General features: G+C 42.6%; 4 protein-coding genes across 12 annotated transcripts; 2 read left to right on the top strand and 2 right to left on the bottom strand.

Annotated features, from left to right (window-relative positions):
• Positions 1 to 8,381: 8,381 nt before the first annotated feature.
• On the bottom strand, positions 8,382 to 14,887 carry vsig10l (V-set and immunoglobulin domain containing 10 like). Of its 2 annotated transcripts, XM_014200533.2 has the most exons (12): positions 13,758 to 14,862; positions 13,161 to 13,490; positions 12,591 to 12,863; positions 11,957 to 12,223; positions 11,489 to 11,734; positions 11,088 to 11,366; positions 10,597 to 10,689; positions 9,781 to 10,005; positions 9,357 to 9,473; positions 9,216 to 9,256; positions 9,029 to 9,124; positions 8,382 to 8,741 (listed from the first exon to the last, which is right to left on the bottom strand). In XM_014200533.2, exons 1-12 carry the CDS (start codon positions 13,828 to 13,830, stop codon positions 8,667 to 8,669), a joined length of 2,115 nt encoding a protein of 704 aa, XP_014056008.2. In that variant the 5' UTR covers positions 13,831 to 14,862; the 3' UTR covers positions 8,382 to 8,666. The 2 variants fall into 2 exon arrangements, 1 of the variants encoding a protein (XP_014056008.2); XR_006769909.1 differs by lacking the exons at positions 8,382 to 8,741; positions 9,029 to 9,124 and having other exon boundaries at positions 9,603 to 10,005; positions 13,758 to 14,887.
• A 548-nt stretch (positions 14,888 to 15,435) lies between these two features.
• LOC106605159 (electron transfer flavoprotein subunit beta) lies at positions 15,436 to 25,235 on the bottom strand. 3 transcript variants are annotated; one of them, XM_014200530.2, is made up of 7 exons: positions 24,947 to 25,235; positions 18,170 to 18,328; positions 17,587 to 17,745; positions 17,413 to 17,475; positions 16,784 to 16,942; positions 16,439 to 16,651; positions 15,436 to 16,173 (listed from the first exon to the last, which is right to left on the bottom strand). In XM_014200530.2, the coding sequence occupies exons 1-6, from the start codon at positions 25,025 to 25,027 to the stop codon at positions 16,481 to 16,483; spliced, it is 792 nt and encodes a 263-aa protein (XP_014056005.1). In that variant the 5' UTR covers positions 25,028 to 25,235; the 3' UTR covers positions 15,436 to 16,173; positions 16,439 to 16,480. The 3 variants fall into 3 exon arrangements, with proteins under 3 accessions (XP_014056005.1, XP_014056006.1, XP_014056007.1); XM_014200531.2 differs by lacking the exon at positions 24,947 to 25,235 and adding an exon at positions 19,491 to 19,669; XM_014200532.2 differs by lacking the exon at positions 24,947 to 25,235 and adding an exon at positions 19,394 to 19,643.
• Positions 25,163 to 42,798, top strand: LOC106605158 (upstream stimulatory factor 2). 6 transcript variants are annotated; one of them, XM_014200529.2, is made up of 11 exons: positions 25,163 to 25,457; positions 30,278 to 30,315; positions 30,627 to 30,730; positions 31,772 to 31,891; positions 32,095 to 32,242; positions 32,554 to 32,641; positions 34,342 to 34,380; positions 35,445 to 35,503; positions 38,847 to 38,941; positions 39,365 to 39,493; positions 40,140 to 42,798. In XM_014200529.2, exons 1-11 carry the CDS (start codon positions 25,417 to 25,419, stop codon positions 40,227 to 40,229), a joined length of 951 nt encoding a protein of 316 aa, XP_014056004.1. In that variant the 5' UTR covers positions 25,163 to 25,416; the 3' UTR covers positions 40,230 to 42,798. The 6 variants fall into 6 exon arrangements, with proteins under 6 accessions (XP_014056004.1, XP_014055999.1, XP_014056000.1 ...); XM_014200524.2 differs by having other exon boundaries at positions 38,847 to 38,953; XM_014200525.2 differs by having other exon boundaries at positions 30,624 to 30,730.
• An 8,218-nt stretch (positions 42,799 to 51,016) lies between these two features.
• Positions 51,017 to 52,484, top strand: hamp (hepcidin antimicrobial peptide). The gene is given in 3 exon segments (NM_001140849.1): positions 51,017 to 51,297; positions 51,385 to 51,465; positions 51,710 to 52,484. Coding segments are annotated over 3 exon segments (267 nt in total). The 5' UTR covers positions 51,017 to 51,210; the 3' UTR covers positions 51,809 to 52,484.
• The last annotated feature ends 8,054 nt before the right edge of the window (positions 52,485 to 60,538 follow it).

The following is a 60,538-nucleotide window of genomic DNA, read 5'->3' as shown; positions in this document are numbered from 1 at the left end:
CCTGCCCATCATTCCCAGAACAAAAGGAGATGGGAAGTATATAGCCGGTGCATCTCAAAGAGAGGAAGATAAATGGAAAGAGAGAAAATGACAAAACGACTACGACAAACGTCCATATAATAAAATGGTTACAAAAATGTTAATGGCATAATGATACATTCACACAACGTTCACAGCCATGGTGTCTGAACTGCACTCTCCCAGAACAGCGGAACCGCCCCACGTCTCTGGTCACAGAGAGACTCAAACTCCCAGAATTCTCTCTAAGCAGGACTGACTGCTCCCCGAACACACGGTACCACCTGTAGGAGCTGACTGGGAGGTGACCGTGACCCAGACAGGACAGAGTGACCTTTTCTCCCACCAGAGGCCAGGCTGGGAGCAGGCTGATGGACACATTAGTGGGGGGTGCTGGTGAAGACAAAAAATGTAGGAAAATACAGGTATGTTAAAAATGTATCCAATAGCTCTCACAGTGACATAATCTTCAAGTACATTTGTGTTGAGTAGAAAAAGCGTTGTGGAAAGCATAAATGTCACAAATGAGTGTACAATCTCTAATTTATTTAATTGAACATAATTCATACTACATATTCAATTAATACTGACCATTAGAAAAGGAGACCCTCATCTACCACTGAGGACATTTTCATAATACCTTTCACAAATACACTCAGGAGAATCTTATCATGGCCATGTGTGTTGTTGACCAGACAGGTGACAGACACATTTTCATACGTGCCCTCTGCAGCCCAGATATCCATCACCATGTGGTTCTGGGGGGAGGTGGTTGAGTCAGAGCCAGGAAACAGGGGTCATCCATCCACCATCCACAGCACTGTAGCCCGTGGTCAAGCCCGGGCCTGACACCTGCAGATGACTTGGCCAGTGTGGTAGGAGCAGCTGGAGTTTGCCAATACAGATGGCTTGACTGGAGAATGAAAATATGTTTACTGTTAATTCCATTAACTATGAATAAAAGTTCACATTTAGGCCTACTTCATATTAAACAAAATCTCACAGTCCATATTTTGGCAGTAGTAGTCAATGTGCTCTCCTCCATTGTCTGCAATTTGTAGTGGTGGAATAATTCTGGAAAATCACATTCTCTTTTTAATCAATTTTTTTCCATTGGAATAGATTTGATTTCAAGACACTAAATCCACATATCTATTCAGTAAACCTCAGATCAACCTAAAACTCACATTCTGCAGTGACCACAAAACTAGAGGAGGGCTTGGACCTCCCCAGAGGGTTGATAGCTGTGCAATGGAACCTATTCTTGTCTGGGTGCAGGTCTGTGACTGCAGCGGTCTCTGTGCTGTGGTTCATTGGCATGACCAGGCCATCTCTCAGCAAGTACCACAGGTAGGAGCTGGCAGGGGGGTTGGCATCACTCACACAGGACAGGGAAAGGTTAGTGCCAACCTGGACCACAGTGCTTCCCCCTGAGACACTCACAGACCTGGGGGCATCTGAGAGAGAAGAGGGACAAAGGAGAGATGCTGGAAATATCACAGTGAGCCTTTAAATGGAGTTGATCATTCGTTATTGTTGGGGGAATTGCTGATGTTCCTATGTCCCAAGTTGTATCACAGAACGTTCCTAGCCTAGAAAGCAAACCTCCTACTGCGATACTGCAACATCTGCTGTGCAGAACCTCACTGAAAGACATCTGTTAGTTGATGTAATGCTACAATTTGAATGATAAGATACACAGTGAATAGAAACTAACAGTAAGAGTAGAGAGACTCTAGCCTCTCTGGGCTAGGTGATCTACTCAACAGCCAGTGTAATCCCGTGGCGCAATATTCAAATACCTCAAAAATGTCAATTTTTCAAACATATGACTATTTTACACAATTTTAAAGACAAGACTCTCGTTAATCTAACCACACTGTCCGATTTCAAAAAGGCTTTACAACGAAAGCAAAACATTAGATTATGTCAGCAGAGTACCCAGCCAGAAATAATCAGACACCCATTTTTCAAGCTAGCATATAATGTCACAAAAAACAAAACCACAGCTAAATGCAGCACTAACCTTTGATGATCTTCATCAGATGGCAACCCTAGGACATTATGTTATACAATACATGCATGCTTTGTTCAATCAAGTTCATATTTATATCAAAAACCAGCTTTTTACATTAGCATGTGACTAGCATGTGACTAGCATTCCCACCGAACACTGCCGGTGAATTTACTAAATTACTCACGATAAACGTTCACAAAAAGCATAACAATTATTTTAAGAATTATAGATACAGAACTCCTCTATGCACTCGCTATGTCCGATTTTAAAATACCTTTTCGGTGAAAGCACATTTTGCAATATTCTCAGTAGATAGCCCGGCATCACAGGGCTAGCTATTTAGACACCCAGCAAGTTTAGCACTCACCAAAGTCAGATTTACTATAAGAAAAATGTTATTACCTTTGCTGTTCTTCGTCAGAATGCACTCCCAGGACTTCTACTTCAATAACAAATGTTGGTTTGGTCCCAAATAATCCATTGTTATATCCAAATAGCGGCGTTTTGTTCGTGCGTTCAAGACACTATCCGAAAGGGTAAATAAGGGTGACGAGCATGGCGCATTTCGTGACAAAAAAATGTGTAAATATTCCATTACCGTACTTCGAAGCATGTCAACCGCTGTTTAAAATCAATTTTTATGCAATTTTTCTCGTAAAAAAGCGATAATATTCCGACCCGGAAAGCGTGTATACGTACAAAGAGAGAGAAAATAAAAACATCTCGTGCACGAGCCTGAGTCTCAGAGTACTCTGACCGGCCACTATCCAAACGCGATAATGTGTTTCAGCCTGGGGCTGCCTCGATATCATTCAGCTTTTTCCCGGGCTCTGAGAGCCTATGGGAGCCGTAGGAAGTGTCACGTTACAGCAAAGATCCTCAGTCTTCAATAAACAGAGACAAGAAGAACAAGATCTTGTCAGAGATGGCACTTCCTGTAAGGAATCTTCTCAGGTTTTTGCCTGCCATATGAGTTCTGTTATACTCACAGACACCATTCAAACAGTTTTAGAAACTTTAGGGTGTTTTCTATCCAAAGCCAATAATTATATGCATATTCTAGTTACTGGGCAGGAGTAGTAACCAGATTAAATCGGGTACGTTTTTTATCCGGCCGTGTCAATACTGCCCCCTAGCCCTAACAGGCTAGCTGAGACTCACAGCTCACGTTGAGCACCACCTCCCCTGCAGCTGTCTGGCCTCCTGGATGTGTCACGTTACACGCCACCACTTTCTCATGATCCTCTGCTCGGGCCACAAACGAGATGATGGAGAGGACGCGCCGTCGACCCTGTATCTCCTCGGTGTGGTACCCCTGGACCACCTCCCTCTGGTCCCCGAAAGAGAGCGAGGGAGGGGAGGAGGGGCAGGTGTGGAGGACAGTACAGGAAACAGTGATGTTGCCCCCCCCCCTCCCTCTGCTCTTCACTGAGTGACAGCTGTGGCCTTGGTGCTGTATCTGGAAATAACAAGAGACACTAAGTCTAAGACACCAACAATGGGTTCACTCATTGTGTTATCGGTCATTCCTCGCAGCAGTCTGCTAACATCTACATAACGTAACCAAAAAAACTACACTAAGGCACATTTTCTTTTGGATTCATGTTTTTATAATGTTTGGTTAATAAAAAAAAATCTCAATTTCAAGAGCCCTTTGTCAGCTTTTGCATAATTCATTACCTAGGAATCTCCAGTGTCACCCTCCACTGAAAGAAGGCAAAGACAGACTTATTGACCTCATCAACCCAGGGGTAAATGTCCTCTACGTTATGTTCTAATATCATTCCATTGATCATCAGGCTGCAGTCTCCATAGAGGCCCTTCCCACCAGTTCAGTTTTACCACTGTAGTGCTCTATGATATCCACTGGTTTGGTGTGGCTGACGATGACTGGGTATTTACCAGGCAGCTTGGAATACTGGTACCAGGTGACATTAGTGGGGATATAAGAGTTGGGGTGTGTGAAAGAACAGGGGATGAGGATACAAGACTCCGTCAGGCCAGATATCTGATTAGGAATGGTCACGGTCCACTCCTCGGGCCACTACCAACACACACCACACCACTGGACAGAAAAAGAGACGGTGAAAAGAAATGAGAGAAAGACAGACATTCAATGAGTATTGTTTGATAGCTGAATGCTGTCATATATGGCAAAATAATAGAACAACTTCCAGAATAATTTTAATTTGTGGGCTCAAATGTATCAGCAATTTGTGATGATATTGAGAATATAAAGACCCAATGTACATTTATCTTGGAAACAGAAGACAACACAATGTCTTATCTGCCAGATTGTACACCCATTCAAGGCTAAGGACATCATGATCATTTTTGTAAACTTTTACCTCTCAACTCGAGGCAAGATAAATGCCCATTATGAGCAGGCACAAACAGTCATCATCAATGAGGTATAAAGTAGACCTACCTTGTAGTGTATAGCAGAGGAACACGTTTTCATGACTGATGCACCTGCATAAATGGATGACATCATTAGAATTAGACTCTGGAAATCCAATTGAATCTAGAGGACAAAATGTCACTCAAGTGCAGATAAACTGTGATCAAAATGTAACTGGTACGACTACTCATTCAGTTACTCCAGATTTCTCCAGTACGAAAAATCTGAGGCAGAAAGAGAAAACAAAATACAGCATGCCTTTGTCTAGATGCAATCATTCATTAGTAACAGTCCAATACAGTCATTGACATTTCTGAGAAATGTAAATGCAGTGCAACTGCTCACGAAATGTTTCTAACAAAATATATTAGGCTGCATTTGGTAACATACCTCAGTAGTCCTGTCTGTGTCTCCCACTGATGACCATTGCTCTTGGAAATGACACTAACGTGACCTTGATGCCTAACCTTCTTCTGCTTCTCATGCCCAAGAGTGGTCACAATGTTGCCACCTTCCACACCTCAACCATCTGAAACCACATAGACATACAACACCTCTATAACAGCAGTACTCCCTGAAGTACTACACGCACAAGCTTTACAAGTATTTGGAAATAGTTTCTAGCAGAAGTCAGTGGAGAAAAAACATTCCAAGAGCATCGTGGCTAACTTTAAGAGCAGCTCGGGAGGACATGTCCCTTAAGGTCATAACTCTATTACAAGGTATAATTTGACTTTTTACTAAGTTACAACAGCTTGACAGGCGTCCAAACATTTCACCATGTTCATGGAGGATAGAAATGGATTTGAAAGTGGTTGTCAGAGATGACCATGTTTATATGTACCAGGTGCACAACCATAAGTAACCCTTAAAGACACTAAAATAGGCCCGTCTTTAAAACCAGAACAGAGTGGTGATATGAACTGTAATAATCCCCCAAGTTATGAAACTTGTAAATTGGTGGAAAAAGGAATTTCTTAAAATATGAATTGTCATGGGTTGCTTAAAAAGTGTTAAAAAAAACGGGATATTGTGTAACTGACTGAACGGCATTGCAATCACATCGGACTGAATGTAAAAAAACATTAAAAACACCTTCCTAATATTGAGTTGCACCCCTTTTCCCCAATTTGTCGGGGCATGGACTCTCCGAGGTGTGGAATGCGTTCCACAGGGATGAAACTGGAATGCGTTCCACAGGGATGAAACTGGAATGCGTTCCACAGGGATGAAACTGGAATGCGTTCCACAGGGATGAAACTGGAATGCGTTCCACAGGGATGAAACTGGAATGCGTTCCACAGGGATGAAACTGGAATGCGTTCCACAGGGATGAAACTGGAATGCGTTCCACAGGGATGAAACTGGAATGCGTTCCACAGGGATGAAACTGGAATGCGTTCCACAGGGATGAAACTGGAATGCGTTCCACAGGGTGGAACTGGAATGCGTTCCACAGGGATGAAACTAGAATGCGTAACAAAGGGATGAAACTGGAACGCGTTCCACAGGGATGAAACTGGAATGCGTTCCACAGGGATGAAACTGGAATGCGTTCCACAGGGATGAAACTGGAATGCGTTCCACAGGGATGAAACTGGAATGCGTTCCACGCGTTCCAAAGGGATGAAACTGGAACGCGTTCCAAAGGGATGAAACTGGAATGCGTTCCAAAGGGATGAAACTGGAAATAGGGATGAATTGAAAGTAGTACAGAAGGAAAGTAAAGGTCTGATCAGGAAAGGCAAACATGAATGCAAACTGAAGCTAGAACGCAAGCTGCAAGCGAATAACATTAAGGATGTCTGGGATTGTATGAAAAAGATAACAGACTACAGCACCAGGGGACAACTACAGAGTGATGAGGGAAGGGACAGAGACAGTTTTTTACCAGATTTGATGAGTATGATTTTTCAGCAGAGCAACAGCAGATGGGGGGGGGTGCTGGATTCTGATCTGGGAAGCACTGAGCCCATGAGCATCTCGGAAGAACAAGTGGTGAAGCAGTTAAAGAGGATCAATCCCAGGAAGTCAGCAGGGTCTGATGGGGTTAATATCCTTATTAAGAGTTGAGGCGGCAGCCTATCTGGAACCTTTGCAATGTGACCACCGCCCAAAAACTGGTGAATGAAGATGCTCTGCTTGGTCTCCTCCACAGAGTATATGAGCACCGGGAGAAGCCCAGCTGTGTGGTGAGAGCAATGTTCTTCCACTTCTCCAGTGCTTTCAACACCATACAACCCCACCTGCTGGCCCAAAAGCTAAAGGACATTCACGTAAATCCACATACAATCAAATGGATTGTGAACTACCTGACCAATTGACGACAGTTTGTATGACCGAACCAGGCAGTATCAGATTGGACATGTATATGTACGGGAGCAGTCACCTTTTCTGCTTACTCTTTACACAACTGAACTGAGTCACTTACAGAAATTCTCTGATGACTCTGCTACAGTAAACTGTGTCATGTGGGGGAGATGATGCTCATCATAGGGATATAACTGAGTCCTTTGTGAAATGGTGTGACGCCAATTACTTGGACCTGAATGTACTGAAGACCAAGGAGCCAGTGGTAGATTTTAGGAAAAAGAAAGATGTTTTTAATCCCATTTCTATTAATTGTGAAGAGATTGGCCCTGTTGACTCTTATAAGTACTTGGGTGTAATAGTGGTCAACAAACTGAACTGGAAGGAGAATCCTCAGTGTCTACTAAAAAGCCCTAAGGAAGCTTATATCTTTTAATGTATGTGACAAAATGCTTCATATGTTCTATAGCAGTGTTGTGGTGAGTGTAGTGACCGATCCCATTGTTTGCTGAAAAGTGAATTTAGCTAAGGAAGACTTAAACAAGCTTGACAAAATAATTAACAAAGCCAGTGATACAATTGGCTGCAGCCTGGAATCAATTATTTTATACCTTTATTTAACTAGGCAAGTCTTACATCCCCACTAATGTTAAGAACAAATTCTTATTTTCAATGACGGCCTAGGAACAATGGGTTAACTGCCTTGTTCAGGGGCAGAACGACCTTGTCAGCTCGGGGATTCAATCTTGCAACCTTTCGGTTACAAGTCCAACGCTCTAACCACCAGGCTACCTGCCGGCCCAATGAATGCAGAACATGTTCATAAAAAGGCTGCAAGTAAAAACACATGAGCATGGACAATGACACACACCCACTCCCCAGCACTCTATTGCAACACAGGAGCAGCTTTAGTAGCAGGTTCATCCTGCCCAGATGTTCCACAGAGGTTTAGACGGTCATGAGGCTTTTTAATGAGTGTAATGGATCAACTTTTTTTATGCAGTCTTTCTATTGGAAAATGTCGTTGCCTGTTTTCCCAGAGGAAGATAGAAAACAGAATATGGTTGGTTCATGTGCCTTTGTCTTAATGTGTTTCTATTTTTGATCATGTGTTGGTCATTGTTGCAGGTTCTGTTATTGATGATGCATGCTGTGATTTAACAATTTCCCAAATTGGGATTAATGAAGTAACTCTACTCAACTCATGCTGGCTCATGTTGACTCCAATGCTTCCCACAGTTGTGTCAAGTTGGCTGGATGTCCTTTAGGTGGTGGACCACTCTTGAAACACACAGGAAACTGTTGAGTTTGAAAAACCCTAGCAGCGTTGCGGTTCTTGACACAAACCAGTGTGCCAGTCTCCTACTACCATACACCGTTTCAAAGGCACTTAAAGCTTTTGTTTTGCCATTCACCCTTCGAATGGCACACATACACAATCCTTGTCTCAAGGCTTAAAAATCCTTCTTTAACCTGTCTCCTCTCCTTAGTCTACACTGATTGAAGTGGATTTAACAAGTATTATCAATAAAGGATCATAGCTTTCACCTGGATTGACCTGGTCAGTCTATGTCATGGAAAGAGCAGGTGTTCATTATGTTATGTACACTCGGTGTATCTATACAATAGACACTGTCATTTTTATAAGATTTATTTAAAATAAATATCAGTACAAAGTTTGCTGATCACAGAGATTGGCGTTCGGATATACATGTATATTCAATTTGGTTGAAGCAGAAACACAATCTTGATTAAGAAACACCAGTCAGTTCTGCAGTTACAGAGAGCAACATATCCCCATATTAAATCAACCTCACATACATAAGAGCTTTTCACATTAGTGATAAAATAATATTAAGAATAGAAAACATTTGACATAAAATATTGCACATCACGGTGAAAATAACAGTTTTATACCGTTTACACAATTGTGGCAGTTCTCACAGGGGGAGGAGCGACAAACGTGGGGAGAGGGATTGACTGCTCAGCCGGAGCCTGGAAAAGATATCAGATACAAAGCATGGCTGGTAAATCATTTCTGAATAGACATCTTGTATGTCACTCTCCTACATTTCTATATAACAGTTCTAACCCAGTAGCAATTCCACAGGGCCCATATTCCCAAAGTGTCTCAGAGTAGAAGTCTTATTCATTATGGTTTAAAAGGCAAAACTGATCGTAGATCAGCACTCCTACTCATCTATGCTTGGTGAATACGGGCCCTGATGTGTACTTCAGATATTTTGTAAGTGTATACGTCATGACAAGGCGGGGTGAATTACCGCCTGTGATGTTATTCTGTTGTAATCAGGCAGTGGTTTGAGTCCTCCAGTCAGAAGGTGGTTGGGAGTGTTTACGTCTGGTTGGGTTGACACCACCTGCATGGGGTGGGGTGGGGAAAGAGTTCTACAGTACTGGTAGGAACATGACATTTGCACAATAACAAATTTCCCCAGTTACTGACATTACCTTCTCTACAGCTCTGGGCACGGGATATCTGTTCTGTTCACCTATGAAACAGAAACACCATTTTAGAGTGAAAACCACTTGATTCCGGATGTGATAATAAAAATGGAAGGAAGATCAGGGGATTGAGAGTAGTGCTCCTACGTTTCTTCTTGCAGCAGTAGACACAGAGGTATATGAGGCCGATGAGGAGGAGGAGGAAGAGGAGGCTACAGGGGATCCCGGCAGCGAGGCCTATAATCTGTGGTCTGCTCAGACCACCTGTCATGCCAGCACAGACACAGTACAATCTGTTAGAGCAGTACTCACAGAGCCTTTCACTGATGCGTGAAAGGTGACATGAAAACATAATGTTGACTATAACTTTACCAGTATCATGTAGAAGTTTACCTTTATGTTAACATCCAGCTCATTCCCCAGTCTCTTTCAACAATACAACAGACTATCTTATGAAGAAATTAATTAATTGCGTCACATGGAACAACGCCAAGCCTACTAGTAAGTGGCAACCAGATTAGCAGCCTCCAAACGATCTGAGTAGGAATGTTATCCAAGTCAGTTCAAATACCGGGTCCAATTCTCTGCACCGCTGATGGTTCCCCCTGAGTTCTGCCAGCAACGGGGATGACCCGGAAGTAGTATGTGGATTTGGGATCCAGAACAGAGATATCAGTTTTCCGGTAGGAACCGGACCTCTGCTGAATGCTCCGGAATCCCTCTGTGGATCTTTTCCTTCGGCTGCCATTTTTAGTGACAGTTAGGAGGTCTGGTCCGCTCATCTGGATGTCAAAGCCTTCAAAGCAACGGAGGGACAGAAACCAGTGTTGAGCAGTACTTAAAGGGATGTTCCATATAATTTGACATTAACTACAGTCAAGAGTCATAGAAAACCATTTAAAAAATGTCAAATTGTATCCCGAAGCTGTCACTACTGAGTAGTATTATACAAGGTTCTCCGCCAACTGCTTGAAGACAGACTTATAGACCCAAAACGACATAAAAGGAAAATAGCATCAAAAAAGCAGGCTCATTTAAAAAAAAATTGGTTAAGACCTATTAGGCTACAATATCAGTTTCTCACACCAAAGCATTGTGCACTCTAGAACAAAGCCGGATAGTCCAGATGGTCTCAGACATTAAGCAATATTTACAGTACACCCCCATCTACTGTGTTTGGATTTGTATCTTTTCCCAGCAGCAGTATATGTGAGGTCTAGTAGTTCAGCAGTGAAATCTAAATAATTTTAACCAAAAGGTTGAAAATTGGGGAGGTTCCCATGTTGTCAAATAACAATGCCTAAATTGTGGAAAATACTATTCTTAGATTCTGACAATATTGTTTTTACAGGAACATTTGTGAGAATTGGTACGTCGGCAGCTTTACCTGTAATCACAGAGGTGGGAGGGACCTCCCAGGTCATTGTGACGATGGTTCCATCTTGATTAGGGAAAAGACTGGAATCTGAGATGGTGGGGCCTGGAGAGAGGGGTGAGGGGAAAACTATGGAGCTTTATGTAAAAACTTTTTTTTTTAAAAGCATGTTTTTCTTTACACAGTCTAAGACCCCATTGTGCTGCATTGTGCTGCTCTAGAACTTTCAGGTAACATCTGATTCTCCAGTCATTTCAAATCAGTACAACCCCTTCCCAGTGCTCAGCACAGAGATCACATTATGTATGTTTAACCACATGCTGTAACTACTGTATAGCGTAAAACACTACTATAACAGTGGATCACAATTTCTTACATAAAGCCTTTCAAATTTCACGGTGACCCACCAAGTAAACACCACCATGTATTGCGCTCTAACTCTATCCATGACCCAAGAGAAACAGGCCGCTAACCACCACCCGAGAAACTGGTCGATGACATACCCAGTAACTGAGTCTTTTTTCTATTGTTGCCCAGTGGGTTGCTGCAGTTACAGGTGTAAGTGTAGAGCTGAGCGGTGCTGGAGTTAAAATCATGGATGCTGAGCTGCGCAGTGTCCACGCTGATCTGGTACTGCAACCCATTGGCTAAGAGCTCGGTACCTTTGGACCATGTGACCATAGCCTTGGGCGTGGCCTCGCTGTTGCAGTGGATGGTGACCACTATTTTACCCTCTCGGTCCACTGTGGTCAAGACCATCGGTAAAAAATTTGCAGGACCAGCTAAGGAGGAATGAGACCACTAGTTACACTGTGTGATCCTCAAACATTCTGTTTGTTGTGCAGACCTGTAAAATGCCTGGACCTTACATAGTCTAGTATGGAATAGGGAATAAGTAACTCACTGGCAGTAATATTGCACTGTGTCTGATGGAGGGGATGATTGGCCCTACAGAAGACCATTTTCCCATTGAGGTCCTGAGAGGCAGGCATGGTCAGGCTGAAGTCTCCAGCACCGCTGGTGGTGTTGGTCAAGGCAGGAAAGGACAGCAGGGCTTCTGGGGTGCCTCCTGGCCACCTGCAGTGGAACTGCAGGTCGACATTTCCGTTCACTGCATTGACTGAGCACAGTGGGCTGGCTGTCGGGCTCTCTGTGATGGTAGGAAGACAAGGGGGGGGGGCAGGGTAATTAGAACACGTGCACCCTAAATAAATGCAAAAAGCTTATTGGTTTGGCGCACACACACAGGTTGTGTGTCGCACAGGCACAATGGTCCGTCCAGATGTTTCAAGACCCCTTACGCTAAGATCAATGATATCAAACACAAAACAAGTGTACCGTATTACCCCCTCAACAGACGCTAATACTCTACCATAAACGTTGACCGTCAAGTTCCTCTTGCGCTGCGCTCCAGTGTTCACATTGACCAGCACACAGGTGTATATGCCCCCCTGGCTAGTTTGGACATTGGTCAGATTGAGACTTCCTCCTTGGGAAACGGGCAGGGTCTGACCCCCAAACATCCAGGAGGCGGAGGGTTGGGGAACCCCCTCGGCATGACAGGAGAGAGAGAGGGAATCTCCGGAAACAAAGAAGGCCTGGGACGGACTGGCTCCAAGCATGGGCTCGTCTGGTCCATCTACGGGAGACGACAGGTAGTCATCAAATGGCTGGTTAAAGTGGATGTCATTTGTGGTAGCATTTTTTGTTCAGTGTAGGGTAGAAGAGTAAGAAAGGGAGGAGGACTATTGCCATTTCCACATGCGTGTTGCATATAGAGGAGTTGAAGTAAATAAAGACGTGCAGTGGTAAAGTGGATTTGTGAGACAGGGAAACATGTTGTTGCTTTCAGTAAAGGATTAAGTTAAAGGATTCAACTACAAAACTAGAGACATGCAAGTAATTACAGGTGCACGAGACAGAAAATAACTAATAAAGTAGAATACAAGTAATGTTCAGACTAATGCTTTGGACAAATAAGGCGAGATTCAACTACTCCTTCTTACAGAGAACAGTTATATTCCTATGAAATGTGACGGCGCTGAAAGGGTTGGTCAAGACCAAGGTGTAAGGTCCTGTGTCGTTCCGGTTGGGCTGATTGATGACCAGGCTCTTCTGGCCCACTGTGTAGTGAGAGTTGTTCTGTACCTCCACACCCTTAAAGTACCACCTGCACTGGTCGGCCTCACCCTGCAGTGTGCTATACTGCAAAGAGAACTTTTCGGCTCCCTCTATGGCATTGGCAGGCTCTGTGTTCACAGACACGTTCTGGATGTAGTCTAAAAGCAGAAAGGAGAGCAACAGTTGGGGTAAAGGACACAGATGGATGGACAAACCATATTGCTTCTCCATGGTGAGGAGGTCAATGTAGCTACATAATTCCTTGAACGGGTAAAAGAAACTTACATGTGATCCTAACATGACCAAACTCTACATGAAGTCTAAAATTCAACTAAAATGTGTAATATTCAAATAAAAGGTGTGCTCAAAGGAGAATATCTATTGAAACTGCTTTTTAGTAAAGGAATATGATTTTTCTGGGTCTGGGAAACTGGCACCAAATGCCCAATACTCACCATAGACCTTCAGCACAAATGTGGCTGAGACAGTTTTTAATCCAGACTTGACTATCTCCACAGTGTAGGTGTTACTGTAGAGAAATGACACATTTCGGAAGGTGAGGGACCCATCGGTCTCAATCTTCAGCACATTACGGTGAATGATGGCTATGTCTGGTGCAACACTGGAGCCAAGGGTCCAGGTAACCACAGGTAAACTCCCCATATTCCATGTGACCACAGGGTCAGGTGCACCACTGATGGTCACTACCAGAGTCACATTGCTGCCAACAGTGGTGTTGAGCAGTGAGGGTCCCAGGGGAGAGATGGTCAAATCACAGTTTACACCTGTAGTTGATCATGATGAAGCAAATAATGAATGGAAATGTTAACATTACTACAAAGTTGATTAAGGGTCACAAATTGTAACTAAATCCTACACAAAAATAGGATCTCAATCATCTCGTGATACATTCTATATGGTCACAATTTATTGCGAAGTTAATTAGGTGAATCAATAATAATTTGTTTGGTGTAGACCTATATAAAGCAGGGTAGTTTTGTTTATTGGCACGTGACATACAAAATTAAACAGCATGATAAATTGAAACTTACCTCCAATCACAAATATCAATAGAGTCAACTTAAAAATGTGCCATTTGTGGACACCAAACTGGTGCGAGGACATATTTTTTTTTTACTTCAAAGAGGAATCCAAGAAATCCGAAACCATAAATTTCCCACAGCTTTCACATAAAAATATTCCACATTTTAGCTTTCTATTAAGATACCACAAAAAAAAATCTGGTTAGAGTCCTTGTGAAAGTTCGATGGACAACTGATGTAATACAATCGCTCCTGCGTTGTGTCCTCTGTTGCGCTCAACCTTGCTTCACTGTCGAGCTGTCCGGGTTATCTGTTATCAAGATTCGAGAGCAATTCACCTGTGTCGATGTCAAAGCCTTGATTGGTAAAATATTGGTAAACGTGGGCTTTACTTTTACAGGCAAACTTTCAATAAACAATGCAAAAGTGACTGCTTGTTGAGCTTTGAGGTGGGACAGTCCTTTACTATAGCAATATCTACAGGTAAACTAGTCTAGGATGGCATATTCAACCAAACAGGAATATGATTTATTGGGCAGTCACCTTGACGTTGACACAAAATAAAAAGGTGTAGGCTGGTGATTTACCAGTGTTTCAGGTCTATTGTAACAGAATGACCCGATTAATGAAAGGTAACCGGTTGGACTGCATTATTTCCATCACCTATTGCACTTGTCCTCCGGGAGAAACCAACGATCTCCCCGCCTTAACAACCGGAGTTGTTGTTCACAAAGCAACACGGCTGGGCTGCTTAGCTCTCGCCTATCCTTTCTTTGGATTGGTGAATACATCTCAATCATGTGATCTCTTTTGAATATTCGAGGAGGGTTGTTGACGTCAACCGCCCTGTATTCAATGGGAACGCTATGCTACTAGCTTCATGCCATGAATAGCCAGCCATTGAGACAACTCCGATTTAAAGTGTTTTTTTTTTCTTCTCAAAGTTTCCGGGGTGTCGCGTTTCCTACTTATCGGTACACTCGTAATAATTTAAGATTTGTAACTTCTATTTGATCAAATACACCTCACGTAGCAAATAAACCATAATTTGTTGTTGACCAAATTCGATACTCATTAACCTCAATACAAAAACGCCACCTGCTGGAGGGAGAAAGATATCCCGCCGAGTTTGGCCTCTTCCTCTCTGGACACAACCTTGGTATCTGGTCCCAAGGAATGAGGAGTGGGCCAATCACACACAGCTATTCCAGTTATTGGTTACCACTGAAATAGTATAGTTCCATTGAGGGAGTTATATTAACCTGAGCTGCAGTGCACCCGTCAATGGCCCGTGACGTGAACGGGCAAAAGCAGAGGGAGGAGCACCCTTCTCAAATCGAACAGTAATCTATGCCGCATGGTCAGGTTGTCATCAAAGCAGCACAGTGCACCATCTAGAAACATACATCTCTTTTCCATAAAATAATGTTATTTGGAATTATCAAACAAGCTTTTTTCATTGGGAAGGCAATTTTATCAAAAGCAATCACTTTTGCATATAAAAACAGAATCCCACTAATTACTCCAATGTACCACTAGCCTAGGCTGCACAACTTTTGTTTTGAGCAGACTTCGTCGTGGCTTTGAACAGCCCCCTGGTTCACGCTACTCAAGAGACTATCTTAAAACCAAAATAATGATGTGGAAAGACAAAATACAACATAGAATGACAGTGGAAAACAGCAGATGTAGATATGAAAGATACCTTTATTGTTATGGTAGGATGCTGTACAATCTAAACAGAAGAGGCGCTTATGGTAAAGAGTCAACTTTGCGTGTGTTCTTTTTAATCATTTTCCCACATCTACTGAGAGACACTGTCCAACCAGAGCTGCCACCCAACCCAGAAATAATGATATTTATATAAACTTTATACAAACCAAGTCAGTAGACATATCACGAACCCTGAATGCACATTCAGCTCGGCAACTTTGGGTTCTTATTTACACATAGCATCCAACTCAAACTGCATAGCCCAGATGTGTCAATGTAGGGTTTTCATAGGTCCATGTTACAGATGAAAATGTTATTGTGACACTCTTAAATGTATAGTGCAACACATACAGAAACATGGGTGAAAGAAAGTTACTGACTTATATTACTGGCTTGGAAGTTGTGCATTTTTTGAGTCTAGGTCCTCCATACCTAGTTACCTCTACTCACAGAGAAGATACATTAATTACAATACAGATGTACCATGTGAATTAAATTGCACAATAACAACAGACCCTCTTCTTCTTCACCCTCTGGGCTGTGTGGGTTCCTATAGGACAGTGTTTCTCAGTATCTCTTTATTCCAGGTCAGTAGGCTACTATCATGGAAGTCAGAGTTAAACACAGAGGGCCGGGTGGCGATGGGTTCTGCCTTATGCAACCAGTCCTCCATGTTTGCTAAATTACTTTGTTACATCTCTCAAACAGAGACCTGCAAAATGAAAGGGGGAAATTACATATTACAGCCAAATAGAAACAGAAACACTGAGCTTGGTCAAGTACAGCACACTATGGCAAAGGTCTGCATTTACAGTTGAGGCAATTTGGTGGAAGAAGCAGATTCCCCAAAAATGAAAATTTCTCTCACCATTCACAGTTGTTACATGAACATGAAATTCATCAGTGCTCTGACATTTTCTAATGGGTTACAAATACTATCTCAAACAGTCATACTATTTTTAGGTATTGAGACTCACCCCTGTGTCCCCTGCACTCTCCCTTTGGCTCCCACAGGGCCTCTAGATTGTTCCGTTAGCCTTGAGTTTGGCGACCAGGTCATCCACCGTCTCCACCTTCACTCCGGCCAGTCTCGTTGGGGGTTCGTCCACGCTCAACACCTCCATTCGCGACACCATGTCCACCCCCAGGTCTGCTGGTTTCATGTTGGCTATCTTCTTCTTCTTGGCTTTCTGGGAGGTGGAGGGAGAAGGAGATGAGAAATTAAAGTGCTATGTGTGTGTGTGTGTGTGTGTGTGTGTGTGTGTGTGTGTGTGTGTGTGTGTGTGTACACTTTGTGAGGAAATGTACATTGTGTGTATTACCATGATGTTTGGCAGGGTGGCGTATCTGGGGGTGTTGAGTCGAAGGTCTGCTGTGAGGACGGCTGGCATGCTGATTTTGATGGTCTCTAGACCACCATCGATTTCCCTCACCACCTTCACCTTTTCCCCATCGATGGTCACCTCAGAGGCAAATGTGCCCTGCAAGAATGGGAGGTCCTACATTTAGTAGATGTCATAATCCACATTGAGATTGAATATTATCTGAAATTATCAAATTAATTTACAACTAAAACAAAGCCTTCTTTCCTATGTTACCTGACAATTGCAAACCCGTTGTAGGCCACGAGGCAATCCAAGTGTGACATCTGGTGGTTTAACCATGTAAATACACCCTAATTTTGCCCTTCATTTGGCCTTTGGTCTACTTTTCAGTGCAGACTGTGTTGACTGTAGTGACATAATCTAAGGCCTGCTAGTTCAGCTGGTCTCTTCACCTGACATTACGTCGATATGCTAATGCTTATAAAGACCATGAGAAAAGGTCCTGGTCCGGACTACAATGGTATCCAAGTCAGCAGTTAACAGTAAACAAGGCCTCTATGCTCTGAGATCAGTTTAGTGATTCCTGCTGAGAAAAAGGGTTACAACAAGAAGAAACCACTACTGACCTGAGGCCAGTCTAACAAGGCTGCCGTCATCTGACCTGTCTGGTTACAGTCATCATCAATGGCCTGTCAAAAAATACCAACACAATCAGTGAGCATTACATGAGATCATGAGGTTCGATTTCAAAGTCAACTGGCATTGGTGTGGCAGTGGCGCAATCTATTGCATCGGATGACCTGTTTGCCCAGAATGACGAGTGAGGCCTCCTCCTTCTTGGCTAGGGCAGCAAAGATCTTGGAGATCTGCAGGGGTCCCATGGCCTCGTAGTCTTTTCCTGAGACCTCCACGTGGATGCCGCGGTCACACCCCATGGCCAGTGCAGTACGGATGGTCTCCTACACACACACACACACAAAATACAAACACTTGAGCGGTAGGGTTCTCAAAATTATATAAGAACACCATCTGAGAACAATGACAGAATAATACAATCATTAACACAATCAAGTTGGAGGTGACCATCTGCAGAATCCTTCTTACAATAGAATGAAAACATACTCATGACCGCTATCCTAATGAAGAAACAAGATCCAAAGCTTCCCTCCAAATGTTAGCTATTGAAGGCCTGTTAAGGAGGATGTAGCCTAATGATACAGAGTGTTCGGATAGAAATGAAGCCTAAAACTACAGGACGTTAAGATATAAATGAATTGAGTAGAACAGATATGTATAATGTCATGTAGAATAAGGAAAATATTTTGCATCGTTGAATACACCCGACTTCAAAATGGTGTCGTCAGAGCATTCCGTCACTCTTACCGTTACTTGCGCGGGCCCACAGCTGACGGCCACCACCTCTTTGATGAACTTCTTCTCCTTGAGTTTGACGGCCTCCTCCACAGCGATCTCACAGAACGGGTTCATGGAGTGCTTGACGCCATCTGTCACCACCCCGCTGTGGTCGGGCTTCACGCGGATCTAGGGGAGAGAGCAGGGTTGTCTTCATTAGGCACCAAACAGGGAAAAAAACAGACTGAAAAAGGGTGGGACTACCTGAACTCCAATAAGAAATGCTAATTCAGTTTCAAAGAGCTTTGCCCTAATGAACATAAGTGACTACTGGATAGTCACTCAGAAGGGTCAGAGAGAGACAGACAAAGACAGAGGCTGGAGACATGAAGTGCATGCAGTCAATGTGCCAGAGTTGAGTGTGGGGACGCTGTGCACTCGGAAATAGTTGCTGTGGGCCCAATGTAGGTGTGCTCTCAGAACTTTCCAATTGAATTTGTGAGGCAGTCAAACCAATTCTGGAACACTTTTGAAAGCCTGCCACTAACCCAATAGTATTGAACAGCCATTGTAAATAAACCATTTAAAACGCCAAAATTCTGTCTTAAGTCCAGCCCATATATATTAGTCACCTCATAAATACATGACTGGCCCAGACAGTGTCTCAGACACACACCACCCTTCATCTGATAAAAGTTGGGGCAGCATATGGGACAGGGGAGGGTACAAACATAGCTTAACGAGTGCATCGAGAGACAGCTACAGGGATCTAGTTATGTGCAGCTGAAGCAGGAGTGCTCAGACTGTAGTATGAAATAACTGGTAATAGATATGGTGCTAGGCTTCCTTTACAAAAAAGTATTACCTTGGAACTATCTGATAGGGGTGGCTTGGATAGTGCTAGCCTACTATCTAACTGTCCTGATGCTGTGACACCTAGTTGATTTTATGTTTTTAAATCACTCTGATGACGCCTGAATGATGATTATACATGTAGCTTAACATTTGCAATACATTGTCACAACACAGTGACAATGCATTGTTAGCTAGCTTTCTTTTTTACATTTTGACAGTCGTTTATCGTTTTACCAAATCTAGAAGTAGCACGCTAGACAAATTAACCTTAACTGTTACCTAGACAACCCTGTAATGACCTTGGTATTTTCCTTGCAGTTATGGTTGTTAGTTGAACAGACTTGACATTCAAACAATGAATGCTAGCTTGCTAAACTAACCCTTCATCCATCTACCCACCTTACGTTAGCTAGCTGCCATAGGAAGTCTCGAACCAAAATTCTGCAGGTGAAATGTTGAATTGCTTTTAAATACAAGACAGTGGGGAAGTAGCTACCTTGACAGCATAGTCAATTACACGTTTAACTCCAACAAGAACCCGCGACATTGTTAGCGATTCTTCGGTTCAGCAATACAGTACAGTAGCTAGCTACCCAGTCACCGCAACGAACCTTCACCCAAGAAGCAAGAGACTAGTATTCTGCTAGCAGCACAAATGATAACGTCACTTCGGTATGGTAAATATTTAAACCTTTCAAATAAATGGATAACTCATTCAAAAGACATTGAATTGTAATCAATAGCCACTTCTATTGTGACAACAAGAAAATGCAATGAGTAATTTATGAAAACAAATCCCAAATATGTTTTAAGATTATTTATTTTTATACCAATAATGCAAAAAGACATGACACTGGCGGCTATTGTGTGTCCCCTAATAGCCCCCAATGCAAGACACCGTAATAGACTGTACATGGGTTACATATTGGCTCATAGAGATAACTTTTCTACCTGTTTCAGCTAAAGTGGGGTGGGAAATAATCAGCAGGGTCTCTACTAACCAAATATTATGGTTCATTTTGGAGTGGGACAGTGTTGTACATACCCAGAAGGACTTCGTTCTCAGCCAGCAGCAGTCCCCCTCCAAAACTACACATATTTGGTTGGTAGAGACCCTACTGAACATTTCCCACCCCACTTTAGCTGAGACAGGTAGAAAAGTTCTCTCTCTACAAGCCAATAAGTATCCCATCTACCGTGTATTGTGTTGCAGTGAAAGGAGTGGGTGGAGTAAGGAGTCACCAGTACTCTGTATTAAACCAGTTGCCCAGCACAAGACCAATTCAAGTTTTGCAGACTCTATTGAGTATTTCCAATAACATATATTTGTATTTTATTAAAAGTGTATTTCTTTAAATATAGCCTACACAATCATTTTCAACATACTGGGATAAATAATTTAATATTGCAAATAAAATGCGTCAAATTATCAAAACATTTTTTCAGAGTGGGTTGCAATGCTGTAAAAAACAGTTGTGCTGCACTTGTGCTAAAAAAAAAAAATGAAGTTTGCGTGTCTCTGCAGGACTGTTATTTTGAAAAAGAAAACCCACGATCGCACTGCCAGCATAATATTCTGCTGCTAGGAGAACGGTAACGCAGGAAAGGTCGGAAATATTTTACGATTCCGTTGAAAAGAAAGAAGGCGGGTCTAAACGGGACCGCCCATTGTTGGAACCAATTAAATTATGCGAAATTGAAGACTGTCAGCAAAAGTGACCTGTAACCAATCACAGAGAACAAGCTGGTGCTCCTACTATTTCAGTCGGACACAAAACCCAGGAAGTGTGTTCCACTCTTGGGTCAACTAGGGTAAAGGTCATGGTGTAATTAAAGGAATAGCTCATCTTTATAAACTGCTTACATGAGGTGAAAACAACTCTTTATGTAAAAAAATTACATGTATTTGCACCGAATACAACAGGTATTCGGTACAAATACAACAAGCCCTTAACCAACAACGCAGATTTTTTTTTTAAGTAAGTAAGAATATATTTGCCAAATTTTTTTAAATAAACAAAAGTTCGAAAAAAAGTAACACAATAAAATAACAATAACGAGGCTATATACAGGGGGTGACGGTACCGTGTCAGTGTGCAGGGGTACAGGTTAGTTGAGGTAACTGAGGTAATATGCTACGCTACAGGACTGTTTTGCTAGCACAGACTGGAATATGTTCAGGGATTCATCCAATGGCATTGAGGAGTATACGACCTCAGTCACCGGCTTTATCAATAAGTGCATTGATGACGTCAAGACAAAGGAGCTGATCGTGGACTACTGGAAAAGGAGGGCCGAAAAGGCCCTCATTAATGACAGGGCTGCAGTGGAGCTGAGTTTCAAGTTCCTTGGTGTCCATATCACCAACAAACTATCTTGGTCCAAACACACCAAGACAGTTGTGAAGAGGGCATGACAACACCTTTTCCCCCTCAGGAAACTGAAAAGATTTGGCATGGGTCCCCAGATCCTCAAAAAGTTCTATAGCTGCACCGTCAAGAACATCCTGACCGGTTGCATCACTGTCTGGTATGGCAACCGCTTGGCATCCAAACGTAAGGCGCTACAAAGGGTAGTGCGTATGGCCCAGTACATGGGGCCAAGCTTCTTGCCATCCAGGCCTTCCGTCAGAGGAAGTCCACAAAAATTGTCAAAGATTTCAGTCACCCAAGCCACAGACTGTTCTCTCTGCTACCGCACAGCAAGCGGTACCGGAGCATCAAGTCTAGGTCCAAAATGCTCCTTAACAGTTTCTACCCCCAAGCCATAAGGCTGCTGAACAATTAATCAAATGGCCACCCGAACTATTTACATTGAACCCCCCCCCCCTTTTGTTTTATCTATGGCTATAGCCTTTTTTTTATTTTTTACTTTTGTTTATTTTGTAAATATTTTCTTAACTCTATTTCTTGAACTGCATTGTTGGTTAAGAGCTTGTATGTAAGCATTTCACGGTAAGGTCTACACCTGTGGGATTGCGCGCATATCACAAATAAAATTTGATTTGAATATATACATTTAGGTAGGGATAAAGTGACTATGCAGAGATAATACACATTGAGTAGCAGCAACTATGTAAGATTATGAAAACAAACAATGGGCCAATATAAAGTGGATAGGGTTCAATAACACTTCATAGTAAAAAAAATAAAAAGATAATGGGAATAGAAGTCTGGTTCAAACATCATAGGCAGGTGATCTCAAGATTGTCTGTAGCAGTGGAGGCTCCTCAGAGGAAGAAGAGGACCATTCTCCTCACTGAATTTCATAAAATGTTAAATGTTCTAACATTTAAAAAGTTATCCTTTTTAAATAAAATTATACTAAATATAATCACGTCACCAAATAATTGATTAAAACACACCATTTTGCAAAGGTCTACATTAGCCTCAACAGCACTCTAGCTTCCGCCCTCCTCTGGGTACAGTGACTTCAATACAAAACCTAGGAGGCTCATGGTTCTCACCCCATTCCATAGATTTAGAAACAGCAATCATGACAACTTCCGGAGGACGTCCTCCAGCCTATCAGAGGTTTTGCAGCATGAACTGACATGTTGTCCACCCAATCAAAGGATCAGAGAATGAATCTAGTACTGGAAGCATAAGCAACAGCTAGCTAGCACTGCAGTGTATAAAATGTGGTGAGTAGTTGACTCAAAGAGAAAGATAATAGTTGAACAGTTTTGAATAAATTAATTTCTTCCAAAATGAAGGAGAAGCGATAGAAATTTCATTAAAAAAAAATAACTTTCAGTTTCACTCAGTGGCGGTTCTAGACCATTTCAACTGGGGGGGGGGGCAAGCTGGGGCCAGTTGTACTGTTAGAGGGGCCAGTTACATTAGGCGTTATTGTTGTCATATCGTTTTCTTCACTGCATTGCAGGCATTAGCAGGCAAAATACCATGTTCATAATCATCATTGTTGCCACTGTCTAATAACGGATTTCCCCCAAAAAATATAGCAAAAATGTATGTAAAAATCATTTCATACTCCACATTTAGGGGGGCCACAAGGGGGCCCCCCAGAACCGCTAGTGGTTTCACTTACTTAGCTAGCAAATGCAGCTACCAAGTTTAGCCTGCTGAAACACCCTGCTTAAACAGAAGGATGCTTGCTATGTTAGCTAGCTGGCTATGACTTTCCAAGACAACACTGGAACTCTTCCAAGTTAAGGTAAGCTTTTGTTATTACTCATTTATTGCCACAGGGGCACGCCGGTGTAACTGCTGACTGACTGACTGACTGTACACTGTAACGTTACTGCATGATTGTAGCGGGTTTACTAACGCCTTAGTTCTATTAGCTATGCTGACTATGACGTTACTTTAGCTAATATGGTGACAACGATGTGGAATGTGTGTAGCGGTTTGGCTTGGAAAGGTTTTTTCGCCTGGTCACACAGCTAAACTGATGTGTTGTGCATTGAAGTCCACAAGCAAAGGGAAGAGGTGAGAGGAGAGCGCATAGATGCAAGAAGGAATAAAACGTGTTTACACCTGATCAGGGGTGTATTCATTCCGCCGATTCTGTTGAAAAAAGTTTCTTAAAATATCTGAAGGTGTCCAATAGAAACTTTCGTTTGCAACTGTTGGATTAATGATTACACCCTATATCAGCTAGATGCAGGCAAGAGTTTGCAAGGCGGTATTGAATGTCACCTTATGTTCACGTGTCATTGTCTGTCAACTCAAATTTGTCTCTCGACTTGTGTGCACCTACATTGTAAACTTTCATTCATAGGCTAGGTTGTAGCAACCTTATGATGGGTATAGGGAAAATTTGAGTATCATTTAGTAGCCTAAACCTGTCGCTGTTACATTGAACTAGGTGAATGGAATATGATTAAGAATCATCCAAAATGCTGTAATAGAAATACAAATCTTCCTCTCTCATCTTAAACGGCACTGACTGTCACTGGTCTGTCGATACTTTTAGGAACATGTTGACCAAACAATCACACATTCAGTTAAAATCATACCTGAAAATATATACTCTTTGGGGGCCTCTCAGACTTTGAGAAAACACTCTTTGGAACCAGAAGCATAATCAAGCCCATGATATACAGTATATCCTGAGGAATGGAAGAGTGAGTTGGCAATGGCATTAAAGATGCATAGAAATACCAATGGTTGCCATAAGCGGACGAAGAGAGGTCAACCCAGAATTTCAGTCCCCACGGCCTGGTTTCCAAAAAGCATCTTATGGCTAAGTTCATCTTAGAACCATATGGTTCTGAGATGAACTTAGCTATAACGTGCTTTTTGGAAACCGGGCCCAGAACACAGTTACTCGCACAATTTCAGCTGCTTTATCACTAGGGATCTTTGTTCTCTGGCAAACTCCTAAGACTGAGCTACTGTAGATCATATTTAGGGAAGCTGTCAAGAACATTATCATGCTCACACAATCTAAAACGTTGTATTAAATCATATCAAATATGCAACATGTTCCTTGGTTGTCAATAGAAAATATCAGTGGAAGAATCTCCTTCACATATTCTCTTAATTTAGCTATTTAAATTGAGTTATTAAATATCAACCACTGTCTCTAGGTAGACTTTGCACACGAAATGCTCAATGCGCCACAAAATGGTGCGATTTGTTATCGTATACCACTTTTATTTAAAAAGGGTAGTCATGTGGTTAAAGCAAAAACCCGGATTCGATCTCAGCTCTCACCTGAGTAAACCAACGTGATCAGCAGCATCATGTCACATGAGCTTGATTTGTACTCCGAACAGTTTCTAAACCATCTTTGTTGTAAATATCAGACATGAATGCAGACAGAAAAAAAATATCAGAGGTGTATTTGTAATGTTGTGTAATGATACACATTTTGGCACGCAATGGATATAATGGAATCGAGAAGTTTGAAATTCATTTCAAACAGGGGCACATCAAATCAACATTGCAGTGTAGCATACTGTACATAAAACACATTTCTACATACTCCTCTTCCAAGATCAAAAGTTGAACAAAAATAGATGCAGGGCGGGGAATTAAATTCGCTAACACGAACAGTCCACTCCATATTTTGTGAGACACGACGGACGTTGGTTTACTGCAGAGGTTTTGAGAGGATAAAAAAACCGAGCGTGAGAAAACATTTACCAAAATTACTCGACGAATTACTGTGCCATAACCTTGCAACGAAACAATTCCAACAGTCCAAGTTGCTATCCTGACGACACAGACTCAATTTAGCAGTGCAAGTGGCGCGAGTGAAACCGTGAGAACGAAAGCTTCGAGAGCGACATAAACCCCAGCCAGCGGCAGCGGTCTCCATTTTAACTTCGAGTCCGATCTATGCCTCACGTGTCTTGGACTGTCTCTCTCACATGACCCGAGTGTTTGTTCCCGTGATCAGCACTTCCATCTACGCGTCTGTGTCAGTGAATATCACATTTTATTCCAACCCTGATGGATATGCACCTCGAACAGAGTCTGGACACCGCGACAAGGTAATACAATGCCCGCCACTTCCTCTCCGTCATGTACGGACGTCTCCTCTAGCAAGCGAAGGCCTGGCCTCCATTTTCTAGAGAACAGCTTGATTATGTGTAGTATAAACTAGATATAAAAAAGGGGTTTATTTTAGTAATATTTTTACACAGTTAAGCTAGCAAATCCAATTAGGAAAGGGTTACAGTATAGCAAACGATCACAGCATTTCATGCAAACACGGTTATCTACGGTAGTGAATTTACAGTAAGTAAGTAATCTAAATCTTGCTAGTAGTAACGCTAGGCAGCTAACTAACTAAACTAACGTTAGCTAGCTAGGGCTATCAGTTTCGGTAACACTGAACTAACATTAGTTAGCTTGCTAGATAACGTTAGTTAGAGATACAAAGTTAACTTGCTAGCTTACAGCTAGAATGTAGTTGCTACATCCATTTTTGGACTTGTAAATTAAATATGCACTATGTAGAAATCGCTCTGCCACAACACAAGTAACTACAGTGTAGAGAATCATTGTACCATCTAAACCACAGTGAAATATATTTTCCATAACCAAACACTGTATTTTCAGCTGTTTGAAGCAGGTGTACAAAAACGAAACTTAAGACCGGGAAGAATAGAAATGGCACAGAGAGAATAGATCTGCTGCTTCATAGACTTGCTTTCAATGAGAGTGACACATCTATAATGTCCAATTCTATGTGAATTTGGTCAGGTCATATTAGGAAATCGGTCAATTTAAATACATTCATTAGACCCTAATCTATGGATTTCACATGATTGGGAATACAGATATGCATCTGTTGGTCACGGATACCTTAAGCCTTAAGGTATGGGTGTGGATCAGAACCAGTCAGTACCTTCTCTCGCACCACTTCAATGGCTGTGCGAAGTTCCTGGATATTGGTGGGAACTGGAACACGCTGTTGTACACGTCGATCCAGAGCATCCCAAACATGCTTAATGGGTGACATGTTTGAGTATGCAAGCCAGGGAAGAACTGGGACATTTTCAGCTTCCAGGAAGCAAAGGGTGGCTACTTTGAAGAATCTGAAATATTAAAAATATTTTGATTTATTTAACACTTTTTTTTTTTTTTGGTTACTACTACATTCCATAGTTTTATTTTCACAATTATTTTACAATATAGAAAATAGTACAAATAAAGAAACCCTGAAATGAGTAGGTGTGTCCAAACTTTTGACTGGTACAGTGTGGTGTGTGTATATATACATATTTTAAAAAAAATGCATATAATATGTTAATGTTTTCTGTTAAAATCATAAAATTCCACGTCAATTCACGATGCAGAATAATGATCATGTGACGTAGCCTATGTATGACCGCTACGGCCAGGTAATGAAGCTATAGCTACCGCAACCCTTTACAGGCATAGAACTCAGTTACAGTAGCGTGTCGATAGCAACAATGTACTTTTTAGAGAATAAAAAAAAAGTGACGCATCAGAAGCGTCTGTAGGCCTACCATTTCAGACAGTAGAATTCTGCTCCGGCATAGAATTATCTGTATTTTTACCCTGACAACAATCATCTTTTCTGATTTAATGTACTCATGTTTGTTATGGTAGGGTAGCTAGATGTGTTTTCTTTCTACTAAATGTCTTGGTAAGCCACGGCATTTAACAAACATTAAAGTACTTTTTTTTTAGGAGAGTGTGGTCAATATTATTTGATTGACAGTTCTGGTCGCCTAGTGATGGACGTTAGTCCCGCTTCATATCGCCAGAGAAGGTTTTGTGTCAGCATTTTAATAAGCCATAGTGTAAGCCTACCCTAAAAGACAGACAAACAGCCGAGGCGCTTTCAAGTGTAATTGATACAGGCTAGGCTATTTTACATGCAACAGACCGAAGACTGACCACACGCTTGCATCATTAGCCATGAGAAAGCGCAGGCAGGGCAGCCCCCAAGAGAGGATGGGGCAGGCAGAACCGTGCCTATATGATCTCTTGGTATTCTGCTTCTCGCAATGTCTTGTCTTGCATGCCTCGCATATTCACTAAAATAGCCTAAAGTTTGCCTCTTCCTCCCTGTTTTTATTTAAATTACACAACTTTCCCCAGGCCTTTTATTGTCTATTGTCTAGTTGGGCTATAACAGGGAAAATAATGTTTTGTGATAACTGCCCTGTGATTTTAATTATGTGGAGGGGGGAAAAAAACAGTTTTTCGGTTAGGGATGTTTAATGTTAATGATCCCAACTTCATGTAAACATTTTAACGTTTAAACATTCACACCTAATATATGAGTATACACTTGCTCTGACAGCTATGATCCCATATTGATGTCACTTGTTAAATCCACTTTAATCAGTGTAGATGAAGGGGGGGAGACAGGTTAAAGAAGGATTTTTAAGCTTTAATACAATTGAGACAAGGATTGTGTATGTTTGCCATCCAGAGGATGAATGAGCAAGACACGATTTAAGTGCCTTTGAACGGGGTATAGAAGTAGGTGCCAGGCACACTGGTTTGTGTCAAGAACTGCAACACTGCTGGGTTTTGCCATGCTAAACAGTTTCCCGTAGTAATAAAGAATGGTCCACCACCCAAAGGACATCTAGCCAACTTGACTCAACTGTGGGAAGCATTGGAGTCAACATGGGCCAACATCCCTGTGGAATACTTTTGACACCTTAGGTGTTCCTAATGTTTGGTGTACTCGGTGTGTGTGTGTTATTTTTTTTTAATTTTTTTTTTTTAATAATGTTTTTTTGCAGCAGTGGCAAGAATGTAGCAGTAGTGGGCCACCACTGCTAATTGAATAGAGGAAAACACTGCCCATTGATTCTTGAAGAATTAAACATGCTAAATTTAGAATATCTCATCCATGTGGAAGCTAGGTGAATTGCAACAACACTTTGAATATAAACAACTCTCCCCCTTCCCTGCATTACATTTTCCCACAATTATGTGAGGAGGTTAATGATGTCCCAAGGATCCCAGATATCATACTGTAGACCATGGTGGTTACCTCCTCAAGGATTCAAGATTGCATAGACGATGATGGAGACTGTTTTACTTTAAGTCCACCAACTTCAAGCAGCCATGTTTTTTTGTTATTGAAAATATATTGTCCTGCAATTTAGATGATTCCCTACAAAATGATTCCCTACACTATTCAAATTGAGCGACGGGTGTAGAACTTTAGCAACCAGGAAATGACAGAGCAATCTCTACATCGGCCCCAAGCCCCAGTCTGCCATTGTTCGTTGTGCTTGAGGAGGCGATGACCATGCCTTTTAATGACGCCGATGTAAGGGAGGGAGCAGTGGTGTAAAAATACTTCTTATTTTGTTAATGATGTCTGAGTGTTGGAATATGCCCCTGGCTATCCATAAATAAATAAATAAAACAATAAAATGGGGCCGTCTGGTTTAGAGGTCGACCGATTATGATTTTTCAACACCGATTATTGGCGGACCAAAAAAGCCTATACTGATTAGTCGGCCGATTTATTAAAATAATGTCAATTACAACAATACTGAATGAACAATGAACACTTTATTTTAACTTAATATAATAACATCTATTTAGTCTCAAATAAATAATGAAGCATGTTCATTTGGTTTAAATAATGCAAAAACACGGTGTTGGAGAAGAAGGTAAAAGTGCAATATGTGCCATGTAAAAAAGCTAACGTTTAAGTTCCTTGCTCAGAACATGAGAACATATGAAAGCTGGTGGTTCAATATTCCCAGTTCTTCAATATTCCCAGTTAAGAAGTTTTAGGTTGTAGTTATTATAGGATTTATGACGCATTGACTATTTCTCTCTATACCATTTGTATTTCATATACCTTTTGGATGTTCTTATAGGCATTTTAGGATTGCCAGCCTAATCTCGGGAGTTGATAGGCTTGAAGTCATAAACAGTGCTGTGATTCAAGCATTGCTAAGAGCTGCTGGCAAACGCAGTAAAGTGCTGTTTGAATGAATGCTTACGAGCCTGCTGCTGCCTACCACTGCTCAGTCAGACTGCTATATCAAATCATAGACTTAATTCAAATATAATAAGCACAGAAATACGAGCCTTTGGTCATTAATGTGGTCAAATTCCAGAAACGATCATTTCGAAAACAAAAAATGTATTCTTTCAGTGAAATACGGAACAGTTACGTATTTTATCGAACGGGTGGCATCCCTATGCAACGCAGGACAAGCTAGTTAACCTAGTAATATCGTCAACCATGTGTAGTTAACTAGTGATTATGTGAAGATTGATTGTTTTTTTTATAAGATAAGTTTAATACTAGCTAGCAACTTACCATGGCTCCTTGCGGCCACAAGGTCCTTTTGATGCTGCACTCGCGTAACAGGTGGTCAGCATGTCACGCAGTTTCCTCGTGGATTGCAATGTAATCGGCGCCCAAAAGGCAGATTTACCGATTGTTATGAAAACTTGAAATCGGCCCTAATTAATCGGCCATGCCGATTTTTAAATCGGTCGACCTCTAGTCTGGTTTGCTTAATATAAGGAATTTGAAATGATTTATTCTTTCACTTTTATTTTTTATACTTAAGTATATTTTAGCAATTATATTTACTTTTGAAACTAAAGTATATTTAAAACCAAATACTTTGACTTTTACTCTAGTGTTTTACTGGATGACTTTTACTTGAGTCATTTTCTATTACGGTATCTTTACTGTATGACAATTGGGTACTTTTTCCGCCACTGCTGGCAATTAGCCAGGTCACTGTAACATTTGTACTCCACTGCCATCCCCTACTCTGTTAACCTTGTCTGCTAGACCTTGCTTGCCTATATTTAGGATTGTTCCTTGTTTATGTCTTCCTAGTCACGAAAAACAAGAGGAGGAGGTCGTCCAATTAGAAGGTAAGAATTTATGTTGGGATGTATGTGTTTCGCATGCATGTGTGCCATTGTGCGTAACTTCACCATTCTGACTCTTTAACACGTTTCAAAGTACTGACATTTCAGACATCCTCTTAAAAAACCTGCTTCTTTAAAAACCGACCAAAGAACAGACCAAAAACACATGCTTAAGTGTCAAATAGTTTTAGGCCTAGCTTTTTTTGCAATAATGCTCCTTGCCTCACTAATTTTTCATCAATGGATATCTGAGTGTTATTTCTCTTTTCCATCCTTCTATCGATCCTCTCATTCCACTGTCCTTCTCTCAGGAGACGGGGAAGGGGAGCAGACTGCTGTTACCATAGGCAGTACTCAGCAGGCCCAGGCATTCGCGGACCACAACATTCAGTACCAGTTCCGCTCTGAGGGTGGTCAGGTGGGTGTCCCGTAAACAGCGTTTTGCAGATTTTAGAAACATTTAACTAGCTGAATTCACATAGGTTTGTTTTTGCTGTATGAGGTCAGTTTACTGCATCACTCACTCACACTAGAACAGGGGTGGGAAACTCCGGTCCCCAGGGGCCAGAGTGGTGTCATACTTTCCCCCCATCCATAGCAAACACAGCTGATTTTAACAAATTGCATTCTCAACTGTAGACCATGATTAGTTGATTATTGGAGTCTGGTGTGTTAGCTGGGGCTGGACACCCAATCAGGCCCCAGAGGACTGGTGTTGTCCATCCCTCCACTAGAGAATCAACCGTATTACACAATGGAAAACCCTGAATAACCCTGTAATTCAACACTAGCCTCTCAGTTGAATTGAGAGCCTTGTGTGCGTTCGCTCTGAACCCAGACAATAGAACCGGCCAGGACATTGATAGGCCTACAGGTTTGGATGTCAAATTGGTTCGTTAATTGTGGATGTTTACGTCTACGCTTTTGTTGATTGTCACAGTAAATGTTATATCTTCACATAAACCAATTCTTTGGGGGGGGGGGGGTGAAGGATGAATCTAGTTAAAGCTGTTCCTTTCGCTGCTCATTTGGAGTAAACAGAGCTGGTGTGAGTGATCATGTGATTCCAATCCCCTTCCTGGATTGGCATGCGGCTGGTGTCACATGTTAGTCAGGAGGCGAGTCACACGATGAAGGGGTACAAATACTGATTATTTTGAAACGAACCCGTGTTTTTCTGGATCTGGCTGTTTTTATATTGAATTAGGCACATTCTGCCATATAAGCATACGTTGAGTGTGTAGATCACTTATAGGCCTAACGGTATCATTCAATGTGCAAGGGCTTAAATACTATAGCCTAGGGTGTGAACATCAGTATGAGGTCAACAACCTGCAAGTACTGAAAACACAGTGACATTAAAATGACCATGGTCAGGCTAGAAGGCATCCCAAGCTCTTTGTTGTAGAATTAATGACTCTGGTTTCTCTCCATCTCTCTGTCTCCCTCTCTTCCTCAGGTGACTTACCGCGTTGTCCAGGTAACTGACCAGCAGCTGGAGGGGAGAGATGACGGGGGAGGGCCGGTTAGCGTGGTCTCTACGGCCGCCTTCCCCGGCGCTCCTCAAGCAGTGGCCCAGGTAGGTACCAGGAACCGAGGCCACTACTGTCACCCCTTACAATGACACAGTTCCCTAATGGCTAAGGAGCCTGACATACTTAAATGTGTCAAACTATTGATCGTTATACAAGTTATATCTCACTTGTTGTAGTTGATTATTATCAAGTAATATCCGTGTTGTCAGTAGGGCTTGCTAACCCTTCCCACCTTGTCCCCTGTCAGGCTGTGATCCAGAACCCTTTCAGTAATGGGGGTAGCCCCGTGGGAGAGACGCTGGGAGGGGAGACGCGCTTCGCCTACTTCCCAGCTACGGCTGTGAGCGACGGCACTGTGTCTGTGCAGACCACCTCCGACCCCACACAGGCCGGAGGTGAGTCACCTCTACTTCTAACGCTAGGCTAGCAGTCCTCTGAGGGCAAAATACTGTCCCTCGCTTTTGGTTCAAGTCCCAACCAAACAGACATAAAGAAGAATGACCACATATCAAATTGACATTTTGAGTACCATGACCCGGTGCTGGCTGAGAGAGATTAACTGTTCATCCCCTCAGCCACAAGGTTTGTCTCAGTGCTAGAGTCCAGTGTCACTCAGCAAATTCTGCCTTAAGACTTTGTCACTGAGGTCTCCAACCTGCCCCATCCCTCTCTCTCTCTTGTTCCAATGTCATCTCTTCTCCCACAGGTCAGTTCTACGTGATGATGACCCCTCCTGACGTCTTGCAGACAGGCACACAGCGAACCATAGCCCCGCGCACACACCCCTACCCTGAGTGAGTATCAACCACACTGTTTCTTCCTCTCCTCCTATGTCCCTCATTTTAGGGGGGCTCTGAAAGGAGAGCCCATGCACACAGCAGTCTGAGCCACTCCAGATGTTAAGCAGTCAAAAACCTACCTACGCAGTCTTTACGTTCATCTTCCACAAGCATGTCAGACCTGTTTTGCAAGTAGGACCTAGCCTATACGCCTAGGTGTTATGCGATAATTTCAACCTTTCATCAATAATGACCTATTAAGAAGTAATTTAACTGGATTTTTCTAGAGCATCTAAGAGTTGGTTTAATTTGAGTCTGAGATGTATCAGTTAGACTGGAAAACTAAAAGTCACTGATATTCACTATTGAAAAAATGGTATATTGACTATTCTCTCCAAAAACTGAAAGTAAAGTTGCACTGCACCCCCCTATTTACTTTCACAGAGATGTGGGTTGATTAAGAGTGTGACTTGGACCTGGGTCAGACAGCACTGCGTGTGTGTGTGTGTGTGTGGTTTTCTTGAACACTCAGCTGTTCTTGTGGGATGGATGATGTCATCACAGGGTTGTTGTGTCCTTGTTGCCCTGGTTTCCCTCTTCCTTGTCTACTTCCTCCTCATTTGTTTATCTCTTTCAATCATCATTATCTTGTGATTAAGCTATTTTCCTCAAACCACTCTGAATGAGTAACACTGAATCAAAACCAAACTGTTAAATCTGGTTAATCCATTTTGAAAATCAAAATAATCTCTCATGCCAAATGGATGATTAATGATATGTGTGTCAGTGAATTAATTTTACATTAGTGTTCTGGTTAATTTAGGAAATGAATTTAAATGTGCTTATTATTTTTCAATGAAGACATACTGCATGCCCAGAGCCAAGGGGTGTGAGTAAATTGTAAATATGCCCATAAACTAAACATATAATCTAGAAGGGGGGAGTGCCAGGCAAGTGTTTGAATATAAAACAAGGAGTTGTGTGTTTTGTTATGAGATTCTGTTTCAAGGGATCTGCACATAAGGGAAATGGTTTGGAAGAATAGGTCAAAGTGCTTTTTTTTAATTTGACATAATGCCGTGCTTGTTTTGCCATCCAGAACGAACGCATGATCCTCTGAAATGTAATTTGTGTTGGACTGAGTGGATATCCCTTGCCTTGCAATTTCCCTGCCTGTATGTGATGAACTCTTATTCTCAGGCCTGTAGAACAACATGGAGATTTTGTGCCTCTTACACTCTGAAAAATCCATTTTACAATATAGCTTTAGGTATATTGCCCAACACAGTAAGGTGTTGGGCTATGGGTTTGTTATTAGGACTGATCTTGACTCTTCAAGTTCTTTAGGCTGCTTGGGGCTTTTGTGTGGGATGTTCGTACAAGACTATCCCAGTTGTATTTCTAGTGTCGGGCTGCAGTGATTTCCCCACGTCTCCTTAGCTACCAGTAAAGTTATCTACTTCACTGTTAAATATACAGTCTAAAAGGGCTGAATACCACTGCAGTGTGTGCTGTTGTCTAGGGAGGACTTGTTTTTCTGTGGTTTGCCATTCTATTCCTCCTTTCCATGTGTTTTTCTTGTGTGTGATTAATTTGTGTATTTTTATTTATTCTTACATCAACAACGCATAAACTAATCCATGACTGAACATATTTGATCTGTGCAAATAAGTGAAATTAAATGAAAACTTCCACCGCTTACCTGCCGTTCGCAGAGACGAAACCGAGATGCTGCAACATGACGGTTTAAACTGGTGAGGACAACTTCCACATCCCCTCCCCCTGCAACCAATAAACCAATCAAATTAGGCCTAGATCATATACCACAAAGAAGAAGGAGCAATCATACCACCTCCCTATTCCCTTTAGTACAATTCCCTGGTGATTATGTTAGACCCTTGATGTGATTGAGGTACATTTAGCATTGGGAAATGTGTGTGTACTCTTTGATGGTACTCCTGATGCAGTATTGCCATGAGTTGTTGTTCAGTTCTGTAAGACCTTGAAGAGCTAGTTTAAAGTAAAAACAGCCCACTTTGTTTTAGCTTGCTTTTAATTGCTTTTACTCATTAGATGCGAAAAAAGGTAAGTGCACTGTGTGAACACCAACTGTTTTGGTTTAATTTATGACACAATTCATTAGACGGATTAAAGCTTTGTCAAAGTAAGTGCTGTTGAATTGTATTAGTTTACTGCCACGGCCCTGCGCATCTTGTCCCCAGTGCCTTCATGAGCTCATCTGGCTGTCACGTATGGGGAACTTAATTAAAGAATACCTCGGGGAAGACACACACACATAACACACACAGGAAAAACAGTTGTCATTAGCCGTACTCTGGACACCAATGCGACAACATCGCAATTTAGGATTATAATGATGCCCGCGCCTTAGACTCCCTGGGGTACAGCGGGGAAGGGCACGTACACCTCCAAGAAAGCTGCCTGTCTAGACGGCCGTCAGACAATCAGTAATTTCAGTCACTGCGTCTCGCTGTCAGCACCAAGGTGGTGTTATTGCCTCATATACTGGCCCATACGGCTGCTTCAGATCAGCACGGCTGCCCAAGGCAGTGCAGGGCGGCCCCCCCTGCATATTACTGCTCTGGTGCCTGAGTGGTGTGTAATTGTAAAAGGGTCAGGTGCTTTGAGATAGTGGTTCTGGTGGGGGATTTCTGCACTAGATTAGTTGCGTGGAGCGCTGTAGTCTAAAGAATTTTTTCTTTTAGTCTGAAGAGTTCCACCTGTTTTGTACAGAGGTGGCCTGAGGACTCCCGGGTTTTGAAAATGGGTGAAGTGTGCCATTTGTTTTTGTCTATAGGAAAATGGATGGCCCACGGACACCCAGAGATGAGAGGAGGAGAGCTCAACACAATGAAGGTGAGCAATGTTCTCCCAGAGCCAATCTTTTTTTTTTTTTTTTTAACCTTTTATTTAATTAGGCAAGTCAATTAAGAACAAATTCTTATTTTCAATGACAGTGGGTTAACTGCCTTGTTCAGGGACAGAGCAACAGATTTTTACCTTGTCAGCTTGGGGATTCGATCTTGCAACCTTTCGGTTACTAGTCCAATGCTCAAACCACTAGGCTACCTGCCGCCCCACTCTATCTTAACCATGCAACTCTGTGCTTTACTTCTACATTCCAAGATACACTACATGGCAAAAGTATATGGTACTTTTGTATACATTCTAAAATCATAGACAGTAATATTGAGTTGCCCCCCCCCACCCCCTTTCCTGCTATAACAGCCTTCACTCTTCTGGGAAGGCTTTCCACTAGATGTCGGAACATTGCTGCAGGGACTTACTTCCATTCAGCCACGAGCATTAGTTATGTTGGGCGACTAGGCCTGGGTCGCAGTCGGCGTTCCAATTAATCGGAAAGGTGTTAGATGGGGTTGAGGTCAGGGCTCTGTGCAGGCCGGTCAAGTTCTTCCACACCGATCTTGACAAACCACTTCTGTATGACTTTGCATTGTGCACTAATTGTCATGCTGAAACAGGAAAGGGCCTTCACCAAACTGTTGCCACAAAGTTAGAATGTAATTTTATGCTGTAGCGTTAAGATTTCCATTCACTGGAACTAAGGGGCCTAGCCTGAACCATGAAAAACAGGCCCAGACCATTATACCTCCTCCTCCAAACTTTAAGGTTGGCACTGTGCATTTGGGCAGGTGGCGTTCTCCTGGCTTCCGCCAAACCCAGATTAGACCGTCGGACTGCCAGATGGTGACGCGTGATTCATCACTCCAGAGAACGCGTTTCAACTTCTCCAGTGTCCAATGGCGGCGAGCTTTACACCACTCCAGCTGATGCTTGGCATTGCTCATGGTGACCTTAGGCTTGTGTGCGGCTGCTCGGCCATGGAAACCCATTTCATGAAGCTCCCGACAAACAGTTCTTGTGCTGACGTTGCTTCCAGAGACAGTTTGGAACTCTGTAGTGAGTGTTGCAACCGAGGACAGACAATTTTTACACGCTTCAGCACTCGGCGGTCCCGTTCTGTGAGCTTGTGTGGCCTACCACTTCACGGCTGAGCCGTTGTTGCTCCTAGACGTTTCCACTTCACAATAACAGCACTTACAGTTGACCGGGGCAGCTCTAGCAAGGCAGAAATTTAATGAACTGACTTGTTGGGAAGGTGTCACGTTGAAAGTCAATGAGCTCTTCAGTACAAGCCATTCTACTGCCAATGCTTGTGTATGGAGATTGCGTGGCTGTGTGCTCGATTTTTATATATATTTTTTTTATACACCTGTCAGCAACAGGTCTGGGTGAAATAGTTTAATCTACTTATTTGAAGGGGTGTCCACATACTTTTGGCCATGTAGTGTATGCAAAATCATGTTGAATTTCTTTTTAAATGAGTTGCACCTTGTGATGTTTTTGTTTGTTGAAGCCAAAGCCACATTAAGTGGACAATAGATATTGTTTCTACACTGCTCAAAAAAATAAAGGGAACACTTAAACAACACAATGTAACTCCAAGTCAATCACACTTCTGTGAAATCAAACTGTCCACTTAGGAAGCAACACTGATTGACAATACATTTCACATGCTGTTGTGCAAATGGAATAGACAACAGGTGGAAATTATAGGCAATTAGCAAGACACCCCCAATAAAGGAGTGGTTCTGCAGGTGCAGACCACTTCTCAGTTCCTATGCTTCCTGGCTGATGTTTTGGTCACTTTTGAATGCTGGTGGTGCTTTCACTCTAGTGGTAGCATGAGACGGAGTCTACAACCCACACAAGTGGCTCAGGTAGTGCAGCTCATCCAGGATGGCACATCAATGCGAGCTGTGGCAAGAAGGTTTGCTGTGTCTGTCAGCGTAGTGTCCTGAGCATGGAGGCGCTACCAAGAGACAGGCCAGTACATCAGGAGACGTGCAGGAGGCCGTAGGAGGGCAACAACCCAGCAGCAGGACCGCTACCTCCACCTTTGTGCAAGGAGGAGCACTGCCAGAGCCCTGCAAAATGACCTCCAGCAGGCCGCAAATGTGCATGTATCTGCTCAAACGGTCAGAAACAGACTCCATGAGGGTGGTATGAGGGCCCGACGTCCACAGGTGGGGGTTGTGCTTACAGCCCAACACCGTGCAGGACGTTTGGCATTTGCCAGAGAACACCAAGATTGGCAAATTCGCCACTGGCGCCCTGTGCTCTTCACAGATGAAAGCAGGTTCACACTGAGCACGTGACAGAGTCTGGAGACGCCGTGGAGAACGTTCTGCTGCCTGCAACATCCTCCAGCATGACCGGTTTGGCGGTGGGTCAGTCATGGTGTGGGGTGGCATTTCTTTGGGGGGGCCGCACAGCCCTCCATGTGCTCGCCAGAGGTAGCCTGACTGCCATTAGGTACCGAGATGAGGTCCTCAGACCCCTTGTGAGACCATATGCTGGTGCGGTTGGCCCTGGGTTCCTCCTAATGCAAGACAATGCTAGACCTCATGTGGCTGGAGTGTGTCAGCAGTTCCTGCAAGAGGAAGGCATTGATGCTATGGACTGGCCCGCCCATTTCCCAGACCTGATTCCAATTGAGCACATCGGGGACATCATGTCTCAATACATCCACCAACGCCACGTTGCACCACAGACTGTCCAGGAGTTGGCGGATGCTTTAGTCCAGGTCTGGGAGGAGATCCCTCAGGAGACCATCCGCCACCTCATCAGGAGCATGCCCAGGCATTGTAGGGAGGTCATACAGGCACGTGGAGGCCACACACACTACTGAGCCTCATTTTGACTTGTTTAAGGACATTACATCAAAGTTGGATCAGCCTGTAGTATGGTTTTCCACTTTAATTTTGAGTGTGACTCCAAATCCAGACCTCCATGGGTTGGTAAATTGGATTTCCATTGATTATTTTTGTGTGATTTTGTTGTCAGCACATTCAACTATGTAAAGACAAATGTATTTAATAAGATTATTTCATTCAGATCTAGGATGTGTTATTTTAGTGTTCCCTTTATTTTTTTGAGCAGTGTATTTCTATCCCAAAGACTTCTCAAGTGGAGGCACTTTTTGGAATTTCATTTTGTATCTCAACCAACCACTAGATGCTGCTGTTGAACTGTCGGTTGTTCCCACAATGTCACATGTCTAGCTAAGTGACTATTCAAGGCATACAGAGAAAAATATCCATGTAGACACTAACCACTCCCCATATGTATCCCTATTGTTCCTCTTTCTCTAAACCTGTTCTGTGTGTCTTAACAGTTGAGAGGCGGCGGAGAGACAAGATCAACAATTGGATCGTCACGCTTTCCAAAATCATCCCCGACTGCAACATAGACAGCACCAAGACGGGGGCTGTAAGTCACTCTGTAAGGCACTCAGCAGCTTTGTCGTGTGTGTGTGTGTGTGTGTGTGTGTGTGTGTGTGTGTACACATTTTAATATACTTGTGAGTACCAGAAGTCCTCACAAGAATGGTAAACCAACTTAAATTCAGAGAGGTAAGGACATATTGCCGGTCCTCCCTTTTATAAAGGCTATGTTAAGCTTAGGGGTTAGGTAAATTTTTAGGGTAAAGGTTAGGCTTAGGGAAAATACAATTTTTGAGTTGGAATCAATTGTGTGGGAGGGTGTTTGCATTCATTTAGACGTGTGTGTGTGTGCATGCACAAGTATTAGTATTTTATTAGGATCCCCAATAGCTGTTGCGAAAGCAGCGGCTACTCTTCCTGTCGTCCACACGGCGGGATGTCTTAATGAACTCCTCTCTCCTTCCCCCAGAGTAAAGGGGGCATCCTGTCTAAGGCGTGTGACTACATCCGAGAGCTCCGTCAGAATAACCAGAGGCTCCTGGACGGTGTCAAAGAGGTGGAGAGAGTACAGGTGGACAACGAGCTCTGCAGACAGCAGGTAAAACAGCCTAGACAGAAGGCTATCACAAAGAATCGGAGGCCGAGCCTGGACCCGGATCTGTTTGTGCCGTCTTGCCAACTTCTATGGTCATTGTCAGGCACAACATTGGAGTTGGCAAGACCGCACAAACCGATTTTTGGGACCCGGCTATCACATAGCATCACATTCCTGCGAACAGAAAGGGTTAATGTTCAAACAAATGTAGGCGCTTGATTACGTTTAACGGTCATTTTACGTCTGACGACCGAAGTGCCGTTTTTACTTCAAAATGAAGTTATAGCATATATTTGCATGGAAAGTGTTTTGCCTTTTCATTCCTTACTGAATCCCAAAGCACTGTTCTTCATGTCCTCATTCTAATGCTCAGAAGTGAAGTCTCCAGTCCTGTGGGGGAGAGAGAGGCAGTGAGTGTGTGATAGCCCAGAGGAGAAACTGGGATGATAGGACAGTACCTTGAGATTTAAAACCGATGGATGTTGTGGCCAGAGTTGTCTAAAACTTTTGTTGGAAAGTGTATACAACAGACATTTCTGTCTAGAATCATTGAAAGAACAATTGAGGCCTAGAAGTTGATGTTGTATTTTGCTAAGTTGCTGCTAATTCATTGATTACATTGAGGACACCCATTTGTTGTTCGTCTCAGATCGAGGAGCTGAAGAATGAGAATGCCCTTCTCCGAGCGCAGCTCCAGCAGCACGGCATCGAAAGCGTGGGCGAGACGCCACCACAATGAACAAGGAAGACTGGGAGAGCAGGATGGGTAGAAGGAATAGGAGGACGAGGCAGACTGGAGATGACACGTAGGAGCAGAACAAAACGAACGAGCGACTGACGAATCACTCTTTTTCACAGTCGCAGACAGTTAGACAGTCTTCCCTGGCTGCATACGAGACTCTTGGCAGACTCCTGCTGCTTTGTTGGCTGCACTTGACTGATCCAGGATCAGTCGAAATGACAAAAGAAGCCACCATGTAGACCATAGACATGTCTCAGAGAGAGAAGAGGTCACAACCACCAGAGAAACCCTCTACTAGCCCAGAGAAACCCACTGCACAACTCCTCCCTCCCTTTCAATATTTATTTAGTTCTTCACCTGTGGACTGTGACGTTGGATATTTTGTTGTTGAGGAGTTCTTTTCCCATTCTCTTCAGTCATGTTTTATTTTAGTCTGTATTTGTGGTTGAGGGTCATATTACAATTTTGTTACGTTAGCAGTTTTTAATTTATTAGTTTGTGTATTGTTAAAAATATGCCCAGAAAGACTCATTTAGAAAAGCTCATGTATCCTAGAGGAATAGATGATGTATGAGTGAGTGGTAGGCTACCAGCCAGTAGAACAGAAACACGATACAAATAAACCGCTGCATTGCAGAACTATGTGAAAGAATGCCTTGATAGTTGGCAATATTATTAGGCGTTTTTCAAAGTGACACCGATATAAATTGAGCTCAAAGTATTGGGACAGTGACACATTTTTAGTTTTGGCTCTGTACTCCAGCACTTTGAAATTATATAATGACTATGAGGTTAAAGTGCACACTGTCAGCTTTAGTTTTGGGGTATTTTCATCCATATCGGGTGAACCGTTTAGAAATTACATCACTTTTTGTACATTGTCCCAACTATTTTAGGGGATCAGAAGTATTTGGATGAATTCACTTGTGTAGTAAAGTAGTCAAAAGTTGAGTATTTGGTCCCATATTGCTAGCATGCAATGATTATATAAAGCTTGTGACCCTACAAACTTGTTGGATGCATTTCCTGTTTGTTTTGATTGTTTCAGATTATTTTGTGCCCAATAGAAATCAATGGTAAATAATGCATTGTCATTTTGGAGCCCCTTTTATTGTACATTCGTTTCTAAACACTTCTACATTTAATGTGGATGCTACCATGATTATGGATAATCCTGAATGAATCGTGAATAATGATGAGTGAAAGTTAGACGCACAAATATCATACCTCCAAGACATGCTAACCTCTCACCATTACGATAACGGGAGGTTAGCATATTTGGGGGGGGTATGATGTTTATGCCTCTAACTTTCTCACTCGTCATTGTTCTCGATTCATTCAGGACTGTCCGTAATCATCAAACACAAGCAAACAAACAGCAAATGCATCTAAGAAGTTTGTAGTCACAAGCTTGACGTAATCATTGCGTGCTAGGAATGTGGGACAAAATACTAAACCTTTGAGTACTTTACAGCACTTAAAAATATATATATATATATATATATATATATATATTTTTTTTTACATAGTTCCCCCCTGATTTTTTTTTTAGGGGACCAAAAGTATTGTGACATTCATTTATGTGTATTCATTTCTAAACAGCACCCGATATGGATGAAAATGCCCTCAAATTAAAGCTGACTTTCTGCACTTTAACCTCAGTCATTGTATAATTTCAAATCCAAAGTGCTCGAGTACAGAGCTAAAACAACTATCTCAAGGATGCAATTTTGGTATACCCAGAGGAATAGCTGTGCTTTGCCCAATATCTCAGTTTTACAGTGCTTGCATTAACAGAGCTGTTGTTAAAATAGCGTCAATGCAACATTATATAAATATGTGATGTTGAAGTAAAGCCAATGGCCGCTGGTGTTAGTGGGAAAATAAATAGTAATCAATAATTAATTTACTGTGTACGCTGGTCCTTTTTCTACAATTATGCCATTTAAAACACAATCTTTAAGGCTGGTTTGAGACTGTGGCCGGGTTCGATTATAGAGCATTTGATAGACCACTGATACAGCCTCTGAGAGAAAGGTTGAGCTCTTAAAATGTCACCTGACATATGAAGTGAGTCCAAATGCATATGATTCGGGGTGGAACATCACAGGTTGCATCTGAAATGGCACCCTGTTATGTAGTGCACTACTTTTGACCAACAGTAGTGATTTATGGAAGGGATAGGATGACATTTCAGACACTACCAAGTTTTCTTTTTTTATTTCAACATTGTCACGTTAAACTCACTCTTGAGAAAGCGCATTGAGTTCACTGCTGAGCTGAATTTAGCGGCTACAGAAGTCTGGATGTTTTTTGCGACTGTATGATGTATCTGTGTCTTTATGTGTAAGAATAACCACAAGTATCATGTTTGGCTTTTATTTTTGTAACCAACACATCAAATGGAGATTAATGCACCCAGGGAAAAAGACTCTGGAGAGAATAAATTAACCAACTCACTGCTCAAGATAGAAACAGAGAAACCTCCCGTCCTTGCACTTCGTATCTGTGTTCTGAATTTCCTCTCTTTGCAAACGAATGGATGCTAATAAAGACTTGGAAAACATTTTAATCTCAGACACTCTTTCACTCATCTAGGACAATAACGAAGTTGAAATGCATTCAACGTGCAAAACAGGCAAGTTGATGATGATACCAATGTTATTGATGACTGGATTTGCATCATGTATTTTGTTCTGAATTTGGGGAAATGGGAATAGGTCAATTTGTGTTTTAGTGCCTGATCTGAGAGTTTTAGACATGTACAGTCTGGCTCCGGAATCAGCAAAGCAGCACTAATACTCAACCCAGTGAAAATTCATGTATACTCAACAATTCCACCTCGACAAGCTCTCCTACTCTGTGACCTTGTGCTTTTGTAAGTGCAGAATAAAATTGTTATCCTGTTTTGCTCGAAACTGTCTCTTATAACTGTTGCTCTTCAGCGGAATATAGCCAAAGTTGACTGATTGTGTAGAATTCAACTGCAAAATAAACACTTTTTTAGTGGGAAGTGAGCACGGTCAATTATGGTGACAAGTAATAAGGTAGCGAAGGAAATTGTTGCCTGTAGTTCATTTTGTTTTCTTTTTTTGTAATATCAAAACCTAAATTTACCCGTCTCTATCCCCTGTAGCAGACGTGCTATTCTCAGGTTAGATTATAATACTTTTTATAAGTAAAATGGCAGAAAAATAAATCATTGACTTGCTAATAACCTTGTCAGCATGTGTTCTGGCTCATTGTCTTTTCCCCTATACAGAATGTCTTCCCTTCTAATGTATTCATAATTGTTAAAATACTTTGGATTAAAATCAAGATCATAAGGATAAAGGTAGGCCTACTAATACTGTATATTAATAACAAAGGTTGAAGAGAATTAATTATAGACATTGAGGGCACATGGGTGAATAATGTAGCCTGGGTGCCAGTCTGTTTCTATTCTTGCCAACTCCTTTTGGAATTGTCAGGCCAAAGCAAACATGTTTGACACTGACAGCAATGGAGTAGACAAGCACAAACTGATCTGGGCCCAGGCTATGAATAATGATAAAGGTAGAAAGAGCAGTTCTTATGAGCTGCAACAGATGGTTACTCATTTTATTTTTCCAAAATAAATCCAAAATCTGGTAATCTTTAATAAGAAGATGATCCTTTTATTTAACTATGTTCAGCACACACGTGTTTCATTCAGTGTCGATGGACACCCCATAGGCATTGGGGCAACTCCTGCCTGGGCCCCTCTTTCAGGTGGTCTTTCAGCAGGGATTTGGGGGCAGAGATGGGCAAAGATTCATAAAAATACAAAATACCAAAATATACAACAAAATACTGTTGCCAAAATATATTTAATTAAAATACATGTATCTTGTATTTTTAAGATATATAAAATACATTTGCAAGTACCCTCCTTAATTATACTGTACTAAAATATAAACTCAACATGTAACAATTTCAAGGATTTTACTGAGTTACAGTTCATATAAGGAAATCAGTCAATTGAAATAAATTCATTTGGAACTATGGATTTCATATGACTGGGCATGGGCGCAGTCACTTGGGAGCCAGGCCCACCCACTTGGGAGCCAGGCCCAGCCAATCAGAATATGTTTTTCCCCACAAAAGGGCTTCATTACAGACAGAAATACTCTTGTTTCATCAGCTGTCTGGGTGGCTTGTCTCAGACAATCCCGCAGGCGAAGAAGCCGGATGTGGAGGTCCTGGGATGGTGTGGTTGCACGAAGTCTGCAGTTGTGAGACCGGTTGGACGTACTGCCAAATTCTCTAAAACATCATTGGACAAGGTAGGGGTGGTATACAGAAGATAACCCTATTTGGTTAAAGACCAAATCCATATCATGGCAAGAACAGCTCAAATAAGCAAAGAGAAACGACAGTCCATTTTTACTTTAAGACATGAAATTGCAGCCCAAATAAATGCTTCAAAGAGTTCAAGTAACAGACACATCTCAACATCAACTGTTCAGAGGAGACTGCATGAATCAGGCCATCATGGTCGAATTGCCTCAAAGAAACCACTTCTATGAGACTTGCTTGGGCCAAGAAACACGAGCAATGGACATTGGACCGGTGGAAATCTGTCCTTTCGTCTGATGAGTCCAAATTTGATATTTTTGGTTGCACCTGCCGTGTCTTTGTGAGACGCAGAGTAGGTGAACGGATGATCTCCACATGTGTGGTTCCCACCGTGAAGCATGGAGGAGGAGGTGTAATGGTGTGTGTTTGTGCTTTGCTGGTGACACTGTGATTTATTTAAAATGCAAGGCACACTTAACCAGCATGGCTACCACAGCATTCTGCAGCGATACGCCATTCCATCTGGTTTGTGACTATCATTTGTTTTTCAACAGGACAATGACCCAAAACACACCTCCAGCCTGTGTAAGGGCTCCTTCAAGACTGTTGGAAAAGCATTCCTCATGAAGCTGGTTGAGAGAATGCCAAGAGTGTGCAAAGCTGTCATCAAGGCAAAGGGTGGCTACTTTGAAATATCTCAAATATATTTTGATATGTTTAACACTTTTTTTGGATACTACCTGATTCCATATGTGTTATTTCATAGTTTTGATGTCTTCACTATTTTTCTACAATGTAGAAAATAGTAAAAATAAAGAAAAACCCTTGAATGTGTAGGTGTGTCCAAACTTTTGACTGGTACTGTACATGTAACGGATGTTTGGGAGAATGGGTGGACTGGCCGTTGTTGGGGACACTGCTGTAGGTGTACGTACGGTCAGTGTAGGTGTACGTACACTTACACTCTTTGCAGCAGCAGTGGGATACGGTTTCTTCATTGTGCACTAGTGTGCACCATAATGGCAGTGGTACACTCTGCAGGATTCTTCGGGGTCAGCGATGGACCGGCCGTTGCTGAAGATAATGCTCTTATTGAATTCATTCTCCACCTTTGGAGCATTGGGGCACTCCCTCGTCCTCTCACAAATCATTGAGCCATCATTGCAGGTGCAGTTCCAGCAAGAGTCTCTTGGGTCAGGGAATGAAAGGGAAAAGGGAAAGGGGGATACCTAGTCAGTTGTACAACTGAATGCATTCAACTGAAATGTGTCTTCCGATACCTAGTCAGTTGTACAACTGACTAGGTATCCCCCTTTCCCTTTTCCCTTTCATTCCCTGACCCAAGAGACTCTTGCTGGAACTGCACCTGCAATGGCGGCTCAATGATTTGTGAGAGGACGAGGGAGTGCCCCAATGCTCCAAAGGTGGAGAATGAATTCAATAAGAGCATTATCTTCAGCAACGGCCGGTCCATCTCTGACTGGCCGTTGTTGAGGACTTTGGTTACATTCTCCACAGCAGTGTCCTGGTTGTGTGTAAGGGTTGTTGCACAATGTATAACAGTGTATGTCTTCGCAGCGAGGCGTGCCTCTGTAACACATACAAAACCCACATGAGACAGGAAACTGTTCCCCATCCCTGGCTCATATACAGGCGACTTTAAGATATTCAGAGAGTTTGTCGCCAGCTAGTTCAGAGAACACAGTAACAGTTAACCTCAGAATGACCAGGATCTTGATCCAAAGGACCTCCATCTCCACAAACAGAGAGTATCAAAAACAGTCTCCAAGTATACGTTTTGGGGTGACTATTCTTAATTATTATTTGGTGAATTCATTAATAAATTATCATACAGCATATTAGTCATACAGCATGTATACATCTATTTACATAATCAGATGTATAGCACATACAAAATACATATTTTGCTCAAGTCACAATGTTAGACAGTTCACGTTCTCTATTTACATCTTTATATGAATAATCCAATGAATTTAACAAGTAACCCCAATATCTTATCACCAGTAAATTCATCATAGCTATGAATCCCTGTATTTATTTAAATTTGCACGGTCCGTCATTCAACACTCACAGATGGACAGATGCTCCTGCAAAATCACCATGATCCTTATTAATACTGATGCATCTCATTTTTCTCCTCTGCCACACGATCTCACCACCTCCACACACCTCCCCTACTTCCCCCTCCACCTGCCCTCCCTCCCTCCCTCCCTCCCTCCCTCCCTCCCTCCCTCCCTCCCTCCCTCCCTCCCTCCCTCTGTGCTTGTCTCTCGGCCAGTCTGACAGCCGCCAATCAAACACACACAGCCAGCCAGGCGCCTGTGTGCCCCCTGCTCTGTTTGAATTGGTTGATCTCTGATCCCATGTACTTCAGATTGAGACATACTCTCTCTCTTTCTTTCCCCACAGTTGGGATGGTACTCTAACAGACCGATGCAGACAACTGGCTTATTCAAAGAGTAGCAGCCGTACAGGGTTTGAGTTATGGTACATCGGACAACCCCATAATAAGCCTTCAAAATTTCAACATAGGTACCATGTTAAGAATCAACATGGTCTCATTAGATATGACAAAATAGGGATATTTAACCATTGTAGTTATTCAGTATGTCACCAAGGCTGACATAATACCGTGCTGTTTTAACCAAACAAATGTATTTCTTTTTTCCCCTTTTTAAAAAAAAATTTCTGGATGTTGAATCAAAGTGGAAAACTGATTGGATTTGCAAAAAGTCATCAATGTCAGGGAATGTAGCCTTTTTTCACTCAACTTTTAACCTAAATCCAATGACAGGGTGATATTTTTTGTTGATTTCACGTTATGATTGTAAATCAAAACTAGACGTTGAACTGAAGTCTGTACCCAGTGGGATGTCATCAAGGCTGACATAATATGTCATAAATGTATTTAAACATTTATTGTAATAAATGTAGCAATACTGTAATAAATATAGTTATGTCACTTATTTGTTATTTTATAGTGTATGAGTAGAACTATGAATCCTCATATGGTTATTTGTTTGAAACGGTCTGGGTGCGTTTCATATCATACCTGAGATTCACTTTATTTCCGCTAGCTACCTCTACTATTCTTATTCTTGTATGCCTTTAAATAGCACTACACAGCACAACTGTCCTCAATTCTTCGAGGAGAATATGAACAGGATGTCTTTATAATTACAATGCTTACCCAGCGAGAGTTGCTGGCTAGTAAATAACATGCATGGTTGACTCCAACAAATGCCACAGTCCTCAATACGCTCTTGTACTGTAGACCCAATGAATAACCCTTAACACTCAAGAGTTAGAAAACGTTGCATGAATGACTGTCTCTCCTTTGTGTGCTGAGATGTTCTCTACCTTAGAGAAATTGCATTTCAACAGCGGGTATGGTCTCCAAACTCAGCCTGTCCAGCTCTGTCAGTCTGAGGCTTGTTCGTGTCAAGAGTGCAAGGCAGAAGAGCTATAGTGATTCATACTTCCCCCAGTACCTCTATTCTCCACAGACTCTGATCTAGCTCTACAGTAAGCACTACAGGAGACATCTTTTCTTATTTACAACAAGAGACAGAGTAGGCAATCAGTGGCGAGAAGGACAAGTCGTGTGCTCACGGGGACCTACAAGACAAGTGCATTGCTTATGTGGTTATTTCAGTTTTTCTCTGGTAGGTTCTGCTAGACAAATGGGAAGCAAGATGGTCCATTTCGAAATTGAACATTTAACTTGGTCCATATTACTCTGCTAAAAGGAGACTGGAATTTCCCAAGAAGATTCGCAGTAGCACAGTATCTGCACTGGGAAAATCCTAACCCCTGTACTAACTGTGTCTGTGTTGCTGGCACAGCCTACTAAAACAGTCAGGGAAAACACTGCCCCGTGAGGCAGATAATGTCACAGCAAAAGGAGGACTAATTGGACAGAGTTGCTATAGTCAGGTTTAGGGCAGGGTCTTTGAATACTAAATTCTACTAGAGTTCATTAGCATACTGTTTACATTTTTTTCCTCAATAATGAGCTGATAGTGACCCAGTTCTACATGAACAAATTAGCCACAGCAACCGTGCAAGACGACAGGCTTTCTGGCAGGTCTGGAGAAGGTGGGGGGGTCGGAAGAAATATGACGATTGGGTTTTTGCGGAGTTGGCTATTTCAGTAGTAAATATAATTTTTCTGAACTTTTGGGTCAAGTGCCCAGAACAAATAAAGTACATATGAGGTGGTAAGAGCGTGGAGGGGGGAAACAGAGGTAATTATGATGACATAGTGGGGGGAAACGATGCCAATGCCCCGGCCCAGGAGGAGCGAGTGGTGGACTGGCGCCTGTCTAGCTGACTGTGTCTCTGTGTCCGCCCCACTGGAGCCGAGCTCTGTTTGACCAGAAGATTCACAAAGATAGTGCTGGCAGCTGGTGACACTGGCGAAAACCTCCTACCTCTCCCCCGCGTTCACTACTACTCAACAAATTAAGCTTGCTGGCTGGATTCCAATGAGGAGTCATTCATGGTTATATTTGTTGACACTGATGTTCCGGTCACTCAAAGTCAACAAGTGATGGCAAAGAGTTATCTGTATACGAGACAGACTGACGCAGGGGTCCCCACAACATGTTATTTCACTTAATACTTTGGGAGGATTTTGGCAATAAGGCCCTTTATCTACTTTCCCAGAGAGAGATTAATTGTGGATACCATTTTTATGTCTCTGCGTGCAGTTTGAAGTAGATAAAGGGCCCCGTTGTAAAACTCCTGAAGTATCCCTTCAAAGAGACAAGTTGGGCAGAGCCAATAAAATACTTAGTGAATGGATTAAAACCTAATACTATAATGATATAATATCCAACAAGTTGAGCCCTTGAGTGAACGTCCAATTAATTATTATTAGGCTGTTAACCACTTATCAACTCATCACAGACTCTTTGAAGATGCAAATTATGCATTCACAGGCTTACAATTTGCAGTATGATTTTATGTACATGAAATATGATATACACTGAGTGTACAAAACATTAAGAACACCTGCTCTTCCCATGACATAGACTGACCAAGTGAATCCAGGTGAAAGCTATGATCCCTTATTGATATCACTTGTTAAATCCACTTCAATCAGTGTTGATGAAGTGGAGGAGACAGATTAAAGAAGGATTTTTAAGCCTTAAAACAATTGGCACATGGATTGTGTACATGTGCCATTCAGAGAGGGTGAATGAGCAAGACAAAAAAGTAGGGTTGGTAGTAGGTGCCAGGCACACCGGTTTGTCTCAAGGACTGCAACGCTGCTGGGTTGTTCATGCTCAACAATTTCCCGTGTATATCAAGAATGGTTCAACACCCAAAGGACATCCAGCCAACTGGACACAACTGTGAGAAGTATTGGAGTCAACATGGGCCAGGATCCCTGTGAAACGCTTTCGAGACATCATATAGTCCATTCTATTATTGCCTTAACTTACCTCATTTGCACTCACTGTATATAGACTTATTGTTTTCTTTTGTTCTACTGTATTATTGACTGTATGTTTTGTTTATTCCATGTGTAACTCTGTGTTGTTGTATGTGTCGAATTGCTATGCTTTATCTTGGCCAGGTCGCAGTTGCAAATGAGAACTTGTTCTCAACTAGCCTACCTGTTTAAATAAAGGTGAAATAAATAAATAAAAAATTCCCCGATGAATTAGGAAGGTGTTCTTAACGTTTTGTCCACTCAGTGTAGCAGCATAGCTACACAAAATACCTTTATGAAACAATTCAAGTGTGAATCACTATTATATAGCCTGCCTGACCTTTTGAAGTGTATTTTTCATTAGATCTGATAAACACTACATAATGCATGTCACATATTATTGTCATATTCTTCTATTTCTAATAACACTTGAAACACCTGAATGAAGTGCTCAATTTGCACCTCTCTTTTCTTTTCTCCTGTTTTACTGTTCCTCTTCTTTCAAATTAATTTTATTCTGTTAGACTGCAGGTTCCCCACATTACACCACATTATATGTCAAATGAAAGCATTGCTAATTATATGTCAAAATAGGGCTAATTATTCCATTGGAAGGGTTATAATGAAGTCCTTTAGACAGAGGAATAGATACTGTAATGGCTCACTCCCTCATGTGGAGGGATTTCCCAGGTCAGACAAAGGGCTGTGCAACCAGCCATACACTTCCAGTAACTGTTCGTCCATGACTCCTGCCGTTGGGTAATTTCCACAATTCTCTCAGATTTCTACTGAGAAAATAAATGGTAATCCGTTTTCAGTTATCCACCCTAAAGGAAAGACAAAAAAACTATAACATTTCCCATTTTTGAAAACGGGAAAGTGGATTAGGTAATATGTGACGGGAATGCGCTCCATTGTCCAAAGGAGGGGGGGCAGGATTGCACAATAGTGGCCAAAATGTGTATAAATACCAGTGCACCGCAGTCTCAACACATGACAGAGAAGTCCCTCAACCGCTGACATCAAAAGGACAATCAATCAACTTTGGACTCGTCTAGTGCATTGAAAATCGTGCATTGGAGAGCGTCGCTTTTTGGGAAAATTGAAGAGTTCTGATCATCTTCATAAACTGTCACTTCAATTCCAACTGACTTCAACAGGACTTTTAAATAGGCTATAAGCTTCCTAACAAAACCGAGAATGAAGGCCTTCAGTGTTGCAGTTGCAGTGGTGGTCGTCCTCGCATGTATGTTCATCCTTGAAAGCACCGCTGTTCCTTTCTCCGAGGTATGTCTAATTCTCCAACACTAACCTCTACAAACATGTGTTCATCGATTTTAGAAGTTGGCTCATTTGTACATAATGTCTTTGCAGGTGCGAACGGAGGAGGTTGAAAGCATTGACAGTCCAGTTGGGGAACATCAACAGCCGGGCGGCACGTCCATGAATCTGCCGGTACGTTCAATTTAGTGAATGAATTAAGTAATTACCTTTAGCAAATTAACATCTAAGTGGTTGCGTTTCACCCTTGGAATTGAATTAGCCCACTAGCGCTAGTTGTTAACCATTTGATTGTGAGCCGGTAGAGAGGGCTTCAGGGCGAGCAGTGTGAATACTTGTGAAGTGGAGACTTGGACAAAAATACTTACCATGTGCTTGTTCCCACCTTTTTCATTTTCTTTTCTTGGCTGAGATACAGATGCATTTCAGGTTCAAGCGTCAGAGCCACCTCTCCCTGTGCCGTTGGTGCTGCAACTGCTGTCACAACAAGGGCTGTGGCTTCTGCTGCAAATTCTGAGGACCTGCCAGCACTAAAGCCATTTTATTAACTTATTGCCTTTAATTTGCCCCTATTCTTCTACATTTATTTTGGACTCTGTGGAGAAGATGCAATCTCATTGACGTCTTTATCACTGCACAACCTCAATCTTGTACATAAATGTTTTGTATCATGTTGTATATCTATTGTATAGCCTAATGACACAGGGAAAAGACATAGCCAATTGAAATGTGGGGATTTTTCTTTTCTATTATGTATATTGTTTTGTACATTTTGTAGTTTGTACATGTTTGCAATATTTTCTTTCTAAGATGTTGTTTTTGTAGCTATGATAAATATTTGTTAAATCACTTACAGTGACACTTTTTTATATAAATTAACACATTCTTTGAAAAACAAACATGGTTGTTTCTGAATTATGAATCTGCTATAGATGTGTACCCTGTGGCTAAATGTTCAGGCCAGACAGCCAGAGGCTTATTCAAATTAGTCGCGTTGCTAGCAGTTCACCCTGGGGTCTGGGAATGGAATCTACAGTGCCATCAGAAAGTATTCACATCCCTTGACTTTTTCTACATTTGTTGTGTTACAGCTTGAATTTAAAATTGATTAAGTTGCGATTTTGTGTCACTGGCTGTTTCTGTATGATATATTGGATAAAGTAATAAAGACAGACACCAATGTCTAGTTCAATAGCCTTGTTCATGCATTGTACAAATCCCTACACGCGGAGTCCGGGGAACAGTCCGGCTAGTCGATTACCTATCAACTAGACTCCGTAACATCATCCTTTTCAATAGAAGGTGCAAACATAACAGCATAACATTACATTCTTAACAATCAAGTCATAACAATTAAAAAAGCATGACATTTTCTTTTTACTTCAGTTGTCATCTTCCTTTCTTTTTTAAATTTGTAAAAAAAAAAGTATTATTTATTTAAGTAAACAGGAAGACAAGTTAACACAGTCTCTTGCTTACAGAGTAAGCCTGTCCGGTGGCTTGCACAGCCGACCCACCCGTGAGTAAGTATGGGCTCTGACAGGGGTAGGATTAGGGCCACGAGCTGGAGAGCTTGGTGGGGTAGAAGCCTCACCTTCAGTTGGCTCATGTCTCAATTCTGCGCCTCTTACCCTTAGGCCTGGACTGTGATCCAGCTCATCTAGGTGAGTGTATGGCGTGTTCTGGTTTGTCTGCTCTGCTACGCGCAGATCCACCCAATTGCGACGATAGAGGGAGCCACCAACATCCACCAGGTAAGAGCGTGGTGCAACTCTCTGTAGGCACGTGCCCAGCCTCCAAAGTCCTGTGTGGTCTCCCGGCAGCGGTTTCATCCTTATCGTTTCACCCACCTCCAGCTCTGGTAGGTCTCGAGCAGTCCGGTCGTAGAAGCACTTAGCGAGCTGCTTTCTGCGACGCAGTTTGTCCGTGACGCCAACCATGACGCAGGGCTCAAGTAGCTTGTTAGCTACAGGGATGGTAGTCTTCAGACGTCTGGACAGAAGGCGTTGTGCTGGGCTGCTGTCCATGTTTTCGGTGGGTGTGTTCCTCCACTGTAAGATCGCTTTCCATGGGTCGTTGCTGTCGCGCGCGGCCCTGCTTAACAGGTTTTTTGCAATCTTGACAGCTGACTCTGCCTTGCCGTTTGCTTTTGGGTGTCTTGGAGAGGAGGTCACGTGGTCAAACTCCCATTCTGAGGCGAAACGCTTGAACTGTGCAGTGAATTGTGGGCCATTGTCCGTGATTACCTTGTCAGGCTGACCTTGCCTGGCAAACTGCGCCTTGCAGCGCTTTATGACCGTCTCTGCAGACAAGTCAGGGAGCAGTTCAATTTCCCAAAAGTCAGAGTAGTGATCAACAATGAGAAGATAGTCCTTTTGTCTGTGGCTGAATAAGTCCATGCTGACGATTTGCCAGGCCCTTGTGGGCAGTTCGTGCGACATCATGGTTTCCTTTTGCTGTTCATGAGCGTACTCGTTGCACGTGGTACAGTTGCTGACAAAGTCTTTAATTTCTGCTTGCATGTTTGGCCAGTATAATGTTTCACGAGCCTGGCGGTAGCATGCGTCACCTCCAACGTGACTGGAGTGTATGCGGGTAAGCATCTCTGGACGTAGTGATTTGGGAATAATGACCTTCTGACCTCTGAACAAGACGCCATTTTGCACGCTGATCTCATCTCGAAAGGTCAGTATTCTCTCACTGTGAAAGGTGTCTCCTCTTTCAGATATGGCCAACCTGCAAGAGCCATGGACTTCAGTGATTGTAGGTGTTCGTCCTTGTCAGTGTGTTGCCTGATCTGGGCTAGGCGGTGATCTGTGACGTTTAAGTAGTCTGCCTGATTGATCTGTTGAACATCTTGTTGTTCCTGCTGTAGCGAACAGATGGCCTGCCACTGATAGGCAGTGCTTCTGCCTGTACATTGTGCCGTTGCCCTGCTCAGTGTGTCGCTGATGTACATCTCTGGTCCTGGCTTGTAAATGACCTTCAGGCTGTAGTTTTGCAGAGTCAGGAGCATGCTTTGAAGCCTCTTGGGCGCGTTGAGGAGAGGTTTACTGAATATGGCAATGAGTGGTTTGTGGTCAGTTTCAGCGGTGACCAGCTCTCGACCATATAAGTAGTGATGAAATCGCTGGCAGGAGAAGACGATGCTGAGGCACTCTTTCTCAATTTGTGCATAGTTCTGTTCGGTGGGGGTGAGCGCTCTCCAGGCAAACGCAACGGGGTGGCCTTCCTGCATAAGGCAGCATCCAAGTCCCGTTTGGCTGGGGTTACTCTGGATTGTGACAGGCTTCGTGACGTCGTAGTAGCGCAACACTGGCATGGATGAAGCCAGAGATTTCATCTCCTGCACCGCGGCCTCGTGCTTGGGTAGCCAGTGCCATGGTGTGTCTTTGTCCAGCAACCGGCGCAGAGACTCACAGACTGCTGATAGGTGTGGCATGAACTTTGCAAGATAGTTTGCAAAACCGATGAGACGCTGTACTCCTTTTGCATCAGATGGGTTTGGCATGTCGAGGATCGCTCGGACCTTGTCTGGGTCCGGCTTCAGGCCTTTTGCCGAGAGAATGTGGCCATGGAAGTGGACGTCTTTCACCTTGAACTGTAGCTTCTTCAGGCCAAGACAAAGCTTAACTGATCGACAGCGCTCCATCAGTGCCAGGAGCTTCACATCGTGGTCGCGTTCTGCTTCTTCGTCTGTGTCACCACAGCCTACGATAAGGACATCATCGGCGATAGGTTCAATGCCCTTGAGCCCAGCCAGTAACTCGTGCTGCTGGCGTTGGTATACCTCAGGTGCCACTGAGACACCAAACGGGAGCTTGAGCCAGCGTTTCCGACCCCAGGGGGTCCAGAAGGTAGTCATGAAGCTGCTTTCTTCGTCCAGCTTGCATTGAAGGAATGCATCTCGGGCATCCACCAAGGTGAAAATCCTGGCCTTGGGAAGCTTGTAGAGGACATCCTCTAGTGTCGGCATGATGTAGTGGGATCGTTTCAGTGCTTGGTTCAGATGCTTCGGGTCGATGCAGACCCTCAGCTTCTCTGTTTTTTTCACTATGACCATATTGCTGATCCAGTCAGTTGGTTCGGTCACAGATGTCATGTGGCCATCGGCCTCATACTTGTCCAGCTGGGCCTTCACAGCCACTTTCATTGCAATGGGCACATTGCGAGGAGCACACTGGACTGGAGTGATGCTCTCATCCACTTCAAAGTGTACCTCCCCAGGCACTGATTCAACGGGCATGTTGAATACATCGTCATATCTGCTGAGTAGTTGTTCTTTGGACAGGGGTCCATGCTGGACATGATCCACAACGTGCAGGTCATTTGGTACAGTGAACTGCATCAGTCCCAGGCGTTCGCATGTAGAGCCTGAGAGGAGAGGATTGTCGTGTCTTTGGCTATGCCGGATTAAGTGATATGACATGCTAACCTATAAAATTCTTTCTCTAATTAATATTACCTGATTAAGCTAATCATGTAAATGTAATTAACTAGAAAGTCGGGGCACCACGGAAGAACGTTTATAGAGCCGTTATCTTCCGAATAAACTCTTAAAATACTTAGTAATATTTTACATCGGTAGCAGTCAATATTAACCCTTATCTTGTTTTCAGTCTCATAATGAAAGTTGTAAATTCTTGGCTATCTTCACGAACCCTGGCTAACAAGTTGAATCAGCAATACAAAATTGGGTTTAATTATTTATTTACTAAATAAACTAATCACACAGAATTACAAATACACAGAATACAGATGATGTCATACAGAAAACGTCCAGGTGGACGGAACCTGTATCATGGCTGGTTACACAAAGGAAAGGGGGTTGGGCTTGAATGAAAGAGCGGGAAGACTTAGGAACGAAGAAACAGCAGCTATGCTATCGTAAATACATGATCTTATGCATTCCTAAATTACCGCCCATTTGGAAAAGGAAAACGCAATAAATATTTACTCTGAGCTGCGCTTCGGTAGGTTGGTCGTAGATGCTGGCCGTGTTGCCCAACAGAGATCTTGCTGTCCTCGGAAGAATGTCTCTGGTGGTAAATTGGATACGTGGTGGTATCTTCGTCCGTCTGTTAGACTGGATCCGTCGTCCGTCCTTTCCTAGCCCCCCGTCTACAGCGGCCGCTGCTAACTCAACGGCTAGGAAGTAGCACTTCTGTAGTGAATAAGCTCAAAGTTCATACCAGTTCATACCATAGCTCACGCCGAGGTTGGCTTAGTTGACATGTGTGTCCTTCTAACGTAGAGGCTGCAGACCTCCCGTACTGGAACAACGTGGTTATCTTTTCATCAAAGGCTTATATAGTGGAGAGGGGGAAGGAGGTGTTTCATCGTTTATAACCCCTGTCTCTTCACAGGGTTGGGCCACTGATCAAGCAGGGCACTTTCCTTATGAAAACCCAATTCTCTCATTTGGAAGATAAAATTACATTTAATCTCCTAACAAACAATTTCAATATCAAACATTTCAATTGCATAACAATTCCATGTTACTCTGATAACTAGAGGGTGTATACTTTCTCAGGTACAGTTTATGTCGTCCTGTCATCAGTCATAATGTCTCAGATGACAACCGAACTGACATACATACTCATTACGTTCCCCAGCATATTTCCAACTGGTTTTATTACCAAAATATGGTTCCTTTTCCCCATTTGTTTGATGTTCCCAGACTCTCTATATTTAACACAGGCTATTCAAGTCCTTCAGTAGGGTCAGAGAGGGGAAGGGAGAAAGGTATTTATGGGGGGGGGGGGTCATAAACCTTACCCACAGGCCAACGTCATGACAGTCCCCCCATGTTGGGTTCAATCTTGCGATTAACCTTTATGGGACCGGCGGGACGAATTCGTCCCACCTACGTAACAGCCACTGCCATCCTGTGGCGCGATTTTCAAAATCTTCAAAATCATATTACTTCAATTTCTCAAACATATGACTATTTTACAGCCATTTAAAGATAAGACTCTCGTTAATCTAACCACACTGTCCGATTTCAAAAAGGCTTTACAACGAAAGCAAAACATTAGATTATGTCAGCAGAGTACCAAGCCAGAAATAATCAGACACCCATTTTTCAAGCCAGCATATAATGTCACCAAAACCCAGAAGACAGCTAAATGCAGCACTCACCTTTGATGATCTTCATCAGATGACAACCCTAGGACATTATGTTATACAATACATGCATGTTTTGTTCAATCAAGTTCATATTTATATCAAAAACCAGCTTTTTACATTAGCATGTGACGTTCAGAACTAGCATACCCCCCGCAAACTTACGGGGAATTCGCTAACATTTTACTAAATTACTCACGATAAACGTTCACAAAAAGCATAACAATTATTTTAAGAATTATAGATACAGACCTCCTCTATGCACTCGATATGTCCGATTTTAAAATAGCTTTTTGGTGAAAGCACATTTTGCAATATTCTAAGTACATAGCCCAGGCATCACGGGCTCGCTATTTAGACACCCGGCAAGTTTAGCACTCACCATAATCATATTTACTATTATAAAAATGTCATTACCTTTTGTTGTCTTCGTCAGAATGCACACCCAGGACGTCTACTTCAATAACAAATGTTGGTTTGGTCCAAAATAATCCATCGTTATATCCGAATAGCGGCGTTTTGTTCGTATGCGTTCCAGACACTATCCGAAATAGTAAAGAAGTGTCGCGCTTGGCGCAATTCCTGACAATAAAATTCAAAGTATTCCATTGCCGTACGTCGAAGCATGTCAACCGCTGTTTAAAATCAATTTTTACGTCATTTTTCTCGTAGAAAAGCGATAATATTCCGACAGGGAATCTCCTTTTCGGCAAACAGAGGAAAAAATCCCAAAGGCGGGGCGGTCGGGGTCACGCGCATAAGCTAGTCTCTCTTGATGGGCCACTTGAGAAAGGCGATAATGTGTTTCAGCCTGGGGCTGGAATGACGACATTCTCTTTTTCCCGGGCTATGAGAGCCTATGGAAGACGTGGGAAGTGTCACGTTAGAGCAGAGATCCTTAGTAAATGATAGAGATGGCAAAGAAGTTCCAGAAATGGTCAGACAGGCCACTTCCTGTAAAGGAATCTCTCAGGTTTTGACCTGCCATTTGAGTTCTGTTATACTCACAGACACCATTCAAACAGTTTTAGAAAATTTAGGGTGTTTTCTATCCATATGTAATAAGTATATGCATATTCTAGTTACTGAGTAGGAGTGGTAACCAGATTAAATCGGGTATGTTTTTTATCCAGCCGTGTCAATGCTGCCCCCTAGCCCTAACAGGTTAAACTGCATGTTGTAAACCAACATAAAAATGAACGTGGGGTGTCCTGGTTGTGGATCATCGTTGTGGTCCCCATCTGGCGGTCGACCCGGGTAGGGTGTCTGCAAATGAAGAAGTCCTTTCCATGGCTCGGCAGCGGATGTCCGGATTGGGATCGCCGTTCCGGACCCGTCGTCTGGTCGTCCAGACTGGAATATCTGGGCAGTAACTTAGGCAGATGTTAACAACGCACACACACTCATGAAATATATCATTACATTTCCTCCCAAATGAGCGGCGTTGTGGCACTAACTGATGGTTGTATGGGGGAGTTGTTTATGGCTCTATCACTTTCTATGTGCCGAAGAAAATGAAACAAAATGAATGAAAGCATAAACAAAACAAAATATAGTTATGCCACCTTAATCATCTAATTGGACTGTATTCTATCTACGTCCATGGTCTTGGCAAAATGACCCTATCATGGCATTGTCTAATGTCATATCTAGGGCTTTCCTAATTTGCGGGGTGGCGCTTAGGGTACTATCCTAAGTTGACAACTATATGATAAGTCTACAGCTGTAAGGCACTAGTTTTGGGCAGTCTACAGGGATGACCTATGGACTTCTGGTTAGAAAACTGGTGAGTGCTGTAGAGTCAAAGGCCTAGAAGTAAATGTTCAACTTTACTAAGGCTGGTATTTTGCTTGGACCCTTAAGTGATCCTAGCATAAATCCTAATTGAATGTTCCGTTGTGCATGTGCGTTTATGCTTACACGATCGCGCATGTCAAGGGAAGAAAACCAAGTATCCTGGCAGATTACAACTTGTTCAGAATGAGTCTGACGTAGTCAGGTAATTTTCAGGTCAATGCCTGGAGGTCAGTCAGAATTGGTGTCAAGGGAGTCTGTAGTAGTTTTTCTACAAGTCACTGTGTCTTCCACTATTGTAGTGGCGGTAGGTATGAAGTCTATTTCATAGCTATGTTATCCACGGAGGAGCTAACCTCACGACGGAAGTACTCTTTAAGTATTGGACCAGTCATACGTGGTGTGATCATGGTTCATGACTTCTAATAATTTTCTCCTGAACGGAGGGTTCTATTTATTAGTGGCATGTGTTAACCATTGGAAGAGTGCAATGGAGATTCCCTTCCCTGTGTTGCACTCTGAGTGACTCCTATGACGCTATTATCAATAGCAATTTAACTTGTGAGGTTACTAATCCTCTTACTGAGTGTTGCTGGACTGACTGGTATACCAGCCTTAGTAAAGTTGAACATTTACTTCTAGGCCTTTGACTCTACAGCACTCACCAGTTTTCTAACCAAGCGGTCAAGGGGTCCAGTTGTCCTACCGATTTATTCTGAAATATTATCTACCGGAACACATGATTGGAGCATATTACTAGTTGTATTGTAGTTGAACCTACACATGGCAAGGAATGATTATTGTTGCCATTTGTTTTGGAGGTGGACAAGTCCATTGGACTTCCTTTATGACCAGTGTGGTACACCTCAGTACTATCTTAGGTGTGTTCTAAGATAATCCCCGTCTAGGGGCCTGTCTGCTCCTCACTGTTCTCATAGGGGAGTTTACAACTAGATTTGATTTATGCTCTGGCGGCCTCGTACGGTGTTGCCCGTAGTCTCGACCCCCCCCACCGGCCTCGATGAGGCTCATCATGGGTCTGGGCTACTATTCCCCCCCTTTGTGTCTCGGGACCCCCCCCACCAGTGGGTGGTGTTGGTGTCCGAGGCGCAAACGAAAAGGTCGGACCCTATGTACGAGTTGTCAGTGGCCGCGTTATTATGAGAATGGCTGTAACCTTTCAACCAAATCTCCTGGTGTTTGTGCTTCAACACCCTCAGTGGCTGTCGAGGTCTGTCAGTCACCACCGCGTCCGCGTGTGGCAACCTCTTCAGTTCCTGCAAACTGAGACGAGGATATCGGTCTGTGATATCGCAAAGTGTTTCAC

Source organism: Salmo salar, chromosome ssa05 (genome assembly GCF_905237065.1).
Source record: "Salmo salar chromosome ssa05, Ssal_v3.1, whole genome shotgun sequence".
Lineage (NCBI taxonomy): Eukaryota > Metazoa > Chordata > Actinopteri > Salmoniformes > Salmonidae > Salmo > Salmo salar.
Note: the sequence above shows the minus strand (reverse complement) of the source record. Positions and strands in the feature narration are given on the sequence as shown.

Bases quoted from the DNA above. Each gene is read 5' to 3' on its own strand.
- LOC106605159 (XM_014200530.2), bottom strand. From the start codon at position 25,027: ATGGAGTGGACTGTTCGTGTTAGCGAATTTAATTCCCCGCCCTGCATC. The intron at 17,476-17,586 runs GTCATCCGATGC...ATTTTTTGACAG, and splicing joins TCGTCATTCTGGGCAAACAG to GCCATTGATGATGACTGTAA. The intron at 16,652-16,783 runs GTAATACACACA...TCCACCTCCCAG, and splicing joins CCACCCTGCCAAACATCATG to AAAGCCAAGAAGAAGAAGAT.
- vsig10l (XM_014200533.2), bottom strand. From the start codon at position 13,830: ATGTCCTCGCACCAGTTTGGTGTCCACAAATGGCACATTTTTAAGTTG. The intron at 9,125-9,215 runs GTAATGTCAGTA...CACCCCATGCAG, and splicing joins TGCCCAGAGCTGTAGAGAAG to GTGGTGTCAACCCAACCAGA. The intron at 8,742-9,028 runs GTAATTCACCCC...TATCTTTTCCAG, and splicing joins ACAGAATAACATCACAGGCG to GCTCCGGCTGAGCAGTCAAT.
- LOC106605158 (XM_014200523.2), top strand. From the start codon at position 25,417: ATGGATATGCACCTCGAACAGAGTCTGGACACCGCGACAAG. The intron at 25,458-30,277 runs GTAATACAATGC...ATGTCTTCCTAG, and splicing joins AGTCTGGACACCGCGACAAG to TCACGAAAAACAAGAGGAGG. The intron at 38,954-39,364 runs GTAAGGCACTCA...TCCTTCCCCCAG, and splicing joins CGGGGGCTGTAAGTCACTCT to AGTAAAGGGGGCATCCTGTC.